This window comes from Grampus griseus (assembly GCF_964374135.1).
Source record: "Grampus griseus genome assembly, chromosome: 17".
In the NCBI taxonomy this organism is placed as follows: domain Eukaryota; kingdom Metazoa; phylum Chordata; class Mammalia; order Artiodactyla; family Delphinidae; genus Grampus; species Grampus griseus.
The window spans coordinates 46094735-46155682 of NC_139011.1; the positions used below are offsets into that span (position 1 = coordinate 46094735).

General features: G+C 35.1%; 1 protein-coding gene across 2 annotated transcripts; it reads left to right on the plus strand.

Annotated features, from left to right (window-relative positions):
• Positions 1-38438: 38438 nt before the first annotated feature.
• Positions 38439-59030, plus strand: CALB1 (calbindin 1; the record flags this gene model as incomplete). Of its 2 annotated transcripts, XM_082674884.1 has the most annotated exons (11): positions 38439-38517; positions 39010-39086; positions 42935-43009; positions 51230-51313; positions 51429-51485; positions 54668-54745; positions 57228-57283; positions 57373-57412; positions 57542-57595; positions 58502-58573; positions 58917-59030. In XM_082674884.1, the coding sequence occupies 11 exons, from the start codon at positions 38439-38441 to the stop codon at positions 59028-59030; spliced, it is 786 nt and encodes a 261-aa protein (XP_082531010.1). The 2 variants fall into 2 exon arrangements, with proteins under 2 accessions (XP_082531010.1, XP_082531011.1); XM_082674885.1 differs by lacking the exon at positions 42935-43009.
• Positions 59031-60948: the final 1918 nt, after the last annotated feature.

Consider the following 60948-nt stretch of genomic DNA (forward strand, 5'->3'; position numbering starts at 1 on the left):
AAAGTTTACAGAATTCAATCCTACCTCAAGAACAAGAAAAATCTCAAATAAAAAACCTAATCTTACACCTAAAGCAACTAGAGAAAGAAGAACAAACAAAACCCAAAGTTAGTAAAAGGAAAGAAATCATAAAAATTAGAGTGGAAATAAATGAAATAGGAACAAAGAAAACAGTAGCAAAAATCAATGAAACTAAAAGCTTGTTCTTTGAGAAGATAAACAAAATTGATAAACGCTTAGTGAGACTCATCAAGAAAAAAAGGCAGAGGATTCAAATCAGTAAAATTAGAAATGAAAAACTAACACCACAGAAATACAAAGGATCCTAAGAGACTACTACAAGCAACTAGATGCTAATAACTTGGACAATCTGGAAGAAATGGACAAATTCTGAGAAACTAACACCACAGAAATACAAAGGATAACTGACACCACAGAAATACAAAGGATCCTAAGAGACTACTACAAGCAACTATATGCTAATAAATTGGAAAATTTGGAAGAAATGGACAAATTCTTAGAAAGGTACAGCCTTCCAAGACTGAACAAGGAAAAAATAGAAAATATGAACAAACCAATCACAAGTAATGAAATTCAAACTGTGATTTAAAATTTTCCAACAAACAAAAGTCCAGGACCAGATGACTTCACAGGTGAATTCTATCAAACACTTAGAGAAGAGCTAACACTGATCCTTCCCAAACTCTTCCAAAAAATTGTAGAGGAAGGAACACTCCCAAGCTCATTCTACAAAGCTACCATCACCCTGATACCAAAACCAGACAAAAATATCACAAAAAAAGAAAGTTATAGACCAACATCACTGATGAACATTGACCCAAAAATCCTCAACCAGGTACTAGCAAACAGAATTCAACAGCACATTAAAATAATCATACACTGAGATCAAGTGGGATTTATCCCAGGGATGCAAGGATTCTTCAATATACGCAAATCAATCAATGTGATACACCATATTAACAAATTAAAGATAAAAACCATATGATCATCTCAATAGATGCAGAAAAAGCTTTGGACAAAATTCAACACCCATTTATGATAAAAAAAGAAAACTCTCCAGAAAGTGAGCCTAGAGGGAACCTACCTCAACACAATAAAGGCCACATATGACAAACCCACAGCAAACATCATTCTCAATGGTGAAAAACTGAAAGCATTTCCTCTAAGATCAGGAACAAGACACTGATGTCTACTCTTGCCACTCTTATTCAACAGAGTTTTGGAAGCCCAAGCCATGGCAATCAGAGAAGAAAAAGAAATGAAAGGAATACAAATTGGAAAAGAGGAAGTAAAATTGTCACTGTTTACAGATGACATGATACTATACATAGAAAATCCTGAGGAAGCCACCAGAAAACTACTAGAGCTAATCAATGAATTAGGTAAAGTTTCAGGATACAAAGTTAATGCACAGAAATCTCCTGTATTCCTATACACTAACAATGAAATATCAGAAGGAGAGATTAAGGAAACAATCCCATTTACCATCACAACAAAAAGAATAAAATACCTAGAAATAAACCTGCCTAATGAGGCAAAAGACCTGTACTCAGAAAACTATAAGACACTGATGAAAGAAATCAAAGATGACAAAACAGTTGGAGAGATATACCACGTTCTTAAATTGGAAGAATTGATATTGTGAAAATGACTATACTACCCAAAGTAATCTACAAATTCAATACAATCCCTATTAAATTTCCAGCGGCATTCTTCACAGAATTAGAACAAAACATTTTACAATTTATATGGAAGCACAAAAGACCCCGAATAGCCATAGCAATCTTGAGAGAGAGAAATGGAGGTGGAGGAATCAGGTGCCCTGACTTCAGACTATACTACAAAGCTACAGTAATCAAGACAGTATGGTACTGGCACAAAAACAGAAATATATACCAATGGAACAGGATAGAAAGCCCAGAGATTAACCCAAGCACCTATGGTCACCTAGTCTATGACAAAGGTGGCAAAAATATACAATATAAAAGACAATCTCTTCAATAAATGATGCTGAGAAAACAGGACAGCTACATGTAAAAGAATGAAATTAGAACACTCCCTAACACCGTACACAAAAATGAACTCCAAATAGATTAAAGGCTTGAATGTAAGACCACATACTATAAAACTCTTAGAAGAAAACATAGTCAGAACACACTTTGACGTAAATCACAGCAGATCTTTTTTGACCCACCTCCTCTACAGTAATGAAAATAAAAACAAAAAAAAAAAAATGGAACCTAATTAAACTTAAAAGATTTTGCACAGCAAAAGAAACAATAAATGAGATTAAAAGACAACTCTTAGACATGGATAAAATATTTGCAAATGAAGAAACTGACAAGGGATTAATCTCCAAAATATACAAACAGCTCATGCAGCTCAATATCAAAAAAAGCAAACAACCCAATCAAAAAATAGGCAGAAGACCTAAGTAGACATTTCTCCAAAGAAGACATACAGATAGCCAACAAGCACATGAAAGGATCCTCAACATCACTATCTATTAGAGAAATGCAAATCAAAACTACAGTGAGGTGTCACCTCACATTGGTCAGAATGACTATCATTTAAAAATCTACAAACAATAAATGCTGGTGAGAGTGTGGAGAAAAGAGGACCCTCTTGTGCTGTTGGTGGGAATGTAAGTTGATAGAGCCACTATGGAGAACAGTATGGAGGTGTCTTAAAAAACTAAAAATAGAAATACCATATGACCCAGCAATCCCGCTACTGGGCATATACCCAGAGAAAATGATAATTCAAAAACACACATGCACCCCAATGTGCATTGCAGCACTATTTACAATAGCCAGGACATGGAAGCAACATAAATGTCCATTGACAGATGAATGGATAAAGAAGATGTGGTACATATATACAATAGAATATTACTCAGCCATAAATGAGTGAAATTGGGTCATTTGTAGAGACATGGATGGACCTAGAGTCTGTCATACAGAGTGAAGTCAGTCAGAAAGAGAAAAACAAATATTGTATATTAATACATATATGTGGATTCTAAAAGAATGGTACAGATGAACATTTTTGCAGGGCAGGAATAGAGAAGCAGACGTAGAGAATGGACATGTGGATATGGGATGAGGAAGTGGGGTGAGATGAATTGGGAGATTGGGATTGACATATATACACTACCACGTGTAAAACAGATAGCTAGTGAGAACCTGCTGTATAGCACAGGGAGCTCAGCTTAGTACTCTGTGGTGACCTAGATGGTTGGGATGGGGAGGGGGTTGGGAGGGAGGTCCAAGAGGGAGGGGATATATGTATACATGTACATATACAGCAGAAACTAACATAGCATATTAAAGCAACTACACTCCAATTAAATATATATATATATATTTATTTATATATACATATTAAAAAGCAAGGGCGGGCTTCCCGGGTGGCGCAGTGGTTGAGAGTCCGCCTGCCAATGCAGGGGACACGGGTTCGTGCCCCGGTCCGGTAAGATCCCACATGCCGCGGAGCGGCTGCACCCGTGAGCCATGGCTGCTGAGCCTGCGCATCCGGAGCCTGTGCTCTGCAACGGGAGAGGCCACAACAGTGAGAGGCCCACATACCGAAAAAAAAAAACAATAACAGGGGCTACTAAGTATTACATTTCTCTTTCCTAATTCATTGCTTCTTTGATTTAAAACTGGAAAATTCACCCTTTTACTTCTACACCAAGATGACTGTGTCTAGTTGTGTGTTTTATATTGCTACATGCAGTACAGAATTCAGCCTTGAATCCTTTATTGGGGAGTTTTATTTAGCTTTACTCAGAAAAGAAAATAGCTGTTCACAAAATTAAGTACATCTGGGCACCTATAAAATCTTTACAGAATGTTTTTTACAATTAAGAAAACTACTTTACAGAGATATTTGTAGAATTCTAGTATTCTAGAACTTCTATTTAGTTTTCAGAAACATTTCTGCAGCTCAGAAACTTCCATTTGAAGCTCTTTGTTCACATGATTAAAGTTAATTTTGAGAGCTTAATTTGACTGAAATTGAATATTAGCACATATTTATAAACTGTGAAATCAGAATATTTTCTGGAATCCAGTTCATACTTGGAGAATGTAGTTTAAGCTACAGTTGTCACTTTTAGAGTCACTTTCATCAGAGGAATGTAAATTTCCATTTTCCTTCTCAGATGCTTCCCAAAGACACAATTTTACTTGAAATGGGCACATAAAATCATTGGTAACCACTTGTGAAGGTCTTTTCAAGGTGTTTAGATGAGTTGTAACATCAACCAAAAAGGTGAAGATTCATCCCTCAATCTCTGGTGAGCTGAAGCAGAAATTTTCCCAAGATGACATGAGCAAGTCAATTTCTTTCAACTCTTAAAAATAAGAAACTTCAATACAACTAAAATGACTCAACCAAGTCCCCTAGCCTCTTTATTAGACAACTTATTTGATTGTGTTTCTAGGGCTTCAAGTAAACATTGAGTTATCTACATTTCAGCCACAGGATCTTCTTATCTTACTTCAAATGAAGACAGGCTTCATTTTTAAAAAAATCATTTGGTACAAAGTAATTCTTGGAAAATTGTATGTGTCCCTCAAAATTTTAGCACCTGAAATTTTCATCTCAGGAGTTTGGTATTAACATAAACTTTCATGGAGGCACTATCTAATATTAGAGTCACACCCTAATATTTCTTGGCCAGTTTTCATTAAGTATTTCAAAACATTCCTCGACACAGATACTTTGTTTGTGAATGTTGTGCCTATCATGGGTTTTATGTCCAAAATTTCTTCAGTCACATTTATATTCTCATTTACAACACATACAAATATAGCTAAACAGATGGTATTTGTTACATTTGGGCTTTCCTCAGCTACAATGGAACATGACATAAAAATTTCAACTTCCTCCAATGTTTTTTTAAGTTGTTGTCATTTCTTCAACATTTTGAGCTCACATTTCTTATTGGAATTAAATCTTAATGACAATTTAAATGATTGTTTAGGACACATAATTTCTTCTGTTTTTAATAAGGTAATTTTTGTAGGTAATACCTGACTGATTTTATGGCAATTTTACTCAGATTTTTTAAATTCAAAAACAAACTCATTAAGAACCTACAAACAAGATTACTCTACCCTGCAAGGATCTAAGTGAGATTTGATGTAGAAATTAAAACATTTACAGACAAGCAAAAGCTAACAGAATTCAGCACCACCAAACCAGCTTTACAACAAATGCTAAAGGAACTTCTCTAGGCAGGAAACACAAAAGAAAGAAAAGACATACAGTAACAAACTCAAAACAATTAAGAAAATGGTAATAGGAACATACATATCAATAACTACCTTAAATGTAATGTAAATGGATTAAATGTTCCAACCAAAAGACATAGACTGGCTGAATGGATACAAAAAAAAGATCTGAATATATGCTGTCTACAAGACACCCACTTCAGACCTAGGGACACATACAGACTGAAAGTGAGGGGATGGAAAAAGATATTCCATGCAAATGGAAATCAAAAGAAGCTGGAGTAGCAATTCTCATATCAGACAAAATAGACTTTAAAATAAAGACTATCACAGGAGACAAGGAAGGACACTACCTAATGATCAAGTGATCAATCCAAGAAGAAGATATAACAATTGTAAATATTTATGCACCCAACATAGGAGCACCTCAATACATAAGACAAATACTAACAGCCATAAAAGGGGAAATTGGCAGTAACACAATCATAGTAGGGGATTTAACACCCCACTTTCACCAATGGACAGATCAACCAAAATGAAAATAAATAAGGAAACACAAGCTTTAAATGACACAATAGACTGGATAGATTTAACTGATATTTATAGGACATTCCATCCAAAAAGAACAGAATACACTTTCTTCTCAAGTGCTCATGGAACATTCTCCAGGATAGATCATATCTTGGGTCACAAATCAAGCCTTGGTAAATTTAAGATAATTGAAATCATATCAAGTATCTTTTCTGACCACAACGCTATGTGACTAGATATCAATTACAAGAAAACATCTGTAAAAAATACAAACACATGGAGGCTAAACAATACACTACTTAATAAGCAAGAGATCACTGAAGAATTCAAAGAGGAAATCAAAAAAACCTACAAACAAATGACAACGAAAACACGATGACTCAAAACCTATGGGATGCAGCAAAAGCAGTTCTAAGAGGGAAGTTTATAGTACTACAATCCTACCTTAGGAAACAACAAACATCTCAAATAAACAACCTAAACTTACACCTAAAGCAATTAGAGAAAGAAGAACAAAAAAACCCCGAAGTTAGCAGAAGGAAAGAAATCATAAAGATCAGATCAGAAATAAATGAAAAAGAAATGAAGTAAATGATAGCAAAGATCAATAAAACTAAAAGCTGGTTCCATGAGAAGGTAAACAAAATGGAAAAACTATTAGGCAGAATCATCAAGAAAAAAAGGGAGAAGACTCAAATCAATACAATTAGAAACTAAAAAGGAGAAGTAACAATTGACACTGCAGAAATACAAAGGATCATGAGAGATTACTGCAAGCCACTCTATGTCAATAAAATGGACAAACTGGAAGAAATGGACAAATTCTTAGAAATGCACAACGTTCTGAGACTGAAGCAGAAAGAAATAGAAAATATGAATAGACCAATCACAAGCACTGATATTGAAACTGTGATTAAAAATCTTCCAACAAACAAAAGCCCAGGACCAGACGGCTTCACAGGTGAATTCTATCAAACATTTAGAGAAGAGCTAACACCTATCCTTCTCAAACTCTTCCAAAATTTAGCAGAGGGAGGAACACTCCCATACTCATTCTATGAGGCCACCACCACTCTGATACCAAAACCAGACAAAGATGTCATAAAGAAGGAAAACTAGAGGCCAATATCACTGATCAACATAGATGCAAAAATCCTCAACAAAATACTAGCAAAGAGTATCCAACAGCACATTAAAAGAATCATACACCAAGATCAAGTTGGGTTTATCCCAGGAATGCAAGGATTCGTCAATATATGCAAATCAATCAATGTGATACACCATATTAACAAATTGAAGGAGAAAAATCATGTGATCTTCTCAATCAATGAAGAGAAAGCTTTCAACAAAATTCAACACCCGTTTATGATAAAAACCCTGCAGGGCTTCCCTGGTGGCGCAGTGGTTGAGAGTCTGCCTGCCGATTCAGGGGACTCAGGTTCGTGCCCTGGTCCAGGAAGGTACCACATGCCACGGAGCGGCTGGGCCCGTGAGCCATGGCCGCTGAGCCTGCGCGTCCGGAGCCTGTGCTGAGCAACGGGAGAGGCCACAACAGTGAGAGGCCCGAGTACCACAAAACAAACAAACAAACAAACAAAAATAAACAAACAAACCAACCCTGCAGAAGGCAGGCATAGAGGGAACTTTCCTCAACATAATAAAGGCCATATATGACGAACCCACAGCCAACATCTTCCTCAGTGGTGAAAAACTGAAACCATTTCCACTAAGATGAGGAAAAAAACAATGTTGCCCACTCTCACCACTATTATGCAACATAGTTTTGCAAGTTTTAGCCACAGCACTCAGAAAGAAAAAGAAATAAAAGGTATCCAAATTGGAAAAGAAGAAGTAAAGCTGTCACTGTTTGCAGATAATATGATACTATACATAGAGAATCCTAAAGATGCTACCAGAAAACTACTAGAGCTAATCAATGAATTTGGTAAAGTAACAGGATGCAAAATTAATGCACAGAAATCTCTAACATTCCTATACACTAATGATGAAAAATCTGAAAGTGAAATTAAGAAAACACTCCTATTTACCATTGCAAAAAAGGAATAAAATATCTAGGAATAAACCTACCTAAGGAGACAAAAGACCTGTATGCAGAAAACTATACAACACTGATGGAAGAAATTAAAGATGATACAAAGAGATGGAGAGGTATACCATGTTCTTAGATTGGAAGAATCAACATTGTGACAATGACTCTACTACCCAAAGCAATCTACAGATTCAATGCAATCCCTATGAAACTATCAATGGCATTTTTCACAGAACTAGAACAAAAAATTTCACAATTTGTATGGGAACACAAAAGACCCTGAAAAGCCAAAGTAATCATGAGAAAGGAAAATGGAGCTTGAGGAATCAGGCTCCCTGACTTCAGACTATAGTACATAGCTACAGTAATCAAGACAGTATGGTACTGGCACAAAAACAGAAATATAGATCGATGGAACAGGGTAGAAAGCCCAGAGATAAACCCATGCACATATGGTCACCTTATCTTTGATAAAGGAGGCAAGAATATACAGTGGAGAAAAGACAGCCTCTTCAATAAGTGGTGCTGGGAAAATTGGACAGCTATATGTAAAAGAATGAAATTAGAACACTCCCTAACACCATACACAAAAATAAACTCTAAATGGATCAAAGACCTAAATGTAAGGCCAGACACCATCAAACTCTTAGAGGAAAACATAGGCAGAACACTCCATGACATAAATCACAGCAAGATCCTTTTTGACCCACATCCTAGAGAAATAGAAATAAAACCAAAAATAAACAAATGGGACCTAATGAAACTTAAAAGCTTTTGCACAGCAAAGTAAACCATAAGGAAAATGATAAGATAACCTCAGAGTGGGAGAAAATATTTGCAAATGAAGCAACTGACAATGAATTAATCTCCAAAATTTACAAGCAGCTCATGCAGCTCAATATCAAAAAAACAGACAACCCAATCCAAAAATGGGCAGAAGACCTAAATAGACATTTCTCCAAAGAATGTATACAGATTGCCAAGAAACACATGAAAGAATGCTCAACATCATTAATCATTAGAGAAATGCAAAACAAAACTACAATGAGATATCATCTGACACCAGTCAGAATGGCCATCATCAAAAAATCTACAAATAATAAATGCTGGAGAGGGTGTGGAGAAAAGGGAACCCTCTTGCACTGTTGGTGGGAATGTAAATTGATACAGCCACTATGGAGAACAGTATGGCGGTTCCTTAAAAAACTAAAAATAGAACTACCATACCATCCAGCAATCCCACTACTGGGCATATACCCTAAGAAAACCGTAATTCAAAAAGAGTCATGTAGCAAAATGTTCATTGCAGCTCTATTTACAATAGCCAGTTCATGGAAGCAACCTAAGTGTCCATCAACAGATTAATGGATAAAGAAGATGTGGCACATATATACAATGGAATAATTCTCAGCCATAAAAAGAAACGAAATTGAGTCATTTGTAGTCAGATGGATGGCCATAGAGTCTGTCATACAGAGTGAAGTAAGTCAGAAAGAGAAAAACAAATACCATAGGCTAGCACATATATATGGAATCTAAGAAAAAAAGAAAATGGTCATTAAGAACCTAGAGGCAAGATGGGAATAAAGACTCAGATCTGCTAGAGTGGACTGGAGGATATGGGGAGGGGGAAGGTTAAGCTGTGACAAAGTGAGAGAGTGGCATGGACATATATACACTACCAAACGTAAAATAGATAGCTAGTGGGAAGCAGCCGCATAGCACAGGGAGATCAACTCAGTTCTTTGTGACCACCTAGTGGGGTGGGATAGGGAGGGTGGGAGGGAGGGAGACGCAAGAGGGAAGAGATATGGGAACATATGTATATGTATAACTGATTCACTTTGTTATAAGGCAGAAACCGGCACATTGTAAAGCAAGTATACTCCGATAAAGATTTAAAAGAAAAAACTCAGTGGAAAATAAAATGCAATTGGTGACTTATAAATAACAGAATGACAGATTTTAATGTTTGGCTTCTCAACTAGTTTAGTCATAGTAACTCATTTGCTCATTTTCTAGCTACTCAAGTAGGTCATTTACAAGATCAAAGGAACATGAATTTTCATTAGATTGATCAAAAGAAGCCAGATATTTTCTTGCTTTCAAATATACCCATTAACTTTAGTGGAAAGAACATATTTATGCCATTGAATATGTTTTCTTTGTTAGTCCGCTCAAAGAAACATTATGAAAATATTGGGACATTTTCATTTATGCTAAAATTTTACTAAAACTACAAAAAGATATGCACATTTTTTCATACACAAAGAAGTACATCTGACAGTGTATATTAGCCTATATACAATATAAATCTATGAAATGAAATCAACTAGCCAAGTGAATCTTTTAAATAAATGTCTATGTCTAACAGTGTAAAAGCCTTTTAAGTTCCAAACATACATTTACTGCCTTAAATGCAACACAGTCTGCTGTGTAAATAATGTGTATATTCTTTGGAAGTTCATAGTTATATAATTATCCTTGAAATCAATCTCAAGTTTCATCTTGGTAGGCTAACAAAAAAGATTTGTATGAAAAATATAATGAATATCTATTTAAAACAGTATATTTATAAGTTTCTCCAATAGCAGAAATATTAAGTGAAATATTTTTATCTAAAAGATATGGGACTCTGTGTATGGATTCATTTTGCATAATCAACTTAGTTCCATAAACAAACTTTTGGTTGTTGATTTCTCTCTATTTAGTAAACTAATTTGTAGGTGTAACCCAAAGTTATAGTTTAATTTTCCAAAGCAATATTCCTAACACCTAAGTCTACCCAATAACCAAGTGCCCATCTATCATTTTAATTAAATAAGGAAAAAAGAGCCAATTTGATTTTTAAAAATTAGCTAAACAGTTGTTTGATTTTACAAGCCAAATAATAGGGTTCTTCTGTAGTTTCTGCTGTCAAATTTCTCTGGCTTTGGTTCACTCTATCTAATTGTCTCAGGATAAAGTTCTTTGTTAGATTGGATTATTGAGAGGTATTGTGGAGCAATGGAAGCACACAATAAATTTTATGTTAGTTGATTATGACAAGGAAGATAGGAGGAGAAGGAAGAGAACACCAACAGAAACACTTGCACCTTCTCATTTAAATCTTTCAACAGCTTAGGCAAATCTTATTATCCCTGTATTACAAATGAGGAAACAGGAGTAAGAGAAGTAAAATAATTTTTCCAAAGTCACAAAGGTGATAAATGTTGAATTCAAGTTTTAAACCTGAGTTTCTGACCGCAAACCAGGGCTTTTTCCCTCTTTACCATGCTGCTTCCACCAGGCTCAAACCAGTCAGTACAATGTAGACATTTTCAGCAATATGGATTTATTTCATCTCTAGATCTATTTTAATGTTACATATGAATCACTCTAAGAAACTAATGTCGATATGTGGAAACCTGGTTAACAAGAAACAGAACTCAGATTGAAATCTAAGGATTGGATCTGGAAACAACCCACCTCTTCCATACACTTGGCTAATAAACCTTTCAAATTCTCTATAGTGACCAAAAAAAAAAAAATTTAAGAGAATGAAACTTCCTATCCCCAGTATAAGATGGTTGATTAAACTTCAAGGTAGCTTGGGAGAAATTGCTTTGTCTATCTCAGACTCAGTTTCCTCAGCAAGAAAGGATGCTAGATATTGGGTATTTTATTGCTATCTCTATTTTTGCTAAGGAGACGAGGGACCTAAGTTAGACACTGGGAGAAATTATGACATCCTAAGTAAAATCTCTCCCACTCAAGAGTTTTAAAAAAAATAAAAATAGCTTATGTTTTGCCCCAAAGTCACCAAAATTTGATGAAAGAAAAGGAGAAAAGGTAAGTTTAAGCTACCTGATTCTCTCCTGGGATCAACTACTCCTCTGGGATTCCAGTCAGTTACTTCTTTTGTGGCACTTTAGTGCATGAAGGAGTTACTGCATCTTGTTAGAGGGAACAATTTTTCTATCTCTCTGATTACTCCTAGTACATTGGTTTGTTTTGAACTCTGAATAAAAGTGTTGTAGCCTATATTATTCCAGGTTCCCACTGGCTGCAGTACTTTGCCAATTTCTCACTGAGCAATGTAATCTCAACTTTTTTCCATCAGTAAGAGATCACAGGTTGGAGAAACTCACTTGCTAATTTGCACTAGTGGTGATAGGGACTATTGAAAATCACCAGATTTTATATATTAGAAGATATCTAAGCAAACATGATTAATACTCACTAAATATATTTTTTCTGAGAAACTGCTTACTTTGAATTATTTACATAAATATTCTTTGCACTCACTGTACCATGATAGTGAAATATCACCAAGTTTTAGAAACACTTTAAATCATTTAATCTTTTCTAAGCAATGGAGTGAGACACTCAATTCTTTTCTTAGCAATGGGGCAAGACATTGTGTATTTGTTTTCTCCAACAGAGCAAGAACAGGAAAAAGATTTAAATTCTACTTATAAGGGAAACTTCATTTTAAATGAAGGTCATTAAACACTGAAATAAGGATTGGGAAAGGTCAAAATAGAACAAAGATGTGTTTTAACTAGAGAATAGACTATCTCCTGGAAGGATTCAGTTATGGTTCAAGGACCATCAATTCCTATAAATTTAAAAAGTCTTAATCTGCATCAACATATTAAAAGATGGTCTATTCTTACCTCTTCAATTTATAGGCAAGGAAACTGAGAGAGAAGGATAAAATGACTCCTACTGAAATTAGAATTCATGGGTCAAACTTAAATTTTTCACCTTGGAAAATACATTTTCACAGCTATGGTTGACAAAAATAAATAAAATAAACAAAAACATGTTACTTGAGGTTTGGGGAACATGGGTTGAAGAGTTAATGAAAGCTCAAATAACACTGCTATATCACTCACAAAAATATTGAAGTTACATTTCTGTCCTTACCCTTTTCTCTTTATATAAAATTACTCCTTTTGTATCACTCTATGACCTGTATTCTTCAGAGACCTGATTATATAACCAGTGGCACAGCTTGCTTAGATTTCAGAGTTTGTATTAAATAAAAAGGACTTTGAACTCCATATTTAGGGATATATGAAAGAAACACAAATTTCAAATGTGTACCTCCTCAAGTTTTGAAATTAACTTTTAGAACTAGGTCAAAGGAGTTGATTTTGTCTTTAATTTGATGGATGGGTTTCTAGAAGAGTTAGCAATGAGTCATCCAATCTAAATTTAAATTCATGCTGTTATTTGGATTAAAGATATTTCAGACTGTTATCAAGGGATTCATTTAATAAGGGTTTTTTAAATAAAATTCACAGCAATGAAAATATATAGAAAAAAATCTAAAAATATACATTTATTTTATGGCAAAATTGTACAAGGAGAAACATAAGGTATTTTAACATGTAAGACTAAAATAATAATAATAACAACAAAAACAAGACAAGAAAATGGTGTTTTCACTACAAAAGTGAGAAATTGACAAGAAGAAAACATTGGGTCAAAGTTTTGATATACATAAAGTTACATATGTATACTGTTAAAAACAAGAAAACAGGTCCAAACTGGAGTTGCTTATGTTAAGCCCTACATCACCAAACCAAGACTTCAGTACAGTTTCTAGTCTCCCAGAAATGAAATCTTAAACCAATCAATCAGGAATCTCCTGATCAGCACTAGTTAGGTCATCTGCCTGAAAGATTCCTGCTATGCCCTAAAGGAAAGTAAGCTTCCAGTAACCAACCTGCCTTTTTGATTAGTGCAACTTCCCTGTTCCTCCTCCTTTCTGCCCATAAAAGTCTTTCATTTTATACAACTCCTCGAAGCTCCTTTCTATCTGCTAGATTGCATGCTGCCTGATTCTAATGAATTTTTGCTCAAATAAACTCAGAAGTTTTAATATGCTTCAGTTTATCTTGTAACAGCTCTGATGTCAGAAAAGGGAACCAAAGAAGAACCTGACAGCCTGCAGGAGCAATGAGCAACCAGATAGAGATACCTGTTGAGCCCCTTGAGTTCACTGCTTTCTGGAGGTGATGGGTAAGTCCCTCTCCAATCCTAGGTCTGTAGCTTTTGCATTAGGAGCTTTCAAACTTTATTTGAACATTTATTTTTCTGGACTGGGTCCAGAAATCAGCCAGAGTTGAACTGGGTTTGACTTAGAAACCAGACTGGGTACAACTTAAGCTGAGCTGGACCCAGTGTAAGACCTTGGGTGAATAAAAATTTGTTTTAAATCTGAACAAGCATGATTACCTTACCAAAGATAATCTTGAATTACAGTGGCCTTAGTGGAGAACTTCTAACCTAGATAAGCTTACCCATTTATGAGATGCCCTAGAGAAAACGGGGTCTCAGCAAACCACTCACCATAAAGTGTGGAGGGAAATTACTTTTTCTCTACAGTTTATGGTGACTAAGATAAGACCCACTGGGACACCCCACTCACACCAGAGCCTGCAGACAGTGGGAAAACTGGCAGAAACTGGCAAAGGGTGAGAATTCTTACCAAAGCTTTCCCAGATTTCTATCTGTGGTGCTTGGTCAAGAAAGGGGGCTTTGTGACCACCTAGAGGGGTGGGACAAGGAGGGTGGGAGGGAGGGAGACTCAAGAGGGAAGAGATATGGGGACATATGTATATGTATAACTGATTCACTTTGTTATAAAGCAGAAATTAACACACCATTGTAAAGCAATTATACTCCAATAAAGATGTTTAAAAAAAGAAAAAAGAAAGGAAGGTAAAATGTCACTTTGTCCCTTCCTTTCCAAATTCAGGTTGACAGGCTGTTAGAGGAGGTCACCAAGAGAACATGACTTCTGGTGACCCCAGAGTTTGACATGGGCAATGAGAGGCTCCTCATACCTTTTTCTGCCCTTGGAATGTATGGTTGGCCCATCATTCCCACAGTGGGAACCTTTTTCAATGATGCAACCTTGAGAGAAATGTGTTGTTGAGACCATCTGGGCAGTGTTCTTGACTGAACCCAGTTAAGGTCTCTATGTAAACTTTTAAGATTCTGGTGGGTGAGGGCAAAGATCTACTCAATTTATAGCCACTAAAGACAACCCTTGTATGTAATTCCTTTGCTTATTAAACCTTCCTCCTACCTATTTGGAGTGATCTGCCTCTTTCTTCAGTCTCTCCCTGCCCTCCATGTAGGGGAGGCCAGTTTTAGATATCACCCGGAAGCTCCCAAGTTTTCAAACCAACAATTGGTAAGAAAGCCAGGAGACAAACAAACAAAAAAAGGGGTCTTAGAAAAGAGGCACGTGGTGGGGAGGAATCCCAAGTTGGTCATCAACCTCTATGTGAGGGAGGGTGACCCATACACTAGATGCTTGTGGACCACTGAGTGAGTATGGGACACCCCAAAAAAGCCAGCTGGTTTGATGTACTTGTTTGAGGAACTGCTGCAAATTAGGGAACTGAATGGTTACAAGTGGGTTGGCTTCTACTGTGAGCAGGTCTGTGGCCACTGATGCTTAACTAGAGGCTGATACTCAAGTTAGAAAGTTGGAAGAAGAGCTGAGGTTAGAGAAGGATGTGCAGTTGTCTCTGCTAGCTTCAGGGCTGGCAGACAAGGTGGGAGAGCAGGATAATAAATTGAAGACCCTAATATGCCATTTTGCAAAGCTAAGGAGGGTACAATCTGCTGCAAATTACTGTCTGAGTACTTGTGACAAAGCACTGATTGGGATGCTAAGCACTGACAAAGCCTGATTGGGATGCTAAGAGGTGGAATCCCTAGGAAAGTGAGGAGAGTGAAGGGGAGGATGTTGTGGTGATTGACAGTAAACACCCCATGCTAAAGGAAAGCAAAAGCACAGCAACAACCCAACCAGCAGGGAAGCTCCAATTCAGGAAACATTCAAAATGAGAGAATATATTCCTGTTGAGCTTATTATAACTGCCAAGTTCCGGCAACAGTATCCAGGCACAGTTAGTACAGCTATGGAATATGGAGTGGGGCAGTGGAGAAGGGCAAAGGTGAGGATATTGTACTTGTCTGACAAGCAGGATGTAAGAAAATGAACATTATCACACAGCCTGACCTTAGGCAGCACCTGCATGGAGCTGGGGAGAGGGAGGAGGAGAGCAGTGTTCAAGGTACTCACTCCCTTATAGATTGGATTATCCTAGCCTGCACGGAGAGTTGGCCCAATGAAGGGGATCTCCCTGGCCATGTGGCACCCTAGAAATCTATGGAGGAGGTAAAACAAATTCTTAGGGAGTTAAGAATGAGACAGGCCATCTATGATCCTGTCTTTGAAGGTCCTGATCTGGCCACATTCACTGCAGGAATGAAAGCCAGATACTTCACAATCCCCAGCACCTGGTGTGGGATGCTGATATCCATGGTAAGCTCAGTTATGGGATGAGACATTTATGATGTGAGTGACCATTGCTGATCTGGGGTAAATTGACAAATCCCTAGGTACAGGTATGCGCTGCAGGAAAGACCCAAGACAGAGAGAGAGCTGGAAAAACCAAAGACTATCCTAATCGGCTGTAAAGGGTCTGGCCAACTTTTAAAATTTTTAATATGCCTTAGTTCATCTCTTAACATTTCACATATATCTATATGTATCTATATATAGATATAAATATGTATACATAAATATTCATAGTTTGTGTATGTGTATGTACAGATTAAATCCTGTTCATTCTAATTCTCATCATGTGTCAATTTTCTCACTGAATCTTAAATTTTATATTATTAGGGCATTCTTGTTAACCAACAATGTTTCTAATCAGGCTATGACTTCTGGTCACTTACTCTTTTCCTGCATAAAACATTATTAATAATTGTATAAGCTTCACCGTTGGAATATAAAAGAATACTGAAAATCTAGTCTTCTAACCACTAACACACAAAAAAACCTCCAGAGATATTGCTCAGCAAATAAAAAATAAAGAAACATTTCATTTGTTTCACAGTGTTTCTCATTTTGCAATTTTTGATAACTGCTAACGGAAATAATTATTTCTTCACTATTTACATTTCACACCCACAAATGTTAATGAAAATGGCACTTGGGAAACAAATGCCAAATTTGCCTTTAACGTTGCTGGAACCCCCAAAGTGGCTAGCTGAAAATATTCATACATGATGACATGGTAAATAAATCTCATTGGTAAATAACTCCACAGCTGAGTAGCTGATTTGCACTAGCAAATTCTAATTATGTTAATTAGTTTCCTTAGCATCCCCCATGGAAATATAGAACTATTTCAAGATCATAAGGGTCAAGTGATGAACTAGTTAACCGTTTCAGGTTGTATACTTTAGTTACTGCTTTTTTTTTTCCATATAACACTTTATTGAGATGCCATTCATATAGTGTATTTGCTTTTGAATCACATGTAATTGACCTATCTCCATAGTAAGATTTGAAATTACACAATTCAGAATTTCCAGTATTTATTTCAGGGCTGCCACTAGTTATTAAGGATCCCCCTAACTCCAACATGTTACCAATATGAACATTTTCTCAAGGGATGATTATGACCTCAGATACCAACAAGTCCATAATGGAATTATATTAAATACGTGTAAGTAAAAATTTGTGTTTCATTAATTGAGATACAAATGTTCTTAACTCTAAATACTTTTGCTTTAAATTAACAAACATTTATTTTACATAAAAGCCAATATCTTTTTTCCTGAGGAGTATCTGGTATATAAAAAACTTATTTTGGCTAAATATTAGAAATATTTTCATTTATAGCTGGTGATGGAGTTTTCAGTGTGCTGATAACAATATAAAAACTATAGGGGCTTCCCTGGTGGCGCAGTGGTTGAGAATCCGCCTGCCGATGCAGGGGACACGGGTTCGTGCCCTGGACCAGGAAGATCCCACGTGCCGCGGAGCAGCTGGGCCCGTGAGCCATGCCCGCTAGGCCTGAGCGTCCGGAGCCTGTGCTCCTTAACGGAAGAGGCCACAGCAGTGAGAGGCCCGTGTACCACAAAAAAAAAAAAAAATTATAAAAGCATAGCCCAGTCTCTCGGCTTTTAAAAGCCACTTAAAATATATGCATTCTCTGTCTGTGATGAATGTTCTTCTCTTCCCATCCCCCTCCCGACCCTCCATCCTCCCTCTGTTATTCTTATAGGGACTGTGTAGACAAGAAATCTCCATATAGAAGGATCATGGTATAAATGTTCAAGTTGTGGTGTCTCAATGCCACAGTCCTCTTCACTGGGGAAGATTTTCTAAAGCTGCTTTCTTAGAATACCATAGAACTTCAGAGTTGGAGGAGATCTTAAATGTCAATTAGTCCAACCCCTTTCTGGTTCTTGATTTTCATCTTCAACAGCTCATGATACAGAATATCTCACCTACCAAGATTCCACTTCTGGATAGTTTGATTCTCAGTTTTTTTCTCAAATTTTGAAATTAAAATCCCTAATTTTTCTATCCATTGGCCTTCTGAGACATCTTTTTAATAAAAGGCAAGAAAAAGGCAGATAGTGTAGGAAATTTTAAGTGCTGAGAAAACCCAACAACCCAGAAATGTCAATGGGAGCAGAAAAAAGCCCCAAGAAAGGAAGCTCTCTCTAGCTAAAAGATATAAAAAAGGGCTGCCTAGCAAAACAGTAAGCTTTTAGACAATAACCTATCTACTCCAACCAAACATTCCAGAGAAAACTATGGCTATACCCTATCCTCTGCCAGCAAAGGCCAAGTGAAGAATATTAACTTGTGGAGGCAGGATTTTCATCCCTGCATGGCAGTAACCAGCACCCACCACAGTGTCAGTGGAGGCCATGTAGAGAGCAATACCAGTCTTCCTTCCCTTTCCAGCCAGAGTGGTGTCAGTGCAGGTTTAGTAGGGAGCTTGAATTCCTACCCACATTCAGCAATAACAAGGAACGCTAACACTACTCTGGGCTGGCAATGGAAGTTGAGTAGAGAATATGCACTTGCACTTCCACATGAAGAGACTGCACCCTTCTTTTTCCACAGACATGGTGTCAGAAAAGGCCTATTATATCTTAAGATTTTTAAAAGATCCATAGTTTCATTACATAATACCCAAGATGTCCAGGATACAATTTATTCAGTAAAGTCCCTCTTCCTATCAAGAACCAGGAAAATATCAACATGAATAAGAAAAGATAATAAAAAGATAGCAACACTGAGATGACAGAAATGTTGGAATCATCTGACAAGAGTTTTAAAGCAGCCCTCATAAAAATGTTTAAATTAGCCATAACATATTTATTAGGTGAAAAAATAGAAAGTCTTATCAAAGAAACAGGAGGTATAAAATAGAACCAAATGAAATTTTTTAGTTTTAAATTGAAAATTTTTAAATTAAATTTTTTAAATTAAAAAATTTAAATTTTAAACATTAAAAAACGTATTTTAACTCAATGGTGGGCATAACATCAGAATGGAGAAGACAGAGGAAAGAATCTGTGAACTTGAAAATAGAATAATAAAAATTACCTAAATTGAGCAATAGGTAGAAAATAGACTGACCAAAGTTAAACAGAGTTTAAACAGAGCTTCAAAGCCCTGTAAGACTATAAAAAAATATCTAATATTCACACAATTTGAGTCTCAGAAGTAGAGGCAAAAGAGGGAAGGCCTAGAAAAGTAATGAAAGAAAATAATAGACCCAAATTTGACAAAAAGACATAAGCCTATAGATTCAATAAGCTAAACAAACCACAAACAAGATAAACTCAAAATAATCTGTGCCGAGACATAGCATACTCAAATTTCTGACAACTAAGGACAAAGACAAAACTGGAAAACAGTCACAGAGAATTCCTTACCTATAGTGGAAAAGCTATTGAATGACAGGTCATTTCTCACCAGCTACCATCATGGCCAGAAGAAGTAGAAAAACATGTTCAATGAAAGTATTCTTAAGAAATGAAGGAGAAATTATAACATTCCCAAATGAAAGAAAACAAAGAATTTGTCACCTGCATACTTACTTTAATGAATAACTAAATGAAGTTTTTGAAACAGAAAGGAAATAATGAAGGAATCTTGGAACATCAGAAAGGAAGATAAAACAATGGTAAAAGTAAAATTTGGGGTACATAGACTTTTCTCCTTTTGAGTTTTCTAAATTGTGTTTGACAATTCAAGCAAGACATTTAAAATTAAGAATTACTAACTGAACTGAACATGTATATTTATTGAAAGTCTGCACACAGAAAAATCCAGTTTTTTAAAAAAATTCAAACAGGAAATAGCTTAACTTGAAAAAACTAAAATGTTGAAGTAAGAGATCTCTAAGTCTGAGAGCAATAAACTATAGTATTGCAGTTCAGTTGAATCATAAATATTTAGAAAAGGAGTAAAGAGTTAAAATTTAGTGACTGATAGTGTAAAGAAATTGGGTTTGGAGGATGCTAAGATGGCTAATGGCTGATATGAGAAAGGCTGAAAAAGACATTCAGGCTATACACTTGCAACTACTAGTTGTAACCTGAGATTCAGTTTCCTGAACTTTAAAGGAGCTGTGCCAAACAATTTCAAAGATTCCCTAAAATTCTAAGATTCTAAGTTTTGTCTCCCACTGAATGGAAAGTGTCACATAGTAAAATGGCTGCTGATTTTGTGAGTATATAGGTATGCATAGGTGTTGAGGAGGTAAGTTCAGTTACAACCTAAAAAAGGAAAAGTTATTTAACTAGTGATGAATCACGATAATGAATGCACCTACCTCCCTCCCTCTCCACAGGCTCTTTCCTAACAACAGCTTATCAGTCATGATCTAGTCTCTAGTAGTTGTATGCTGTATGAACTGGCTCTCAAGAGTCAATTGTTAAATACTGAGGAATTTTGCACGGCAATTGTTAAACCATTGGTAGCATGAAAGTGGCCATGATGGGAGTCTTTACAGCACAGAAATGGGCAAACATTACAAAACAGAGCATTTTATTCATAGAACTGTTTACCAGCACAACACAGAACAGTAATTCTCCTTTCATAGGCTATAAACTTATTCATATTCTGGCCCCTGCCAGCCTCATCTCTCACCTTAGACATCTCTCCATTCTCCCATATTAAACCCTTCAACAATACTTAAAATGTGCAGATCCACAAATACTCTGTGCTCCTGCCTAGAACACCCTCTACCATCACCAACACCACCATCCCTAACTCGGTGCATCTACCATCATCACTAGGCCCTCGATAGCCACATTCTACTCTTTTTGCCTAGATAATTCCTTCTTGTGCTTAGATTCCATCCTCTCTAGGAACTCCCTCTGCCTCAGCTGACTGTGTTAAGTATGGTCTGCATTCTTCCATTCTACTCAGCATCATCTTTTTATAACATGTTACATTGTGTTGAAATTCCTTGTTTACTTCTCTGTGTCTCTAACTAAAGGATAAATCCCCTGGAAATAGAGAGAGAGAGCTTGTGATTTAACATTTCATCCCCATCTTATTTGCAGTAGAGGACACATAGTGATTGTTGAAAAATTGGTTTTGAGTAAAAACTTTATTAACCAATTCCAGACCAGTATTTGCTTCTCAGTTTCATTATCTTCCATGGAAAATGTGTCCAATTACCTGAATGGGATAGGTTGGAAAATAGGATTTGCTATATGGAAACTCACTTTAAATTCATTAGCACAAATATATTTCATAAAGTGAAATATGGTTCATTAACTACTGATAAATGGAATATTGCCTGTCATATCAGTAAACAAAGGATGTCACAGACATCAGTGATTGCAGCCACCACTGGATGGTAAATTGGTGAGCCCTGAGGGGACTCAGGAAGGAAAGAATACCTGCCACCTAGCAGCCATCAGACTGCAGCCACTCCCTATGGTGAGCTCTGAGAAAACTTAAGATGTGAAAACACAGGATACTGGTGTCAGATAGCTGAGGTGCATATCAAAGGAATGATTTCAGTGAACCCAGACTCTTGTATCTTCCCATACCTAGAAAAGCGCTATATGCCTTAACTTGGGGTATTTGGTTTTCTTTAATTAACAATAATATTTTGATGTTCCCGACTACCTGCCCTTTGTTGCAAAACTCCTATATATCCTAGCTCCCCCCTCGCCTTCTCAGAGCAGTTCTCTCAGGGTTACTTGAGATGCTGCCTCCTGGGCTTGAAGTCCTAAAAATTCCTGCTGGATAAAACATAACTTTCAACTTTTAGGTTGTGAATAATTTTTTAGTTGACACTACATATGCTTGCATATATACATATATATTCTTAGTACATATTTATAGATAAAGCTCTGTCTACTTATCTTCAATAATTTTAAACAATGTTCACCATAATTAATATTATGATTATTGGTGCTTTAGTAATTTTGCATTCCCCTGGCACCAAACACCGCAGTGCTGGGTGCAGTACCTCTGAGCACATTCTAATTGTTTTCCATCTACCTGTCAAGATATTTCTCTACTGCTCATCACTGCTCTCCCTGGGCATATACATGATTTTTAAGAAAACAAAATTAATAACATTTTCCTACAGGAAATTGAGTATAATGTAAAAGATCTCAGTCTGATTTACCCCTAAGTGTTCCAAAGCTCTATTATTCCAAGAAACAAAATAGAAAAAAATCCAACTTTCACATTTTCCCTGATGTCCAAGAACATTCTTAATGTTTTGTTTGCAGAAGACACACTCGCAAATGTGCTGGAATAAAATATGTTTTGTGTCAGGTAGTTCTCTTTGTTTGCTTTTGTTTTGTTTCGTTACTGATTATCTTCTTTTACCCTCATTTTTGTGGTGCCCTTAAATACTCCTTTTATTCATCTTTCATGAGGCATTTTTCTCAGGAGATCTCTTTATTTTGTGTCTGATTTTGTGTCTCTTTATTTTTGGCTGATTGGAAATGGATATCCTAAGATTCATTTACTGAGACTGTGCTCAACTTTAATAGTCACAAAATACCTCAACAACACTGTGATAAATATACTTCACCTTTATATTTTAATTCATGCTGGCGTGGCTTGCAATGAATAAGTCAAAAGTTCATTCAAAACAGCACCTCTAGTTAATGAATTATGATCTATGAATGAAAATTAACAATAACCATACAATAATTATGCACCAATAAAAACTGCCATGGAATTTTGCTATCATAAAGGGCATGGGAATAGTTTCCCCAGTCAATTATAATGAATCAGGATTAGAGAATTTTAAGATAAGAATCTTGAATCAAATTGAGTACTCTAATATGCTAACCTTAAAAGATGCTTATTACTACTACATTAATCACTAACTACTTGACCTGGCTAACACCCTACCAGGCACTTTTTCTAAGGTTTATTTCTTAATTTTACAATACCATGAGACAGATATCACCATTTTACACGTTTTAGAACTCCTCTTGACCAAGGTCACAAAATAAACAACAGGTCTTGCAACTAGGTCTTGCAACAGGTATTTCTAGATGCAAAGCCTGTGCTTTTCCTATTATCCTGTGGTTCCTAATCAGTAATATCTGTTTTCACTTAATGAATAACAGAGTAACAGTAAAAGATGTTGATTTTCTTAAAACCTCCCCATATACTCAAAAGAAGTTTGTAAGACTGGATTAAAAAAGCAAAACCCAACAATATGTTGTCCAAAAAAGATATACTTTAGATTCCAAATAGGTTGAAAGTAAAAAGGTAGAAAAACATATAAAATGCAAACAGTAACCATAAGAGACCTATAGTGGCTATATTAACATTAGACAAATATATTTTAAAATAAGAAATATTATGAGACAAAGGATACTTTATAATGATAAAGCCAGGGATGTATAACAATCATAAATGCATACACACCTAAGAATAGATTATCTAAATACAGAAACAAAAACCAAAAAAATTGAAAGGAGAAATAGTTGAAAAACAATAGTTGAATATTTCAATAACCCACTCTCAATAATTGAAATATCATCTACATAGAAGAGGAGAAGGACAGGGAGGGGGAGGAAGAGAAAGAGTAGAAGGAAGAAAAGAAATTTAAAAATTCAGATCAGAAATGAAGAAGTAAAAATGTCTTTATTTGCAGGTTACTCAATATGTAGAAAACCCCAAGGAATTCACAAAAGTACTAGAATTAATGAATGAGTTTTGCAAGGTCACAGGATATAAGATCAAATTACAAAAATCAACTGTATTTCTACATACTACCAATAAACAATCTGAAAGTGAAATTAAAAATAATTGCATTTGCAATAGCATCAAAATGAACAAAATATGTAGGAATAAATTTAACAAAAGAGAGCAAAGTTTATAGACTGAAAACTGCAAACCATTCCTGAGAGAAATTAAATAAGATCTAAATAAATGAAGAGTCATTCCATGTCCATACAGTAGGAGAGTCAATATTATTAAAGGACAATTCTTTCACATTTTCATCTATAGAAACAACTCAATCTCTGTTAAATTACACCAGGTTTTTATGTAGAAATTGCCAAGCTGACTTAAAATTTTATGAAAATGTAAAGGACCTATAAGTGCCAAAGCAATTTTGAAAAAGAAGAAAAATTTGGAAAATTTAAACTGCCCAATATCAAAATTAATAATATAGTTAACAATAATCAGGACAGTGTGAAATCAGTATACAGATTGGCATTAACATCAGTAGAAGAGAAATGAATGTCCAAAACAAATCCTTGTATTTATAATAGATTAATTTTCAACAAAGATGTCAAGGCAATTAAATAGGAAAAGAACAGTCATTTCCTATGATGCTGGGGAAATTTGATATCCATATGTAAATAAATAAACTTAGATTCCTGCCTTAAACGAGACAAAAATTAACTCAAAAGAATGTTCATCAATGGATGAGTGGATAAAGAAGATTTGGTATATATATATAATGGAATATTTTTCAGCCACAAAAAAAAGAAGGAAATCTTGCTGCTTGTGACAACATGGATGGACATTGAGGGAATTATGCTCAATGAAATAAGTAAGACAGAGAAAGACATATCCTGTATGATCTTAATTATATGTGTTATCTAAAATAAAAAATAAACAAAACAAACAAAAAACCAAGCTCATAGATACAGAGAACAGATTGGTGGTTGACAGATGTGGGGCTGGGGTTGAAATGGGTGAAGAGTCAAAAGTTACAAACTTCCACTTATAAAATAAATAAGTCCTGGGGATGGGTGTAATGTACAGCATGGTGACTATATGTACTACATATCTGAAAGTTGCTAAGAGTAGATCTTAAAAGTTCTTGTCACAAGAAAAAAATTTTGTAACTGTGTATGGTGATGGCTGTTAGCTAGACTTATTGTAGTAATCATTTCACAATATATACAAATATCAAATCATTATGTTGTACACCTGAAACTAGCATAATATTATTTGTCAATTATACCTCAATTTGAAAAAAATAACTCAGAAGGATTATAGACCTAAATGTAAGAACTAGAATTTAAGAACTAACAGATAAATTTGGAGAAAAATTGTATGACATTGGATTAGTAAATATCTCTTAGATACAATCCCAAAACATAAGCAATGAAAGAAAAAGAATTTCATTAAAACTTAAACATTTTGCACTTCAAAAGACACCATTAACAAAATAAAAAGGCAAGCCAAAGACTGGAATGAAATATTTGCCCAACATAAAACTGGTAACAGACTTGTATACAGTATACACATAACAGGAAAACAACAAAACTTACAAAAGAACAAAGGCTTAAATAGACATTTCACCTAAGTAGATACATGCCTGACTAATAAGAACATGAAAGATACACAAAATCAGTACACATGGGGAAATGCAAATTAAAACCACAATGAGATACCACTACACACTAACCAGAATGGCTATAATCAAAAAGACAGACAGTAACAACTGCTGGTGAAACTGTGGAAAAACTAAAATCTTCATGCATCACTAATGGAAATGTAAATACTAATGATATAGCCATTTTGGAAAACAGTTTGGAAGTTTCTTGAAAAGTTAAATCTAAATTTATCATATGGTTTTGCAATTCTGTTCGTAAGAATCCAACCAAGGAAAATTAGAACATATGCCCCCACAGTTTTGTATGACAATGTTCATAGATGCATTACTCATAATAACCAATAACTTTAAAAGAATCCAAATGTCCACTAACTGGGAAATGAAGAAACAAAATGTGCTGTACCCATACAATGGAATACTATTCAGCAATAAAAAAGGAAAGAAATATTGACACATGCTACAACATGGTTGAACCTCAAGAACATTAGAAGCTAGTTGCAAAAGACTACATATTGTATGATTCCATTTATATGAAATACCAAAAAAGAGAAATTTACAGAAAAAAGCAGATCACTGATTGCCTGGAGCTGGTGGAGTATAAGTAGAGATTTATAACAGGCTTAAGATAAATTCAGGAGGTGGGGAAAACTAAAACTGTATTGATGTGGTAGTCTTACACTCTATAAATTCATTAAAAATCACTGAATTATATACTAACAGTGGGTGAACTTTACGGTATATTTCAATAAAGCCATTAAAAAATACTAAATGAGCAAGGTTCTTCAACCTGGGTCTCACATTTGAATCACTTGGATAGTTTTAAGATATACTCATGTCTGGGGCCCATTGTATGATATTCTGGTTTAATATTCTTAGGATCAGGGCATCAGGAATTTTTTTAAGTTTTTCAGGTAATTCAAATGTCCAGTCAATGGTTGAGAACTCCTACAATAAAGTTTGTTCTTCCTTGAAGCCTTAATATATGGCATTCCAAATCTCTATCAATTTATTTAACAATTTATTGAACATTCATTACATCCCAGGCACAGTGTTTGACACTGAGGAGGCAGAAAATAAAGAAGACCTCATCTCTGTCTCCATGGACTAATGTACAAGAAAGAGGTACAATCCAATCATTATAACAGTATGATAAATTTTATAACAAAAGTAAGTACAATGTTAGTGGAAGTGCAAAGAAAAGAATAATCAATTCTGAACAATGAAAGAAAAGGTCAAGAAAAGCTTAAGAGATAATGGTTCTTAATCCTGGAAGATTAAAAGGAAAGAAAATGGCAGGCAAAAATATACAAAGCATAGAGTATTGAAGGAAAAGCTGAAAAATTGGGGAAAGAAAAAAAAAAAAAACACTGAGAGAACCTATAAAGGAGGGCAAAGTGAAATTAGAGAGCATATCATAAGCCATACAGTGGGAAGCCACTGAATGAAAGGCCTTTAGGAGGAGCACTCAACCAGCATAATTAGTAATGAATTAGAAGATTTCCACTTCTGGTCAAGATGGAACAACAAGAACCAAATACACACACACACACACACACACACACACACACACACACACACACACCTGTAAAAAACAAAAAGTGTACAAAATATATAAAACCATAGTTTTCAGGACAACAGAGATCAGGCAACAAAAGACAGGTATCCCTGAGAGAAGGGAAACAAATGAGGTGAGCTCAATTATTGCAACAGCTACTGCCTTGAGAAGGTTCTAGTTCTTAGTTTAGGGACGAATAATCCAGGTAGAGTCCAGCAGATTTCTGAGCTGAGGAGATGATGCCACGAGTCTGAGGAGAACAATGTGGATCAAGTTTACAGGCAAGAGTACTAGAGAGAAGAAACCTGCACAGAGAGAGAACTCGAAATCTACAGAGTGTCCTCTTAGGATTCCTGCTAAGTACTGACTAGTACATGCATATAGGAGACTAACTAAAGCTGGGAAGAAATCACCAGGAAGGATGAGAAAAAGGAATATTCAGTGCTCTCATATGGCTGGGAATAGTGCCTATCCCCACCAGGTAGACTGCAAAAACTCTTGGGGAATTAGGTAGAATACACAGGAGGTATCTTAGTAGTGGGGAATAATTAGTCTTAGACTAAACACTGCTCTGACCTCATGAGAAAGACTCAAACAGATCAAACTGTTTTCCATAATATTAACTGTGTCGTACAGCAGTGTTCAAGAATATATATAGGAATACAAAAATATACAATACCCAACAAGGTAAAATTTACATTGTCTGGAATCCAATAAAAATCACCAGGCATTCAAAGAATCATGCAAATATGACCCATTCTGAGAAGATAAATCAGTTGATCAAAACTGACCAAGAACTGACACAACTATTATTGCAGACAAGGACATTTAAAACAGTTATAACTGTATTCTATATATTCAGAAAATTAAGATATAAAAAAAGACTCAAATTGAACTACTAGAGATGAAAACTACAATATCTGAGATGAAGATACACTGGATGAGAGTAACACTGAATTAGAGATTTCAGGAGAAAAGATTAGTGAGCTTGCAGATATAGCAATGGAAACTCTCCAAAATGAAACACACAGAGAAAAAGATGATTTTAAAAACTGAAAATTGCATCAATGAAATGTGGGACCACTTCTAGTGACCTAGTATAACTGGACTTTCCAAAAGGATGAAGGACAAAGAAAGAAAGATTTTAAAACTTCCACTTTTTATGAATTCCAAGAAAGAATTTTCCAAGAAAAATTTCCAAACTGTTAAATTTTCCAAGAAGAAAAATGAAGCACAAGAGACATAAATCATATTATACCAAGACACATCGTAATCAAACTCCTCAAAACCTGTGATAATGACAAATTTTAAAAGCAAACAGAAAAAAAAAAGATACTTTACATATACACACAGAGAAACAGAGAAAAAGATTTTTTATAAAAAACAAAGAAAGTGAGAAGATAGAGCAACATTTTTAAGTACAGAAAAAATGTATATGGTCAGAAAAACAGGAGAAAGGATAATCTTTTCAAAATTTGGGTACTCAAATGCAAAATATGGGCTTTGATACATACTTCAAAATTAACTCAAAATGATCATAGGGCTTCCCTGGTGACGCAGTGGTTGAGAGTCCACCTGCCGATACAGGGGACACGGGTTCGTACCCCGGTCTGGGAAGATCCCACATGCTGCGGAGCAGCTAGGCCCGTGAGCCATGGCTGCTGAGCCTGTGCTCCGCAACGGGAGAGGCCACAGCAGTGAGAGGCCCGCGTACCACAAAAAAAAAAAAAAAAAAAAAAAAAATCATAGACCTAAATGTAAAACCTAAAACTATAAAATGTGTAAAATCAGAAGATAAAATCTTTACATTCTTGTATCAGGCAAAGATTTCTTAGAAACACCAAAAGCATGATCCATAAAAGAAAATATTGATAAAGTGGACTTCATCAAAATTAAAAAGTTCTGATCTTCAAAAGACAGCTTTAAGAGAATAAAAAGACAAGCCACAGACTAAGGGAAATTATTTACAAACTGTATATTCAATAAAGAACATATATCCAGAATATATATTAAAAAAATAAAACCTCAATGTTCAATAAGAAGATGACATACAATCAAATTTATAAAAGCCTTTTTAACAGCTATTTCACCAAATGGCATATAAGCACATGGAAAGATGCTCGATATCATTAGTCATTAGGGAAATGCAAATTAAAACAATAATAAGATACTACTACATACATATTATACTACCTAAAATAAAAAGACTATTCCAAGTGTTTTCAAGGATGTGACAGAACTGGAAATCTTATGCAGATCTGGTAGGAATGCAAAATGGCACAACCACTTTGGAAAACAGTATGGCAGGTTTTTTAGAAATTTAAACATATATCTCCCATATGATTTAGCCATTCTACACCTAGATGTTCTCCCAAGAGAAATGAAAGCTTATGTCTATACAAAGACTTGTGCATGGACGCCCATAGCAGCTTTATTTGTAATGGCCAGAACTGAAACAAACCAAATGAATATCACCAGTTGAATGAACAAAGTGTGGTACATCCATGAAGTAGAATACTACTCAGCAATAAAAAAGAACTATTTATACACATAGCAACACAAAGAAGCCAGACAAGAAGAATGTGCATTGTGTGATCTCATTTACATAAAACCCTAGAAAATGCAAACTGATCTATAGTATCATAAAGCAGATCAGTAGCTGTCTGGAGATGGGGAAGAGACAACTGGAAGGAATAGAAGGGAAGAAAGGGTCAGAAAGGGGCATGAGGAAATTTTTGAGGTGGTGGATGTTGTTCATTATCTTGATTATGGTGATGGTTCCACAAGAGTAATTCACTTGTCAAAACTTGTCAAATTATACAGTATAAATACATGCAGTCTGTTGTATGGTAATTATCCCTCTAAAAAGCTGTTTTTTAAAAGAATAATTAAGTAGAGAAGGCATTCAAAGTAGAGGCAGGGGACCATCTAAGAGGCTATTGCAATAATCTAAGAACTGACTAAGCTGAAAGGGTTGAACAAAACAGTGGCCTTGGGTGGGAAAAAGAGAGAACTTTATTATTTTGGAATAAACCAGTTTGATGCAGTGGGCAGAAAAGTTCAGTCCCTGTGGCTTGGGAAACTGAATAGCCATTAACAAAAATGTGAAATACAGAATGGGAGGGCATTGACTGAGGTGAGGGTTGGAATATGAGTCCAATTTTGGGTGTGAATTCTGTGGATTTAATATCCCTGAGTATTTTTAGCCATACTTCCATACAGTTATTTACTTTAATTAGTTTTTCATTTGCCCTGAGTAACTTAGTATGCTTTTTTCCCATGATCCTCTCCTCCTTTTGTCTATCCTCCCTATCCATTTGAATTTAGATCTCAGAAAAGCAGAATAAAGAAATACAAAATGTATTGAAGTTTCAGATCCTTAATTAAGAACACTTACATCTTTATCTGTATTTAATAACTCATTTAAAAAATATCTATTGATTATGTACTTTGTGTCAGGTACTTGTGAAACAATGAAGGAAAGATAGACTTGGTCCCTGTGCTGAGGGAACTTAGAATCTGGTGAAAAACAAGAGATGTTAAAAGTTAGAGTGTCAAGTGTTATGATAAAGGAAGTACACAGGGTGCTCTCTGAGCATATAGCAAGGTTTTATAACCTGAAAGAAAATTTAGGAAAGGACTTCTTGAAAAACATTTAATTTTAGTCCCAAGTGATGATCAGGAGTTAGCCCAGCTAAGAGAGTACATGAAGATGTTGCAGGAAACAGGAAGCATAAGTGCAAATGCCCTGGAGAAAAAAAGAGAATCTTGAAGAACCAAAAAGTTTCACACAGAATACAATAGGGCAAGTGTGCTGGGAAGAGATGATTCTAAAACTTGAGGACTCGGGGAGGGGGAAGGGTAAGCTGGGACGAAGTGAGAGAGTGGCATGGACATATATACACTACCAAAAGTAAAATAGATAGCTAGTGGGAAGCAGCCGCATAGCACAGGGATATCAGCTCGGTGCTTTGTGACCACCTAGAGGGGTGAGATAGAGAGGGTGGGAGGGAGACGCAAGAGGGAGGGGATATGGGGATATATGTATATGTATAGCTGATTCACTTTGTTATAAAGCAGAAACTAACACACCATTGTAAAGCAATTATACTCCAATAAAATGTTAAAAAAATAAAATAAAAAAGTCAGACACCCGACTTTGTTAATAACTTTGAAATTCTTGAACAGTACATACTTGTTTGATTGATTAACTAGTTGTCCATTTTCAATTCCCTATTACATCTTTTAAAAGGCTAATATTTTAATTCATTGCATGTATCGATGAGAACTTTCCACCTTTCACACTTCTAAACATTAGAAAAATCTATTGGGAAAAAGGCACAATTATAAACTCAAAGATATTAGCATATAATGGCTTTCTTCTAGTCAGGTGTTAATTCAGATTAAAATCAAGATGTGTTCCATTTCCTGGCTATTGTTAGCCAAATATACTTCCTTTTATCTGGGCCTTTAAAACCACTTTATAAATAACTGCATAATCCAGCTGAGAGGCCAGTCAGAGAAGATACAGAACAGTAGGCTACTCAGAGTTACTCAACAGAGAGAAGAATTGTCTCTTGATGAGAGATCAAGAGAGAGCAACCTGGCAATGTCTAAACTTGTAGCAAGCTGCTGATAGGTAGTACTCTAACAGGGAAATATTGATGAAGGAAAAAGGCAAGTTTCCCAGAAAAAGAAGAATAACATAAGCAAAGACTTACTGCAAATATGCAGATGTGTGTGTGTGTGTCTGGAAAGTTGGATATTATGGGAATGGTGTTGGAAATAAGGCTGAAAATATATTGTATAGGTCATAGGTCTCTGGATTCTAGCCTGAGAGATTTAAATTCTATTTTTCATGTAATTGGGTAGCCACTGAAATTCTTGAAGGGAATTAACAAACTTCAAGTTTAATATACCATTGATTTAAGGTACATGATTATCATGTATCAACTTGCCAATTGTAGAACACTAATTGTAAGATACATCACAATATCAGAGATTGTAAAATATGAAAAAAATGAAGTTTAGGACTGATTAAAATTGTTATCAACTGAAGAAGCCTGATGACTTTAGATATCTACTCTAAAGAAAAAAATTTGGGGCTTCCCTGGTGGTGCTGTGGTTGGGAGTCTGCCTGCTAATGCAGGGGACGCGGGTTCAAGCCCTGGTCTGGGAGGATCCCACATGCCGCGGAGCAACTGGGCCCGTGAGCCACAACTACTGAGCCTGCGCGTCTGGAGCCTGTGCTCCACAACAACAGAGGCCGCGATAGTGAGAGGCCCGCGCACTGCGATGAAGAGTGGCCCCCACTTGCCACAACTAGAGAAAGCCCTCGCACAGAAACGAAGACCCAACACAGCCAAAAATAAATTAAACAAATGTGGGGTTTAAAGAAAAAAACTTGGTAAAATCTGCCTTTCAGGTTTTAGATCCCTTTCTCTTCATAAATCAAAAGATTCTATGTCTTTGAGAAAATACAGTTATTGTAAATAAAAATATTTGTAGCAGTATTTACTGGCATTTGTAACTCAGGAGGTTAGAAGACGGGTTCAGTGAGGCCAAGGACTTCAGAATATGGGTTCAGTGAGGCCAAGGACTTCAGAATTATCTGAAGTAGGTCAGTTAGTCACCAAGAAAATCATTTTTGCTCAAGGCCACAGTATATACTCCTCACTAGAAATCCATTCTGCAAACGCACACTACCTATCACAAAATCACCAGACCAAGCAGAGTTACAAAATTATAGAATTGAAGAGTTGGGAAGGACCACAGAAGTTAAAAAGTTAAAATGCCCCCTGTGCATGTATCCCTTCTCACAGCCTGCCATTCAACTTCTACATTCTTTCCTGCTAAACTGCAACCCCCATGAGGACAGAGACTCTCTTTCTCACCATTATAGCCTCCTGAATGCTGTGGTCAGTAAATATTTTTGAGCAAGTGAATGGGTGTTCTTGTGGGGGAATTATGCCACCTATATCCAGTAGTGCCCATTTTGTAGAAGAGCTCAAATTGATAGATATTCCTTTAAACTGCACTAAATTCACCTCTGGCACCTTCTGATAAATTCTGCCGCATCTTGCATATGTAAGCTTTGCAAATATTTGCAGGCAGCAACTTCTCCAAGCCACACTTCACCATCCCAACATTTGCCACATGTCATTGTTTCCAAGACTTTACTGTCCTCTGTGTGAGCAACATTTGTTCATTTCTTTTTCTAAAACTTGTGACACTCAGAATGAAATATAATTCCTTCCAATTTTTTTTTTTTTTTTTTTTTGCGATACGCGGGCCTCTCACTGTTGTGGCCTCTCCCGTTGCGGAGCACAGGCTCCGGACATGCAGGCTCAGTGGCCATGGCTCACAGGCCCAGCCACTCCGCGGCATGTGGGATCTTCCCGGACCGGGGCATGAACCCGTGTCCCCTGCATCGGCAAGCGGACTCTCAACCACTGCGCCACCAGGGAAGCCCCAATTCCTTCCAATTTTTCCCTAGCCAGCCCAGAATTCTCTGTGACTAAAACTATGCAAGTTTTTCAATCTTTGGGAAAATAATATCAGATGACAAGATGAGGCTGATGAGGTATCTTGCAGAGAACCCAAGTAGATAAAACGATGAACTCCTCCCAGAAAGCTTAATTCATCTATTAAGGACACTTCTAGGGAATTCCCTGACTGTCCAGTGGTTAGGACTCCGAGCTTGCATTGCAGGGGGCACGGGTTCCATCCCTGGTCGGGAACTAAGATCCCGCATGCTGCGACATGGCCAAAAAAAGGACACCTCTATGAGGAGCTATGATGCTAAGAGATAGTGATTTATTATATTCCACAAGCGATTGAACCCTTAGTGAAAGATTTCTGGGAGTGTTCTTTTCTGAATAGACATTAAGTAAGCATTCATTAAACCTGGGAGGTTCAGTTTTCCAATTTGCGTAGTGAATTGGAACCACAGTAGCCTTAATATGAATGGAGATATGGGTAACTCAGTACCATGAAATGGGAAATGCATTTTAATTACCCCAGGGATATTTTTTTTTTTGCAAACGAATTGCTTCTATTTTTATGACAATATTGGATCATGAACCCATTCACCTTAATGTTGAGTAATGAGGCCTATAAAGCAGGTCATAAAAATGCTTTGTTTGCAATGCTGCTTTTAGAAACTCCAATCTTATGGAAAAATCACTCTCATTATTAAAAGCTTGTGTAGTTCTTCAAGAATCCTAGAAATGAAGGATTCCCATGAACTTAAGAAGACCCTTCTCACCTTAATTAAGGAATCAAAGGATTTGAAGACAATAGTAAGAATTATTTCTAAATTTTCTTCAAATCTATATAAAACATACACTTCTTTGCTGCTAGCATAAAGTAGAATTTAATCTAGAAATGGCTGAAAATATTCTGAAAAGAGACATTGTAGGTACAATTAGGTAACAGTCTGAGACAATAGACCAATAATAGTTTCAAGGAAAAATATTCTCTGTTGACTGATATTTCTGCTATTATATATATATATAATGAAAATCTCACCTTAGAAAATCAAAAGGTAACTTTCAAGAATAGTGAATGCAAATTAAGAGAAGACTAATAACATATTTTTACTCATTAGATTAGCACAAAATTTAAAGGCAATAACATTCATAGCTAATGAGGATGTCATCCTCACACTTTGCATGAGTTGCTACAAATTGGAGAAAATAGTCTGGAAATGTGTATTAAAATTTAAAGTATGCACAATTCTGAACTAGCAATACTACTTTTGGGGACTCTGTCCTACTATAATTAAAAATACACGTATTGGGAATTCCCTGGCTGTCCAATGGTTAGGACTAGGCGCTTTCACTGCAGTGATCCGGGTTCAATATCTGGTCGCCTGGTTGGGAAACTAAGATCCCTCAAGCCAAGGGCCAAAAAACAAACAAACAAACAAAAAACAACAAGAACAAAACACACTTGTATCTAAGATAAATGGATAAAGGTGTATGTTGCACTGTTGCAACATTGTCTGTCAGTAAAAAGAAGAAAAAATAAAAAAAATTTAAAAAGCTAGAAATAACCTGAATGTCTATAATTACAGTTAATCAATAAAAATATTATTTGACTATAAAAATTATGAATTAGATGTTGATGTTAATATTGGAGGGATGCCTTTGATTTAATAATAAAAAGTTACAGAGTAATATAAAGAATATAGTCTCTTTTCTGTGAAAATTAAAAAAAAAAACATATTTGTGTGTTTGTAAAAGCATGGAGATTTTAATATTGATTGCTCAGGGTAGTGGCAGTACTAAGAGACGATTTAAAAGGGGGCTTTAGATCTCCATAATCTACATTAGTTCCCTCAAAAGCCATTCTACATAAAAAGAAGTAAAAAGAGTGTGCTTGCTATTTGCACACAGCTCCAAGAAAATCACCTATTCCTTTCCCACCCTAAGCAAATCACCACACGTAAAAAATGTCACGTGGAAATTCTGAAGTCTTCTTAACTTCAGCAAAGTAAATTGGAAAGGAGCTGGCTTTTTCATATATATCTTTAAAATTTTTTTTCAAGCTGTCATGTAATATATTTTTTAACATCTTTATTGGAGTATAATTGCTTTACAATGTTGTATTAGTTTCTGCTGTATAACAAAGTGAATTAGCTATATGTATACATATATCCCCATATCTCCTCCCTCTTGCATCTCCCTCTCACTGTCATGTAATATTTTTGAAACTTAAAACAATACTCTAAAAAAAGTTATGGTGGGGCTTCCCTGGTGGCGCAGTGGTTGAGAGTCCACCTGCCAATGCAGGGGACATGGGTTCGTGCCCTGGTCCGGGAAGATCCCACATGCCGCGGAGCGGCTGGGCCCGTGAGCCATGGCCGCTGAGCCTACGCGTCTGGAGCTTGTGCTCCTCAACGGGAGAGGTCACTACAGTGAGAGGCCCATGTATCACAAAAAAAAACAAACCAAAACAAACAAACAAAAAAAAACTATTTAGGAATAGTTGGAACTATTTAGGAATTTATACCACTGTGTGTTGGGTGGGAGGAGGGTGTCGGGGGTGTTCAGGAAGAAAATTAGTTGTAATTACTAAAAGTAATAGAAGTTTTAGTTGTCTTTTCATTGGTTTGTTCAATTCATGTTCCTTCATTTTTTTCCCAGCAATTTTCCTTCTCTCCGAACTGTACCCAAAGTTTAGACATTGTTAGCTGTTAGGACTAGAAAGGGTCAGAGTGCTTCCTCAGATTATTCTGTAGTCAATTCTTTCTCACCCTGTCTTTGAAGTGATAGCATTTGCTTCCAAGTTCACATACTATATTTTTTCAAACAAAGTTCCTGCTGCTAATATAGTGGCAAACTAGATTTAGGATTAGTCTTCCAGAATTCATGAGCTTGCACAAGCTATTGGTCTTTCATTCCCATGACCATTTCTCCTTGTAACCAAAAGTGCCCACTATGGAACTAAGTTTTCTCGTGCTTGTTATCTAAGAAAAGTTAGATAATTTAAACTTCAACTCTCACACATGCAGAAAAATTAGGAGGTTTATACATACATAGTAGTTTGTGCATACCTCCATCATATCTATTATGTCATGTGTATGCATGTGACTATATCCCCATAAATCTAAACTTCAGTAAGGCAGGCACCATGTTTTTTATCTCATTATTTTCCAGTGTCTAGCAGAGTGCTTGACATAATAAGTACTAATAAATGTTTATTGGATAAATAAAAGTATAAATAAATGAATATTTAATGAACGCCTATTTAGTCCAAGAATAGTTATTTACCTTTTGTGTAAACTATTAGTAGTAGTATTGTTCTGAGGCTGCATAACAGCCTCAGAAGCTAAATGTGAGAATCATATAAAGTAACTAAAGTGAAAATAATTTGTGTACAGCAAAGTACTATGGAAGTGAGAACTCCATTGAGAAGATTATTGAAATAGGCCACAGATCCACTACTAGGTAGACTTACAGTCTCAGAAACATAGAATTGAGGGTTCTCATTCTCAATTACACATGTTAAAAAATAGAGCTTGGTGAATTCACTTTAAATCTATATTGGCTGTATTTGAATTTTCTCTTATTCCTTAATTTTGCTTTTGTACCATTCTAATCAGACACTTAAGATACATCTTCAGTGGACCTTGAGGTTTCAAAATATTCAAAACCAAATATTTTAGAAGTATTTAAGTAAATAAATTATCTAAATATATTATTTATTGTATTAAAATACATAAAGTTTTCAGTTAGTTTTTTTTCCCCCCAACTCTGATGGTAACTTCCAGTTTCTGAAAAATTTTTTAACAGGACTTGCTTGGCATAGCAAAAAGAAAAGATATGTGTGTTCCAGCCACTGAGCAGGGCCTTGGCTGAGTCATTAACTCACCTAGGTGTGAACTTGGACCAGATCCTTGGTTTCTCTTTTTTTAGTTTGCTCATTCTTTCTAAACCCAAAGGAGATAAACCATAATATCCCTAAAGATTACTTCCTTCTCCTAACATTTTATGATTTTATAGTTTAATTCTGTCACTTTCCAATTACAATTCTGCTTCAGGTTGAAAAAAAAAAACCCATAATCCTGCTTTCTCATGTTGGCAAGTCTTGTTTATATAAACCATCTTAAGAAACATTCATGTGATGGTCCTCACAAGCACAAAATAGAGTAGTTATTGATATCAATATATTCCTTGTATACATTAATTAAATTAATCTAATATTTGCCAAACTTTCACCTGACTTTGTTCAAACAAATACTAAAACATCTTGGAGAAATCATGCACATACACACACACAATATAAGTATCATTTATGTGGTTCTACCCATCATTAGCTTTCCTCCTCCATCTGAAAATCAAAACCTCTTCATGTACGTTGTTTTACTATAGTATTCAGGAGTAAGATACCTTTTGGACATAAGAATGTGGAGGGAAATTAGTCTGTTTTCAGCATCCAGTCTCTGAGCTAAGGATTTCCCACCACCCGCTGCTTTCTACACTTCAAAACTACTGCTCCAACTAGATTTCCTGGGAGGAGAGGAGAAAACTGGAAGGGAGGGGAAGAAGGTTGGTGCGAGCAAGAGGCGGGGTTGAGGAATGGGAGGCAAGAGGAGGCGTGGCCCGGCTCGACTGTCAAGATAAATACTGAGAAGTGGGTGCCGGTTGTGGAGAGAGAACTCCGGAGGAACGCCAGAGCTTAACAGCACCGAGGACAGCGCCTGGCAGCGCCTGCGCTCTGCCCTTCTTCCTCCAGCAGCCCAGGATTTCTTCTTTACACACACACACACACACACACACACACCCTGAGGTTCTCACCCCACTTTCGCCCTGACATACTCACACACGCATATTCCACGCAGACACACACTCCGCTATACAATGGCAGAATCCCACCTGCAATCATCCGTGATCACAGCCTCACAGTTTTTCGAGATCTGGCTTCATTTCGACGCTGACGGTGATTATCTTCTCTCTTTTGAAGAACCTTGTGCATGCCTTTTCCCTCCCTTTCCCCTTCCTTGAGGCTCCTGATCTGATTATCCCTCATTTCTTTTCTTCACTTCTTCCCGCACCTCCCTAATCTTATCTCTCCATTTGGCGGCCAACCATTAACTTTAAAGTTTATGTATTGTTTCTATGTTATCCCAAAACCGTAAACTTTTATTCTCCAAGAATGGTACTCATAAAAAGGGGGGGGGGATTTAGGGACCCTGCCCCCCAAAGTTTCTACGGCTACATTCAGCATCCCAACCAACCTCCTTTGCCCTTAGTGGGTCTAAATGTTGACACGCCGGGAGGGGAGCACTGCTGCGCCTGTATCCTTTGCGGGTTAATGAATATCGAGGCAAGAGAGAACCTCTCCGGTGGCCAAATAGCTGTTGTGGAAATTGAATGGGGAAGAAACTCAGAATGAGATGTCTGACACCTGGGTGCCTCTTTGTCTTTACAGGAAGTGGTTACCTGGAAGGAAAAGAGCTTCAGAACTTGATTCAGGAGCTCCAGCAAGCGCGGAAGAAGGCTGGATTGGTAGGTTGAAGTTTGCAAAGGAGTAAAAGGACCTTCGCCCTTAAATAAATAGATATTCTAGCATTCTCATAAACAGCCAGCGAAATCAAACGGTTTCCAGGAATGTAAACATTTATTTACTGAGAAGGGGAGAAAGGGCGCCTTTCCAAATTGTGGAGGGAGAGGGAGAGGGGGAAGGGGAAGGGGGAGAGGGGGAGAGAAAGGAGAGAGAGAGAGAGAGAGAGAGAGAGAGAGAGAGAGAGAGAGAGAGAGAAATTCCTTAAAGGGAAAAAACCTTACAATATGAAATCAGAGCTTTTAGAATATAAATTCTATACTTGTACTTTCTTTAATAGTGCTTAAAAGGAAAGTGTGGGTGAGATCTTTTAGCAGATCACCACCTCTTTGATTGAGTTCAGTTAGGTAATCTTTAACTTCTCTTTAACAGCCTGTAAGGGGGTAGAAATACATTTCTTCCCCTTGGTGGTCAGGAAACAGATCTGCAGATTATGGATCTCTTATTCTATTGCCAATTATTATTCTTGTAATGTTGATGTGGTTGGAGTGATGAGAAAATGTCTTGTCTTGACCTTCCTCTCTGGGAGAAAGTTGTACAACTTTGCAACATAGCAATGAGCAAGGAATTTAGCAAAAAGGGGATTCATTTCTGTTGAGAAGGAGAAAACCAAAAGTTAGAGATGTAAAAAGTAATTTTAAGACCTTCACATATTTTAAACAAGCAAAGTGATACTCTAATGAGAAGCAATTAGTGGTGTTTTGAAAATAAGCTATATTTGTAATTTAAGCCATTAGTTAATTAAACAAATGACAATTTTTACTAATTATGAATGACTTCCTTTAGGTATAAATTAACCTGTTAAGAAGAGATATTGTCAGCATAAAAATAAAATATGCCCAGCTTTAAAACACAGATGAGATGATTACATAGAGGGAAATAGGTTAAGAATCTTACTAATCTATTGCGGTTTATGTAAGACTGCATTTCAGAAGGCAATGCTGGATTTGGGCTAGAGAGATGTTACCAATCTTTCGTCTTTTTGACTATCGTTAGAGATTTTACATTATAGACTATACATATATATATATCTTTAGAGGAAAATATAGCTGTGTGTGAATCCTTTAGCAGATCACCACGTCTAGAATTGAGTTATATATATAATAGTACACATATATTATATATATCTGTACATACAATTTACTAATAATTCCCTTTTTGTTCTATCTAAATTGAAAATTGTGTGATACACATCTCTGTACAACATATTCAAAAGAATCCCAGAGAACACTAAAATATATTATGAAGCATTAAAAAACTATCAATTGCTAAAATCCAATGATTTAAATCAAATTGATTTAAAACCAGATAACACTCTGGGAATTGTTTTACCCAGATTTAATATTACATAAATTTGAAAGTATAATAGGATGAGATCAAATAAAATTGAAAATGTTTTATATACATTCTCCATTCCCTTCCCCCACCTTATACATTACCATATAAATAAATTCATGCAATACTATCATTATAGCTCTATGTATCTTTGACTAATAAAACATTTTCTTCCACATTTAAAAATACAAATATTTAAAAATCTGGTTGGAAAATATTACCTGACATAAAATTTTTCATTAAAACCTTGAAAGATGCTTCCAGCAGCTAAATGATTATATTTTAATTGTTCTGGAAGTAATTTTAATATTTATTTTCATTTAGAAATTCAGATATTTAGAAACTCTATACATGTTTTCAGATACTTCTTTTCCTCTTCCCATTTTAATATTTATACTTTTTGCAAACAGTGACTTCATGTTAGAGTTTTAAAGATTTTAGATCTTAATTATTTTTTTCTACTGCCAAGGTTCCAATTTTAGAATATTGGAAACTGTAATTATTAGATTATTATACCAAATTTGAGCACAGGTACAGGATTATATCAAGTTGCTTAATACCTTGATTATTGAATATTTTGTGAATTATGTAATATAGGCTTTGAATAGTTAAAATCTAAATCAAGATATGGATTGAGAGATTCATGTAGTAGACAAATATTTCACTACCGACCCCATTGTACTAAATCTACTTTTATATTTTTTCTTCTCTTTTTTTTAGAACTTAAAGGTTGACCTTATAAACCCAGTTTCTTTGCATTTCTAGCAATAGGATAACAGAGTTTACTGTATTAATGGAAACATTGTTTGGCTTATCATATTAATAATGTGAAATTTCAAAAATTTCAATAATATTAACTATAGGTGAATATAACATTAATGAAATATAACAACCCAGTCTACTTTCAGAGCTACCATTTTTCACTAAACATAGTTTTTAAGTTTGCATTTCTTTTTTATAAAGCTTTAATTTGTTATTATTATTATCATTATCATTATGTTTTACACTGTTTAAAACATAAATTTGGACTAGAGGTATACACTGTTTTAAGTTTACTTTACACTTTTTTGTTACTTTAAGGTATGTGTAAAGAACATAACTGATAGTCACACTATTGCCACTTTCACTTTCTTACAATTGTTGCTGTAATAAAATAAATAAACTTTAATAAATACAAGTTGAAATTAATCCATATTGGAAGAGATTTTTAAGTCTATATTAAATTGCTTAATTACTATTTGTTACCTCAGTTCTACTAAAGATATTTACTTTTAACCAAAGCAGGATTTTGTAACACTAGTAATAATAATATTCAGCCTCAATATAGCCATCAAATTATATCCCTAGAGCAAATGTGTGTGATAGATAATATCACTATCTTGTTAGTTATGATAAAAACTGAGACCTTAATTTACTTTTCCAAGGACACAGAATAGGACACTCATAAAGGCTGACCTATTTTACATAGGCTTCAGTTAATGCAAGAGGGCTATTTTAAATGGGCTATGTTGAAGACCCAAGGGTATAAATCCAACTTCCTGAATACTAGTTCTATGTTCAGGTTACTAGTTTACAGTTCAGAGCTCTCTAATCTGGCAATATGTGAAGAGATTATGTAAGCAATAGAATACATTGAAAAAAATAAGTCAAATGAGATGAAAGCATTCACTTTGTCACTCTTAAACATGTCTTATGTACATAACTAAATGGGAGAGAGAACATCATCTTGGAAAAAAAAAATGGAAACAAGGAAACACTGGAAAACTGCTCCCTAAATTACCCTTGGAGTCAAAGATCTTAAGCATATACAGTCAGTGACCAAAATAAGGTCATCTGTATTGTCTGTCTCTAATGAAATTGCAAATTGGTCAAGTTATTTTTTTTAATCTGACACATATTTTTCTGATTTTTAATTTGTAAGCAAAGAATGTTTCTAACTACTTCCATGCTGGAAACATTCTTTGCTTACAAATGAGTTGCTCTTGAACATTCACATTATTTGCTTGTCTGAAAACACATATTTTTAACTTCCATGGATAAAACATGTTATAATAAATAAAATGTTATAGGGCAATTAGTGCAGAAATATAAAATAAACTTTCCTGAAGCAAGCAATGTTAAAGTACTTTCACAGTGATCATTATATTTAAATTCACTAAATGTTATGAACTGAATGATTCTGACTACATTCTCAAAGGATAACATATTCTGAAAACTAATAATAGAAGATAAATCATAGTGATTGATTCAGACATAATAATGTCATTTGAAACCAGTAAAAACTGTATATCACTTGTATCTTAATTTTCATGAAAATAGTTAATCAGTATGCATAATTCTGAATGGTGCTAATTCCAGTTTTTCTTTACAACAAGTTATTACACCATCACAAGCATACTGTTTGTTTGGTTTTTTTTTAAAAAAAAAAAACTTCTTACCTGCTTTTTTATAATTTTAGGAGTTATCACCTGAGATGAAAACTTTTGTGGATCAGTATGGGCAAAAAGATGATGGAAAAATAGGAATTGTAGAGGTAAGGAACTTATGCATTGTTCTCATATAGTTTTAATAAATGAGATTTTTGGAGTTGTATTCAACTCAAACATGATATGGCAAGACCTGTTCCAAGAGGTTTATTTTACTTAATTAACATATTATCTTTTGTTCAGAAATATAAAATCAAAAACTGCTCAGAAATTAAAGAAACCTAAGAATTTGCATAATCCAAAACTGAAATTTAATACATTATGAAACTAAGACCTGGAGAAGTGAAATGATTTGCCTTTGACTATGTTAACTGTTTGCTGGCACTGGTGCAGTTAGAGGCTCAAGTCCCTAACTTCTGGATGAGTACCCATCCCATTACATTACCCAGATTCAGTTCAATAAAACACCAACCAAGTACATGGTTCATTGGTATTTCTTATTGTTTAACAGTGTAGACTTTTCTGTTAGAATATAAAATAAAGTATTTGCAGTCCCTAAATGATATCATGGCAAAAAGCTGCATGCTGGTTTCTGAAATTCCATTTTAGATTAGCAGTTGGCCTTATAAAAACATAAGAACTTAGCTAAAGTCAGTGAATATTTTATGATGTGTTATAGGTACAGATTTCTTTTGAGTCTTTAAGAGTTAAAACTCTCGGTGTCAAATCTTATCTTTTGACAATGACTTTTCCCATTGAGGACAACTTTTTTTTTGTCTATGAATCAAGGAGGCAAAACTTTGACTATACATTAATTCTTCAGCATTCTCAGATTTGTGAAACAGCTGTTGCTTCCCTTACTTCTACTTTTATAAAATCTAGTGTCTCAGCTACTTTCTTTAACTCTGCAACCCATTAGAGAAGTTGAGTGAACAACTTTGTCCAGAAAAATTAATAAGGTCATATTTTAAAATATACCAAATACAGGCATAATTATGTTATTTATATAATGTTCTTAATGTATTAGATTGTGAAGTATTCTGGCTGTCAACAACATTTAGTCATAATTTACCTTTGATTCAGAGAACTAACCTGGTTTTCAAATAATTGATCTTATAGGACACCTGTGATGTCAATGTGAAATACACTTATTTTTAAACAGCTACCACAAATAGAGTTAAGGAAGAACATACTATTATTATCTTTGTAATTAAAATATTTCCCTGGAGTATACACTTTCCCCTTTGCCCATGTGTAACTCATTACTATATAAATAGATAAATTAATAGTAATGGGACTTATAGACTGACATAGAGGCCAACTAATCAAGATATGAATCATCAAGGATAAGAAAATAACTTTGAAATGAACATAAATGAGATGACATAAATCTAATTATTCAAAACAAGTGGAAATTCTAAAATCAGTGAAATTATAGATGTGGCTATTTCAGAGTTTGGCATACTTTATAATTCTAGCAGAGGAAAGACTGTCATCTTGTATTTAAAGTATTTCACCTTTAAGAACTCCAGTGGGCTCAGCTATTTATTTTAATTTCTTCAGTGATACTGGGTTGTAACAGTAGCACAAAAAGCATGTATCTGATTCACATGGATTCTACATTTTTAAAAGGATGAGAAGGATGAATCTGTTTTGAATCTATATTTTACTGTGTATGATATGGTATAATCATTTATGAAGCATTATTTGAGGTCTAATTTGGATGGGAGACTAGGAGTCACTAGCAGATACATTTTCCTAGAGGTTTGATGCAAGAAATTTCCCCAGAAGTTTGAGAAAAGAAACTGTTATAGGAAAGAAAAGATTTCTGTATGAGGAAAGATAGAGAGAAATAGGTAACAGAAGTGGATGAAGAAGTTAATGAAGACTGAAATGAAGACTTGAGGAACTTGTTATAGCAATAACAGTAAGAAAAAGAATTTTCATTTATTTGTATACATTACACAATTTATAGAGTGTTTTCAAATATGTGATCTCACTTGATCCTCATTATAACAAAATAAAATAAATACAAATATAAAATGAGCATCTAATTTATAGTTGAGGAAACCTGTGACTTCAATAGAATTTCAGCCATTTTCCTTTAAATTACTCAGTCTTTTTTTAAAATTAATAATCCATACATTTTCTGCGTTAAAAGAAAATATTTGCAAGCTTCAGTTCATTGATTACTTATGGCAAGGCTTAAATTTAGTCTGGTTGAACAGGGATGTACAAAGTATAGAGAAGTTATTTGACCAAACCGCTTGAAACATAATTTGGGAAGAACTTTCAGATCAGTGGAAGCCGAAAGAGATTAAAGGGAGAGAAGTGAGACACATAAGAATTAATTAGAAAGTTTAAGTATTCCAGGACAGGGAACTTTTTGTCATATAGGACCTGTGGGAAAAACTAGCCAAAATTTCTCATTTTAAGGATAAAGAAACTGAAGCCCAGAAAGGTTGAATGATGTGTCCAAGATCCCACTGGCAGGGAGTGACAGAACATTTATACAGGCCTATGTCTGACTCTGATTCCAGAATTCTTTTCATTAATCTGAGTTATCAGCCAAGACACAGAAGGAAGTGGGGAGGGTGAGTACTTGGAGAAGTGAGAATGAGAGAATGGGAGAACAGGGAAGAGATTGCTGCTGTAGTTCATATGCATGTTGATTGTGTACTTAGCCTGGTTAAGCAGGAGGGACAAGAAAAAGGAGAGGTTCTGAAAAAATCATTGTAAAAAAGGAATTGAAAGCTACAGATTACATGTACAAAATGGAGAAAGGGAGAGTGGGGAATGCCTGAATTTGTAATGTGCTCTCTAGTGTCACCAGAAAGTTGTATTAAATAAACTTCATCCTTTCTGTTTTCCAACTTATATATCACTTGCTAAGAAATACTATATATAACAAGAAATACAAATACACAAATCTCAGCCAGCTATGAAGGAATGTAAAAATCCAGGTTTTCCAAAATATATAATAGTCTACTTACTCCCATCAACTCCCATCAAGTACACCATCACTTCAGTGTTCAAAGGAAAAAGGGGTTAGATTTGCTTGTTTTGCCCACTTAGCAGGTGTACACATGGGCTCATCAAAATCTAATCAAAGTAAACCAAATGGTATTTAAGTGGCAGTCTACTTTCCTGGTGGAAACAGGCCAAATTGACTTGGCTGTAATTGAAATGTGTCGTTCAAAAGATTAGAAAATATAGTGGTTAATTTGCAAACTTCTGTTCTAATGAAGTTGACTGATACTTTCCAACAATATGCTTTTTATACCTAGATATGTAAAAATATGTAAAAAGAAGGGTAATGTACAGATATGCTTTCTTGTGAACTTTTCAATTTTATGTCTACAAAGAGATTTTAAAATTCACACAAATACAGTTCGGTAATAAAGAGATTGTTGATACAAACTCAAAATAGGAGCACTGAAATTCTGAGATAATTTAACAAATACCGTGACAGTCAAAATGTTCTAAATTTATTCAGACTAATAGCTCTATTGCAGAGAAGACTGATTAAAATAGTTAAAGAGAGAGACTGAATGATTTAACAGATAATAGAAATTTCTTCTCTGGTGCTCACATTAAGTATAGATATTTCCTTTAGCGGGATGCCAAATCTGCAAACTTTTCACCTGATCCCTTGGGAACTATGTGGGAAACTACCAACCTCTCCAGTCTATTGTGTCTCTTTGTCCAGGTCAGTGCATCCACTGGAAAAATAGGTCTACAAGCTATTTTAATCCTAAAACTATAATAACCCTCCCAGGGAAGCAGACACTTCTCTAGACTTTCCTTCTTTTCAGCCATAGTGGGATTTGAGCACGTGAGTTTAACCATAGTAAATGTAATTTTTTTATAGCAGACTACTTTTCTACCTCAGAATTTGGGGAAATGACTGACAATAAAGTCTGATTTAAAAGTTCATTCTGGATAGATTTTTAAAAACAGTTTATTAAGAAAACTTTTTGACTGACGATTTTAATGGAGGGTGATGGTAAAAGGACAAGGTCTCAAAATCAAAAAAGTTAGACTGTCTGATTTCAAAATAAGCTATGTGATAGCAGGCCGTTTATCTTCTCTGAGTCTCTGTTTCCTTGGCTGTGAACAGGGGTGACATATGAGTATCAACATCAAATGTGATAATACATGTCAAACAAATAGATAAACTCTGGCACACTGTAAAAACTCAATAAATGTATTTGCTATTATTATTAAAAATAAAAATATTTCATTGGAAAATCTATACCATTTTTCTGAATGTCAATCTTTTTCCCATTTTTATAACTTGTCAAATTCAAATTATTAAATTCCACCAGTCTTTAATTTGTACAAAAAGATTATTTGCCTTTCAAATTTCCAGGTTTCCTGGACTCACTTCTCATTGGCTAGAAAAATATTTCTTTGGTTCCCAAACCAAAAAAGTGAATGTTTTACTAATATGTGTTGAAGGAAGCTAACATGCACCAAGATTGTCTTCAAAAGTTATGCCTCATGTGTGCTTTAAAAGATATAGCTCAGTCACTTATATTTCTAGTAAAGTTACTTCATGTGTACTCTCCCAGCACCTAGCATGTTGCTTTGAAACTGTCTGAAAAAAACTTTTTTTGAACTTATCTGCCTTCCTGTAAAGTTCTTACTATCGATGACTACGAATCTCCAGCATCCAGCACAGTGCCTAGTAGGTTCTGAATCATAGCCACATGAGCCATAGCAAGGGATTTCAACCTACTCCAAAACACAGGCAAGGGCTCGATTTTATGCCTAGGAATAGAAGACAGATGGTAAAGATCCCTGTCATGGGACAGGTTGAGTTCCTTGGGGAGCATATCTGAGTTGAAGAGAAGCAATGAGGAAGTTTATTAGGAAGTGCTCTTGGGATTAATATCTGTGGAAGGTAAATGAAAAGAACAGGGCTGGGCAGAGGGAGACTTTGGGCTGTGATATAGTCTCAACTTCAGTTGACCGTACAGTGAGCTCTGAACTGGGATGAGCCTTCAGAGACGTCCCAAGTTTTCATGAGAGGGCTAGGTTTTATATCCCCATATGCATCAGTCATAGAATTCAGCTTCCTTGGGGAACATAGCTCTCTTCAGCCCAGGTAATCTCCCAAAGAGACCTGGCAGTTGAGACCATAGCAACACTCCTAGCACCTAAAGAGAGCTCTGGATGTCATATCACAGTGACCACCCCAACCCCTATCCACAACTCAGTAATAAGTTATTTGAATTATCTCCAAAGGAGCTTTATTTCCATTTATTGGAAGCCTATGCTGACCCTAGTCAATTGCCTTCATTCGTTGGTTGAGTAAAATATTTACTGAAATTTTTGCAGGTGCCAGGCAAAGAAACAGTAATTAAGACACAGACCCTTTCCTCAATATGTATATAGAGTGATAGGGAAGACAGGCAAGTAGAAATTTTTGCTTCCCCACTCTCAGTGACAAGCAACAAGCGACAAGCTTCATAAATGAAGCTTTGAGAGATTCTCCTGTGGCAGCCACAGTTATCTGCCTGCCACTTATTCCCTTGCTTTTCTCCACTCTCTTCTCCAACCCATAATAAAGTTTTGAGAGTTTATAAAAAAGCAGGTAGGTAGCCCAAGAGCTAAGAAATCACCAATAATCTTGGAACAGGTAGTACTGGATACTACTATGGACAACAGTGACTTAGCAAAACAGAGACAAAAGCAGCCCTACTTAACAGCTTCTATAAAAGACCTCAGGTACTTTGTCAATATGGTCTTAGAGTCAACAGCTGGAAAGTTACTGCACCAGCTCTGAAACTTGAATATTAATTCATATGCATTGTGAAACACACCTTGAAAAAGATGATTTGGGGAATTCCCTAGCCATCCAGTAGTTAGGATTAGGCACTTTCACTGACAAGGACCCAGATTCAATCCCTGGTCTGAGAACTAAGATCCCACAAACCACATGGTGTGGCCAAAAAAAAACCCACCAAAAAGCAAAAACAAAACAGAAAACACACAAACGATGATTTCTTAATGTTCACTAATAGCCACATCCTATCCACACATATTCACTGCTTCTTTCTTAGTGACTAGTTGTCTTATTACAATGTTTTATGTGTTTAAAACTCATTTCTAATGTCTGTAAAATAGGACAGCACTGTATTCAGTTTAACATTAACAGTTCAATTAAATTAAAAGGTTGACTATTTTGCATGTAGATATAATATGTATTTTCTTATAATTAAACCAACTAGAACCAAAACGGCATGGGCAAAGAGATATATATTTATACTACATGAAGAGCAATTTTATCATCTCTATATTTGACATTCTAGAGACCTCTGAACTTTATGAAAGTTATATGAAGTTTAATTTTTGAAACAAAGATGGTTAAAATTTCCCTAATTTTACATGTGGTCATTGCTTACTAGCTCATTCTTTTATTTTTTCTGTTTTTATATATTTGGTGGATTTTGGTAAATAGAATTTTTTAAGAAAAATTATTATTTTTGTTCAAAACAACACATAATAATTAGGAAAATCCAAGCAATGTAGAAAATTGCAATGAAGATGGAAAAAAATGCTCACTACAAATCATATTAAGTAGGTATTTTTAATGAAGTAAAATTATCAACCAATTCCAAACATTTATGTCAGGCACCTAACATTGAGCACCACACTGAGTATTCAGAGGATGCAGACAAAGAATAGACTTTGCCCTCCTGAAATGGATAGTCTATGGGGAGGTCCACCAAAAACTTACAAAGTGGTATCTGACAAGTTACATACCAATAAATAGAGAGTTGGCATTGGCTATTTCCTGTTTCCTAAATAAATGCTTGCATTAATGCACAACCAAACTAGTGGCCTTTGTCTCAAAATAAATAAGAAAATGTTTTCTGAGTCATACTAAACATCCTAATAAGATGTCTGGCCCTGTCTCTTAGTTTCATCCCATTATTAGTGCCTATAAACTGAATGATTCTAAATTGAGATATTATTTCAAAGATCTAAAAACAAGATAAGTTAAAGGACATATTATACAGGCATAAAGAAGCTGAGATTACTTGCCTATAAGGTAGAATGATACATTTTATATTAAGTTTTATATTTTTTAATGGACCTAAAAGGACAACATTTTTTTGAAGTGTGAGAGTATTTCCTATAATTTGGTAGAACTTTCGGCATTTATGCTGAACTTAAGGTTAATCTAGACTGCAGATTCTTGGTCTAAAATCCAGAGATGAGGGTTCATGCCCGTACTTCAGGGGATTCATCAGCTTCTGGAAATTAGATGAAATATAGTGTTGTAGGTTCATTCTTTAACGGTGAAAATGTAGTGATTCTAACAGATTCTCAAAGTCATTTTGAACCCAATACGTTTAAGAGACACTGGTTTCTATTTCAACTCCTTATTTTAGTGACGAGGGTGCTAAGTTCCAGAAATGGCCGAGGGAGTTGCTGGGGACCACAGCTAATTAGCAGCTGAGCCAGGAATAGAACCCATACCTTCAGTGAGGCCATCAATCCAGCTCCCTTCCTCCCTGCACACAATAGATAGATTATATTCATCTTAAAATGGGATCTGGAGTCCTTCTTTCTGGAAAAAAAAAAAATGAGCATTGAAGTTACGAAATGAGATCTAAGGAGAAATGTAATAGGGTCACTAAATGGAGATCATCGAATAGAATTCAAGACCTGGACTCAAGCAGCAGACGTTCTTTTAGCAGAAACCAAAAATTTGAGAACTGATATTCACTATTACTGGTCAATTTCCACTGTTCTTTGTGAATTGTCTTTTCCATCTCTCTTTCCACTGTCTTACAATTGTCTTGAATTTCCTTTCCTTTGCATCTCTTAATAAGCTTTCTCCTCAGACTTGGGAATGCATTTTTTCCTTCTATCCTTTCCACTGCATTCATATTTCTCATAGTTTCTTTTATTCTACATGAAATGTATGTCTCCATGTGTGCCATTCTGTGTTCCCTGAGAGGAACAAGACCAGATCTGTGGCACAGAAAAGATGAAGGGGTCAAGCCACCAGGATGAGCCTGCTTCTATGTCTAGCAGATGAGAATTGGTCAAATAATCCCTATCTGAGCTTCCTATGCATGCTTGCTGTGGTCATCTCCCAGACCAGAGAACCAGTCACTCAAGGACACCCAAGCACTGGAAAACACAATGGCACTTTGTAGGGGCAAAGTATCAGAAAGGGAAAATCGATTATAATGTTTTTCCTTTCCTAGTTTTCTAGGTAATAAAACTATGTTAAGAAAACCTAAGAGCAGGAAATGTGAGAGACTTGCTTTCAAGCTCCTTACAACAACTTTTTAAATCTTTTCTAGTTGGCTCATGTATTACCCACAGAAGAGAACTTCCTGCTGCTCTTCCGATGCCAGCAGCTGAAGTCCTGTGAGGAATTCATGAAGGTATAAGAAAGCTCTGTCACTGAATGATGTTTTCAGAAAGCTACTTAAAATAGGAAAATGGCTGCCTTTTTTTTTTTTAATATATTTGGTTTTCCTTATCCAAAATAATTTACAGACATGGAGAAAATATGATACTGATCACAGTGGCTTCATAGAAACTGAGGAGCTTAAGGTAAGCAAGTAAAAACATGTAAGTTTTTTCCTGTCAAATATAATTATGAACTTTGTAGCTTTTTAAAAAGCCTCCCACAAAAGAAACTAATGTTGAGCAATGGCGCATTTTCACCCACTCTTCCAATTGTTAATAAAGAACCAGATCAAAAAAGAGACTTCAAGTACTTCTTGAAATTCTGTTCAGCAATGTAAAATTAGCATTCTCTGTGGTACATACAAATTGTTATATGAGGTAGCTGATAGATAGATAATGATATACTAAGCCAAATAAGTTGGTTATTTTCATTAAAATTTGACATTTTATTTTATAAATGAAACAGCTATATAAATAGATTTCTCTTTCAAGATAAACAATTATTGGACACCTACTGTATGCCAGGGGCTTTACACACATTTAATCTTCACGTGAGTTCTTTGAGATTAGTATTACCCCAGTGAGGAAAAAGTTAAGAGAAGTTAAGTGATGTACTGAAGGCTACACAGAAATAAGACAGAACTGTGATCTTTAAACTCGTCTGTTTCCAAGACCCCTAGCTTACTGCCTCTCAATAACAGCAATAAAAACAAAGTCCTAATATAATCAAACTTCCGAAAAACTGCAACTTTGAAACTGAATTTATCAATTCATATCTCACAGATGTATATAAGAGCTGGTGGGGGAGGAAGAAGATGTGAAGGAAAAGGCAAAGAGGTCTGAAATCAAGTCTTACCTCTGGACAAATCTCTATATCATTCTGCCTGATTTATTTCATCTTTTATGTGGGGGTAATAATACCTTCCTTTCAGATTTATTGTGAAGATCAAGTAAGATGTTGCACATGGAAGATTTTGTGAAATACAGGCACAGTATAAATTATATTATTCATGAACTCAATAATTTACTAGCCTTCAGAAATATAGAAGCATCTTTCTCTCATTTCTTTAAATTGACCTCAATACTTCTCAGTCTGGAAGACTATTTTCTCTATCTTCATGGTATAGAGTGACTAAAAGGGAAGCAAATTAATAATTACTGAGCACCTACTATGTGGCAGGCATAGTACTAGATGCCTAAAATATATTTTAACATTTAATGCTCACAGAAAAGTTACAAGGGAGGTATTATAATTCCCATTATACAAACAGAGAAACTGAAATTCAGAGAGATTAGATAATTTTTAAAGAGTACACAGCTGCCTGGGAAAAGAACCTGGTTTTGGACACAGAATATCTGATAATGATAATAATGTTTTTTTTTTTCCCCACAAGGCCAAACATTTTCAAGCTTCAGTCATCAAGAGCTACCTCTTCTGCTATTATGTAGGGAAACATGAATATCAAACACAGTTTCCTGGTCATAGTTTAACATGGTTTGAGTTACATATATTTGTACCACTGCAAAATTGCTAAAACATATTTAACTAAAAACACTTACAGGGACTTCCCTGGCCCTCCAGTGGTTAAGACTTCACGCTTCCACTGCAGGGGACATGGGTTCAATCCCTGATAGGGGAACTAAGATCCCACATGCCTCGTGGCACAGCCAAAAAACTAATATTTTTAAATTTCTTTAAAAATTTTTAAGAAAGGGAAATAATAGTAATAACATCTTAAAAAATAAAAACACTTAGAAATGTAAACATTTTTCATGTGAAATCACCAAAAACAATGTCTTTCACAAATTTGCAACTCAGCAACCCACAAGGTTACCCACAAGGTGACAGTTAAACTATTGTGTTTTTATTCTATTGGACCAAAAAAAAATCTTCCAAAAATCATTTCAAGTTCATAATGAAACTTTAGCTCATTTCCAATACTGGCCTTCTTTATTCTAAATTTTATTCTCAGAAGAGATTCTAAATAGAAGTACTCCTCTCTGGGGAATTTTGAAGATAAGTTGGCATTCTTTTTTAATGGATCTTTCAAGAAAGCTAATTTTAAGATCCGTAATAGAGTAAAACATTGCTTGCTCTCAGACACGACTTTGAATCTCAGCATCCCGAGGTTTCTCCCAGGCTATTTTTGTGACCACCATTTTAGTCTCTGATGAGGATTTTTAACCCAATTAGTCTCTGACAAAAGCCTCATATGGTTCAAAAGTAAAATTCACCCCCCAACAGATAACTTTGAATTTTCCATGCTTTACTTTGAATTTGAAGTGGAATGTTTGAAGTGAAATTAAATTTATCAAACCAAGAAAAAGGTCTCCTTCCTTGAAAATAATGAAGTTAAATCAGCCCAGCAGAGCTAGAAAATCTGGGAGGGAGATAACTGAAAAACTGAAGAAACCCAACCCTTCAATAATGTTTGGACATAATATCTGCTCAGTTTTCCATAATTGCATTAATTCATTTTCTGAACAAATAAAGAAGTTGCAAATGAACAGCACTAGACAAAATGAAAGACTTTTTATATTAAGTACTTACACTGTCATTTATATGGCAAGTTTTTGTAAAGCTTTAATTTATTTCTCTGGTAAAAAAAATTAAATTCACTCCTAAACTTCAACTGTCAAATTAATAATCATCTTTTTTCATCCTTCCCACATTAATCTCTACTTTGATGTGATTCATATATCCTTCAAAGATTAGGTAACATCTGCAGCCAACTGTTTTAGTTTGAACAGTCAGCTGAAACATTCTAACCAAGGTGATTTGTACCACATCAAGCCTAAAAGCCCTCTGGTGAAATGTACTTCATATTGGCTATAAACTGATGTGGAAATACAGCTTGTGAGGGCAGAAAATGCACTTGAAATTAAGGGTAGGTCTCCACCTTCTTTACTGATAATTGTTCACATATCTTACAAAGGTTTAAGGGGGTCCCTTGTGTTTCTTGTTTCTTGGAGAAGAGTTACATGAGTATTTGTGAAGATAGCATTAGGTAGAAATGCATCCATTGGGCTGGCTGGTTTTACAAGTCTTTACTCTGATTCCTACATGGTGTACAATCCAGATACTTCTTTAATTGAAATCATAAAAGCATAGCATAGCATAGCAGACTGTGACAAATCAGTTTTCAGTCAAAGAGGACTGCTGGAACGCCAAGAGTACCTCCCTTCTAAGCTCCTCCCGTTACCCGGTTCTACCCTCAAAAAGAGACTTCCTTTGTATTCCTGGGGTGTTCCATTTCAAGGCAGGCTGAAATGAAAGCAGATTGTTTGTTACTGATGAAATTTATCTGACTTTTTTGTCTTAACAGAACTTTCTAAAGGACCTGCTGGAAAAAGCAAACAAGACTGTTGATGATAAAAAACTAGCTGAGTATACAGACCTAATGGTAAGACTGATCTTGAAAAGACTACAGCCAAGAGCCTATGAAATATTACTGTGTTCTGGCTAATTCCCAAGTCTACACAGGATGAAATAAACAAGCCATGGTGTGGGCATCACATGCACATAGGTATCATTTCACTTCAAAAGTGAAATACCTAGGGATGCTTGTACCTTGTAAGGCTGAATGCTACAAGTGTATTGTAAGGCTGGCTTTAAGGCTCAGCATATGAGCATTTCCTTTCTTGTGGAGGTAGGTAATTTTCATCTATCAAAATATCACTTGTTTTTCTTACAAGCCAGTATAATTATATCACATATATATGTAAGTTACATTATAGATATATAAATTATATCACCAAAAACTCATTTATTATAGAGATTCTGAATCCATTTTTATCATGTCTTAGGAAATCATTGATTTTGTTAGAGTTTAAAGAAAACTTCTGGCTACCTTATTCATTGAGTGACTAAAAATGGATATTTCTTCCTTCTTTCTTTTGATTCTTGTTATTTTGGAATATTGTCTTGGTGCTTTGGGTGAGGAAGTCCAAATACACCCTGAGCTTGATGCTATGGTAAATAGTATAACCAAAAACTATTTTAGAATATTGATAATAGAGTGAAGAAAACTGCTTTACACATAAGCACTTAATGTTTGAAGAATGAATGAATAAATTTATAAAATTCCAGATAAAATAATACAATGTCCATGAAGTTAATTAACTTCCAAGTGGGTAAAATTTGTTCATTTTGATTCACAGCATTAGGACTATGAGGAAAAAGCCTTTGCCAAACTGATTAAGCCATGGCCCAATATTTTGGCAACATTATTTTAATTGTTTAATTCTTGAAATTCAGACAGTTTTAAATTATCCAGATCAGTACATATATTTATACACACTTTAAGTACTATAAATGTACAGTGAATTCTTACCTCATTGATATAAATAACTTGTAAAACATAAGTGCCTATTATAACAATTATGTTATTTTAGACCAATAAAGGAGTTCGAATTTTTTCCTGAGAAATAATTTTATAAAGAGTTTGATCATATTTGATGTAACTGAAGTTTACTTTCAGCCTGTCAGCCTACTTTTATGTGGGGGAAAAAAACCCACTAGAACTTTACTATTGCCCTATTCATTATACAGTGATATTTATTATAAAGTGGGACTAATCTTTAGTTTCAAAGCAATCAAAAAGTTTTCACTGTAAGGAAGTGTCCTCTTTAATTCCTCATTACATTGCCACTTACCACAGCACTAACATACACGTGTTACAATGGGCAGATCTACACTCTGAATAACTTTTGGGAAATGGACAATAACCTACATTTATCAATTTTCTGTTTTGCGCCAGTCTTAAAGGATGTCTACTTAAAGACTCCTTTCCAAGTAGAAATTTGAAGCAGCCTTTTTAAAACCACTCAGATGGGAGTTTTCCCCCTGTTGAATTGGCCTGGCCTATCTGGTTAAATGTCATAAACAAGCTCAAATCCAGGAAGCAGATTAATCAAGAACTAATTAAAATTTAAATATATTTGTAGGGAAATATTTCCCTGTGGACACTAAACTGTGTGATCTGGTGTCCAGTATCTTGGCAGACACTGTGACAATTTAGAACTTTTATAGTCAATGGACTATAAAATGTTGCATTAGTAACAGATCCTGAAAAAATCTACCTCCTACAAAGGATTGTTAGAACATCTCAGACCACAGAATGCCCTTCTTTTTTTCCCTAAAGAGACCTCATCAAACCTATATCCCTTATGATCACACTCCTTTCTTTAAAAACAAAAATAATGCCACTTTCTCACATATTTTATATATTTTGTTTTATATGTAGTCCTTCTGTATAAAATATTAGAACAGTAGTTGCAACTTTCTAAAATGTGAATGCTTCCCAAATATGGGTATGAATGTGTTTATACCTGGCTGTGTCTTGGTATATGATGTGTATGTAAGTGCAATGGGGAAGTAAGGAGCTTTATTGAGTACCTAGTACCCAAGGCAAAATAAAACAATTCAAACTTACTCAAAAATTTGTTCTCTGAGGATTTATTCATATTATCTGCTTATTCTGATTGTACTCTTTGATGCTCTAAAAGAGAGAAACAAATTAAATATTAATTTTCATACTATTATTTGGAAAGTTTCAGGATGTGCTATGTACTGCCAAACACCATCTATCCCACATCTTGATACATATAAACACATATTTGCAAGAAAAATAAATGATTATGTTCCAGAAGCCTAGCCTAAGATCACTATTACTCTGACTATTCTATATTGTTCTGGTAAATTTTGGCAATTGGCACAGGTCATAGAATAGAAATTTTGCACTGAAAGTTTAATAGATGCTAGTTTCTAGAATTCTGTTGTCTATATAGGTAATTGATAACTCAAACTGCTTTATTTTGAATTTCCTTCTCCTTAATGCAATAAATAATTCTTCAATGGCTACAGTAATGCATTCTGTCTTTCAGCTGAAATTGTTTGATTCAAATAATGATGGGAAGCTGGAATTAACTGAGATGGCCAGGTGAGTTTAGGAACTATGCAAATATTATTATAAAAAGCTGATCCTTGTCAAAAATCTAATGTATTAATATAATGTTTTTCTCTCAAAAGGTTACTGCCAGTGCAGGAGAATTTTCTTCTTAAATTTCAGGTATTTCTCTTTTTCTCTACCATAAATAATATTTTTCTCAAAAGGTTAGAATGTGGGATATTTGCCAAGGGAAACATGATGGAATATAATAGTTGCATTTTAATCTTTGCTCTCTTCTCTATCATTTAGGGAGTCAAAATGTGTGGGAAAGAATTCAATAAAGCTTTTGAGTTATATGATCAGGTAAAAAATTTTTCTTATCTATAATTTAATTCTTTAGAAAAATTTGGAAAATGCTCAGGAAGGGTTAACCTCAAACTCAAGGTTATATTAAAAGAAACATGAGCTATTAAAATTACTCAGCCAATTTATTCTTGTCATGGGAAATGAGTTATGTTATATCCCGAATTAGACAAATTTGATTCAAATCCCATGCAACAATTTATCTCCTGTGAGGCTTTGAATAAGATACCAAACTCCTCTGATCCTCAGTTTCCTCATTTGTAACCAAGAGATAATAATACTCACTTTGCAGGGTAGAATGAGGATTAAGCCAATGAAAATATCCAGCAGAATCCTCCCATTAAGCGTATGGTAAGATCATGTGTGTGAGGAAAGGTTGTGTATGATGTCACTAGTTAACATGTTTTGTTTCTTCTAATTTCTCTACTCCTGGACCAAATCAGTCCTCTGCAGGCTCTAGTACAGCCTTTCCACTGCCTGATGTGACATCAAGCCAGTAATATAGGTTCCCCAAGCCTATGTCCTCACTCATATGAAAATATTTGAAATTTGAAATATTTAATGAAAATTTTTAATGAAAATATTTAATGAAAAATTTAATGAAAATATTAATTACTTCAACGGAAGGTGGTGATATTGTTAACATAAAGTGAAATATTAAATGTGAAATCACTTTGAAAATTTCAAAGCATTTTACAAATATAAGATGCTGAATGAGAGGGAATTCATATCTATTTTGGAACTTGGGAACAGTTAAAAATTTGAGTGCCTGACCTAAGAGGTTAGAATATCTGCCAAGTTTGCAGTAGGAAGATTTTCTGAGGATTTCAATTATTTCCAATTTACTACATTCTCCATTATTATGGATGAGTTTGCTTATATACTGTTTTATTACTCCTCCCTTAGGATGGCAATGGATACATAGATGAAAATGAACTGGATGCTTTACTGAAGGACCTATGTGAGAAAAATAAACAGGTAATCTAGTTACCTTGCCACACTTCTTAAGCAGACTTGATGGATCCATCTAGAAGCAACCTCACATCCATTTTGGAGAATCTACTTTAAAAATTTATAGAGGAGCAGAAGTAGATTTCAGTTCTTAACCTGATTTGGTACTAGCCTGAATCAGTGTTTAACTGTGATAAACAGATTTCAAAAACAACCTTGTGATTTATCCACATTTGTACAAGAATTTAATCCAGCTCTTTTCTTGATGGATTGATGTAACAAGCAGTTTCATCTCACATTTTATCACTTGACAGTGGTTAATTCACTTCCATGTTTAACTGGATTATAATACATTCTATGTTCTATATAGGATCTGGATATTAATAATATTCCAATGTACAAGAAAAGCATAATGGCTTTATCGGATGGAGGGAAGCTGTACCGAACGGATCTTGCTCTTATTCTCTCTGCTGGGGACAACTAGAGTTGATGCCCATGACCACTTACTAGCAGTACATTGTATCTAAAAAATAACTGTGCACTATAAGGGAGTAGGCTGTATTTTGTTTTGTATCTGTAAATTTAACTGCATATAGATAATTATCCAGGATGTGTGGCACACTCTTTTCAGTTTGTTTCTATACTCTTTGTAACGTACATTTTTTGTACATTTGAAAAGGAGAATGTCTATGCTTAGGCCAGTCAATACACCCAATTAAAATAAAATAATCTAACATATTCTTGCTTCCATAAATATAGTTGGATAAGGTTTCCCTAAAAACTCCACCAGGATTAATCTCTAAAATCCTAGTCTCTGATATGTAAATGCATTTGTCACTGAATAGAAGAATTATACATAACAAGCCAAGCATTCTTATTTCAGACAATTGTAAATCTGCCCCACAAAGTAGTTCTAAGCTGTGTTTCCAATTAGAAGAAATGTGCTTTTGCATCTAAAATACCAAAATATCAATCGTTAGTTAACTATGGCTCTATGTGGTTAACAGTCTCACTAGGCAAGATTTAGTCAATTAACCAACAACACGCCTATTGCTTGAATCCACACCAATCTATTGGTTCAAGTTGATTTGATGACAAGGAAAGGCAGCACCAGACAATGCATAAATCTGTCTTCTTCTACATTTGTATTTCCGAGTCTACTGTCAGAGTATGACCTTAACCCATTTTCTAAACAGTTTTCATGTTTTGCAGACTATAATTATTCTAGTAAACTGCTGTTTTTATGTCACAGTCTATGTACTATCTGATTAAATTATATATATCAGGTATCCTGGTGTTTAGTTTGCATTCTTTCTGGATTTTCTTTTTATGTAGAACTGTTCATTTCCACCAAGGGTAACTGCTGCCTCTGAAATTTTTTTTTTTTTCTAGCTACAACAACTCTATTTTTACTACATAATTGAATTTTAATTTAAAATTCATAGCACCCTGATTGTTGAATGTTATATCATCAATAATTTTGTGTATTCTGTGAATTTTATATTTCATGTTGAGATCAGCATTCAAAATAGTTCTATTTCTATCTGCGAATAGTTTCAAATGAGTTAAAAAGAACATCTCAGGAGAAATGCTAATGCAATCATTTATCTTATGTAGCAAGGGTGACTCTAAAACATTCTTTTGACCCACATCCAAGTCATAATTTCATATATTTGTAGCTAGAATACACTATACTGGTTATAGTTGACATGTTATGGTTGGCGATTTCTCATTTTTTGATGTGAAGCAGGGAACTATGAGAGATGTGTCTCTTTGAAATTTATAAAGTTACTGCCGAAGAGTTAATGGTTCTGGGTCACTTTGAATGTCCCCATTCTATAAATTCTGCACTGATTTTCTCAATTCATATAAATAACAAAAAAGTGAGGTCTCTCTTTCCCCAAAGAATGAACAGAAAAGAGATTGCCAAAAAATAAAATTTCTCATATGATGGCAGTAGTAGACTGGCTTTACTTCTAGTGTGTGAATGGAAGCACTGACCTTAGGCTGAATTTAACTACTAAGAATAAATAAAAAGGAAAATAACTCTAATAATCTTGCATATTTGTTTTCTTCCTCAAAAAGTCAGTGACTACGTAGCCCATGATCAATTCAGGGGAAGTGTAGGTTACTGAAATTAATACAGCCTAGGAAACCTAAATAAATGTAAACCTGCCTGACTCAGTGCATTATTGGATGCCTCATTGAATTAATATGTGTCTCTGGCATTGAGATTTACAAAGAAATCTCAAAAAATCCAAATATTTGTAGCTCTTTGCCCAACAGACATAATCAAATATTTCTGTATGAAAGATGTTCTCCAGAGGAATAGGAAGAATATATAGAATTTTCCTACATTTCATCTGTAGGAAAACAACTATCCATTATAAAGTATACTCCAT